The sequence below is a fragment of the Typopeltis vanoorti genome, chromosome 7 (assembly GCF_054136105.1).
Source record: "Typopeltis vanoorti isolate ZY-2024b chromosome 7, IOZ_Tvanoo_1.0, whole genome shotgun sequence".
NCBI lineage: Eukaryota > Metazoa > Arthropoda > Arachnida > Uropygi > Thelyphonidae > Typopeltis > Typopeltis vanoorti.
In genome coordinates this window covers 150,062,528-150,134,616 of record NC_143555.1, presented here as the reverse complement: position 1 = coordinate 150,134,616, position 72,089 = coordinate 150,062,528, and positions in this window count along the sequence as shown.

The following is a 72,089-nucleotide window of genomic DNA, read 5'->3' as shown; positions in this document are numbered from 1 at the left end:
GATGAAAGGAAACTATCCAAAACTATCGACCATGACCGGCAATGTATGAATTGAGGAAGCTGGCGATCCACTTACAAAGGGTAGGGAATGCCAAAAGTGGTAGCTTGGTGCCAGTTTCGATCGAATCCTTGGAAATATCAAGAGCAACCACTTGAGTTTTTCCACACTTCTCCATGACTTGTGTCCAAAAGTGGACAAATAAGTTAGGAGATCTGCTGTAGAGCGAGAATGGCGGAATTCATACTGGTGACCATTAAGTACTGTAATTGGTGGGTCTTCGGTTAGTACAGCAGTTGGCTGTTGATATGACATTTTCAATTATATTTGAGACCATTGAAATCACCGCAATAAGGAGATAGCAGTTTGATGGTTGGTTTATCTTCCGTTTTGTGAGCAGACCGGATAAAAGTTTGCTTCTAAGATGTTAGATAGATGAGAAATGAGTAAGGCAGTTTGCAGAGGCGATACAAGAAGGATGGTAGTTTTGGGGAAAAAATAGTTTAGTGGAACTCTAGGAACACCACCATGACCTGCAGACTTATTGGTATCAAAATTAATGAGTGGCGAAAAATCAGAAGAGACATACTGTGGAGGTTCGTTAAATAGTGGAAATAGATGTAACTTGGTCTTCTAAACAAGATTCCGGAGAAAACGACTGAAGCCAGACAGGTCTGCCTTTATCTTTACAAGATGTATCCGATAGCTGCATCACATTGTTGTATTTTTATTCATTGTTGCCATAATCTGGAAACCATGGTTTAGAGACCAAACATAGAATTTTTCAATCCACTTCAGACCTCCCATAAGGGGATCGGTGATTTCACAGCAGGTCATTAAATTCATCTCCCATCTAATCCACGTTTATTGCGGGATTCAGACCTACAGCTTATTGATTGGAGAACGGAAAAGCTAACCATTTAGCTCACGAGACTAGATATATTGAAACTATAAATATATTATTATAATGATGAATAAAAAGTATTATTATTATGAATAATCAAGAAGTAATGAAATATCAAATATATTTAGCCTACACATTTACTAAAATATGTGATCTCACATTCATATTAACTACATACATATATCTTCTTCTTCTTCTTTTCTTCTTCCGAACATGGATTTTAGGCCAGGTGGCCTGTTCCGGTCTCATGCCCTCTGTTTTTTGGCCTTCTGATTCTTCGTTTCCACTTATTTTTATTTGTATAATATTTTTGGTAATCTGCTGTTGTCCATTCGATTTAAATGTTTTTTGTTTTTTGTACTAGGAGATGGCTTAAATATATTACAAAAAAAAAAAAAAAACACACACTCGAATCAGACTATATAATGTCTTGTCAAAACCAACTCTACTGTTCTGAAGCGAAACATGGACTATAAAAAGGAAAGATGAAGTTTGTCGAAGTAAATATGACGTTTACTTCGACAAACTTTGATATTTTAGTGTTTATATCTTTTTCTTTTCGTATGATAGATCACATCCCAAGTATCTAAAAGTGTTTACTTGTTCTAGTATTTTATTATCTATTTTACTTCTTATTGGGTTTTCTCCTTTGAATGCCATTCTTTTTTCTTTTTCTTTAGATATTGTCATGTTATATTGTTTTGAGATATCATTTAATGATTTTAATGAGCTTTGTAAGTCATTTTCTAATGTAGCTAATACTATTTGATCATCTGCAAATAGTAGTGTATCTATCTTCATTTGCGGAGTCATTTGTATACCAAATGGGTTATGCTGTTTCCAGATTGTTAATATTTCATTTATATATATATATTGATAAGCAGAGGTGAGAGGGTACATCCTTGTCGTACTCCTCTTGATATATCTTTCCGTTCTGAGATGTGTTCTAATTTAACTGCTAATTTATTTCCTGTATATATTTCTTAAATGAATTGTAAAAGTTGGTTTGGTATATTTAAATCGGTTAACATTTTAAACAATTTTTGTCCACTAATTTTGTCAAAGGCTTTTTCATAATCAATAAAGACCAGGTGTGTTTCATTTTGAAATTCTCTTCTCTTTTCTATTAATAATTTTAAAGTAAAAATTGGATCCATGCAGGATCGGCCTTTTCAGAAACCGTTTTGTTCTTCTAGTAGTTTGTCCTCTACAATACCGTTTAGCTTCTCTTTTAATATACATGTACGAGTATCTTCGCCAAAAAAGAACAGGATCGACCACGAGAAGGTGATGTTGGCATTTGAGTAGGAGAGGTTATGTATTGCGCTTTACCACCCCTTCCACCCCTACATACACACATAAAATTATTGTTTTTACATACATACATAAAAACAATAATTTTAATATTTTAAAATATGTAAAATATTTTAAAATCGTTAACATTATCTACAAGATATTATAGAATATTATATTATCAATAAATACAAGAAACCACATTTCTGTGTGAGTCCTTACTGAGATACAATATATCTTGTTATTGATTTTTTTTTCCACAATATCTAACGAAGTAGCTAAACTCATTACAAAATAGCCTGAAGTCAACAACAACAACTCTCGAACTCCAGAAGTAGTGCTCTTGTTTACCAGCCATCAATATATTCGAACAGAATCTCAGTCATTGCACTATTAATAAGGCTAGTTAAAAAAAAACAAAATACCGAACGACAATATCTACCGCATACCAAATCAGAATTCAGCGTACAGCATACGTAATAAGTATTTATATTGATGAATACTTTAGTATTCATCAATATAAATTTATCAATATGATATAAATCAATATAAAGACAGGTCTGCCTTTATCTTTACAAGATAAAGGCAGACTTGGCTGGCGTCAGTCGTTTTCTTCCGAATCTTATTTAGAAGACCAAGACACATCTATTTCCATTATTTGACGAACCTCCACAGTACGTCTCTTCTGATTTTTTGCCACTCATTAACTTTGGTACTAAAAAGTATGCAGATCCTGTAGTGTTCCACTAAACTCTTTTTCTCCAAATTTATGTCTGGAGTCTAATTTCCATTAGACTTTCGTTCAAATAGTAATAATATATAATACTGTTCTTTAGAGATTTATGTACCATAATCATTATATCAATTTATGTGCCATAATCATTATATCAATATAAATATAAGAATTTATATTGATGAAGACAAAAAAATTGCGAGTGTGCCCAGCACACTCCCAAAGGGACGAAGCAAGAATGCTTTTCATCTTCCCCGTTATCTGTACCGCCCATCTCAGCGTTGGCTCCACTCAGTGATGGCCTTCCACCCACACACCATCACCGAGCAGAACCGCTCAAATTCCGAAGAAAAGCATTCACCGACAAAGCCCCTCAGCATGCCATGCCGGAGAACACTTTCCCTGGAGACTCAAATTTCTCCCTTAAGGCAAAAAACTTCATGGGCTACAGCATGAAGTTTTTTGCCTTATATATATATATATATATATATATATATATATATATATATATATATATATATATATATATATATATATATATATATATATATATATATATATATATATATATATATATATATATATATATATATATATATATATATATATATAGTTAAACTTCGTTGGTACAGCATTGCCATCCATTACTCTCCCTGAGTCTTATCCCGGCAACCACACGGGGAGTCAGTTCGCATATGGATAGGGATGTCACTATCTTTCCCTTTCAATTCATAGAAAATACCTTTAGGTGTTTGAGGAGTAAGAAGTGAAAGTTGTCATAAATTATCTCTGTGTTCAACAGTTCTTAAATATTTCTATAAAATAGGCGTTAAAGTTTGGTTTTAAAATAGAATTCTGAATTTCATCCCTTTCTAGTTCACAGAAAATTTTCAAATGCATTGGAACTGATGACTATCTATTTAAATGAATACCAGTGATTACCAAAAAACATAATAACACTTAGCTCTGCTTGATTATTATTGGGAGAAACACTATTTTGTTAAACTTCGCTACTTTAAGACTTTGAAATTAATTTGGTGTCTGTCCATAATATCAAATGATATACTTTACAAAATTGAGTTATTATATAAATATAAAATATATTTAGCGAAATGTGTCATAAAATTAAGAATTATTTGAATACACCATTTCATTAACTTGCTCAGCATTATACATAATACACTTGGATGAGGTGTTTCGTGTTCACATATGGATGCAATTGGAACCTTTACTACGAATTTATAATAGTAATGATACTTACAAATCTGATAAGGATGTAAAATCATATCTCACAAAAAGATACATGCAGATGAAAGTCAACGGAATTATTATATCATCCAGACGCAAAATTCTAGCTGGTGTTCAACAAGGCTCTTTGCTGCTCAACCCCTATTATATTATATTCTTAATCTATGTAGCAGCCATCCCACAAAACCCAAGGTCAACCAACCCTCACAGCTTTATATGCAGATGATACGGCAATACTGGCAAGATCTCTCCGTCCCCAACTGGCAATCCGACGACTACAGGATAATGTCTCTTCTCCGAAGAAGTGGTTCTCAGATTTGAAGATCAAATTCAAAAACTCAAAATCAAATATTCTGAAACTGCGACAATTTCAAAACAAGTGTGCTTGCGGATGATTCTGAACGCCTTGTGGTTTATTAGAAACACCCAAATTCAACGAGAGACCAAATTTCCATACATCTGCCCCTTTCTTCACGATCATCTAGCTGAAACGTTTTTCACCAAGGCAAGCACGCCCCCAAATCCACTAATCAAACAAACCTCTAATCACGATGAGACTGTCTACTGCAAGCACAAAAGACCCAAATCAATTCCACTCCCAGCTAACCCCACTACTCACAAAGGGCGAGCGTAAAAGCTCAAAACAATTCCTCACTCAGACAAAGGGGAATATGAAAAGCATGTTTGCTTCACCCATCAACGTTTTACTAGTTGTAGTGTTCCGTGTTTTATTTACTAATTGACTGTATTAATCTAAATTTAAATATTAATCTAATTAAATATTAATGCATGTTTTCACTACTCTTCAAATCCTACCCATTGTAGATAATTTCCATTACATTTCCACTACGAGCTGAAGCCATGCTTTCACCTCCTGCTATTTATTAATAGTAATCCTTGCTGCTGTGCTACACTATTCCATTTGTTCAGTTTCTTCTGTAGCTCTGAATGCGCCCAAATTACCACATCATAATCTGCAAACACGGCTGTTTCTCCTTTCTGGTCATTAACCATATTAAGACACTGTTCAACACCACAATGAACAGCAAATTGCTAAGATGTCGCCATCGCTCCACCACAGAGCATGAAGACTGAAGTTTGGTTATAACAGCAAAACATAAAGGACTAACTACGGCAAGTCAATTGGCAAGTCGGCTCCATTCAAGCACAGGTACGCGGATATCTTGACAAACTGTGTCAAGACGTCTGCAATAAGTAGGCCTATACTCCCGAAAGCTTGTAGTCTGTGTCCCATTACCCACAGCTCATCGTAGAGCACGTTTCCAGTTGTGTTATATCCATAAAAATTGGACAAGACACCAACGGCTAATGTACTCTTTACAGATGAGTGTAGTTTTATTCTTTTCTACTATTCTAAACGTCCCTTGATCTGGTGTAAAAGTGGTGCCATCGCGAGAATGTTCTTGAAATGGATAGTTACGGCGGTGCTGGGGTCATGGTTTGAGAAGGTATTAGGCTTTATGAACGCACCGAGCTATAAGTGCTGTAAAAATGGAATATGACTGCTAAACGATATTGGAATGTTCGTCAACGTCATGTCCGATTGTTTGCTAGTGCTGTAAGCGATTGCATTTTTATGGATAACAATGCCACACTATGTCGCACACGTGCATTAGAGTTACTTTTGGAGACCGAAGATATTAATTGAATCCAGTGACTAGCACGCTCACCAGATCTCAATCCCATAGACCACGTTTCGGACGCAATAGGGAGACACTTTGCTGCTCGAAATTCCCCTCCAGAAAATAAACAAAGCTATCTTGCTCTGAAGGAAGAGTGGACTAGTTGGTCTCTCAAGAACTCCTGAATCGCTTGGTGCTAAGCATGGTGTTTCTCCAGAGCAGTATAAAGATGTCGCTTAGCCATTTCAACTCTGAACTACCAGAAGCGATGATCAGTTCAACAGGAAAACCATCTTTCAGGGATTTTCATTTCTTCGTCTTCCTTGTTATCTCTCTAACCACCGCATTCTTTCCAATTCATTTCACTATGCCTTTCATCTTTATTTAACAGATCTCTAAAGTAGCGTTGTCATATTATCCTAATCTCTCTTCCGGTAGTTACAAAATTTCCATCTCCATTTACCTGGCGCCTTCTTTTATTCTTCACAAGTTATAACATTTTTTGATCCATTAACACCTTCTTCCAACTTCTGTGTAAATTCATCCCAGCTTTTTATCGTTTCCTCTTTAATGATATTTTTCATGCCTCTTTCTCAAATTACAAACAAATCTATCGTCATCTGATTTAGTCTTCATAAACCTCCGACAAGCGTTATGTTTTTATTTGCGTCTTTAACTCTCTCATTCCACCAGCGTGTTTCGTTTCCTTTTCTGCTTCCACCTGTTCTTCCATACACCTCTTCTGCTGTTCCTACCATTACATCTCGAAATTTCCCATTCTTCGTGTCTGTTATCTGTACTGAACTCGTGGGCCTTGGGCCTAATCCTTGACTCAAATTCTTGCTTTACTTCAGAATGTTTCAACATCCATAGTTTCAGCTTTCTCTCTCTGTTTTTATTGCCAAATTTATCATCCATATACACCTTAAAAGTGGCTATAAGAAGCCCATAGTCTCCATCTAAAGCAACTAATAGCAAAACTCGACCACCTTGCTCCATCCTTGATTTTTGCTCACCATCCCACATCCCAGCTATAATCTTGTAATCCTGTGACTTTTTCTTTATCAAAACCAGCCGTTTCCTATTTCACGATAGTTTCTGATGAGAAAAATGTAACAACCTTTCTCCTTCCTCATTTCGTTAACCAAAATCAAATGGAAGACATTTTTCTACTTTTGTTCTTTCTTCTCCGACCTGTGCATTCCTATCCTATCCTAATTTACGCTCACGCGTAGACCTACACATTTTCCTGTGTAGGTATTCGGAACCGAAATCAAACGGAATAGGTTGGTTACTCCTTATTCCTGGAGGTGTCCTATGTCTGGAGAAGCGTTTGCCTGCTCTGGTGGACGAAACACTCGAGTTTCCAGGTGAAACAAAACCCTTACCTCACGTCACTGACGGGAATCGAACCCAGGTCTTTCTGACCAAAGGGCTTCGTTTATACTGACTGACCTACGGAGGCTCTAACCTGTGCATTAACGTCACCTAAAATGATTATCCTCATATTCTGAATAACACCCTCCAAATATTCTTCAAATAATGTATTTTCGTCCATATTTAATCTCGTTGTGCTTCATATATTTGGATAAGTGAGAGTCGTTTTCCATTATATTCAAATAAAAGCCTCGTTATTCTATCACGAATTCATTTACTTCTTTACCGATAATAAAACCGACACCATTTTTGACTGGTCCTTTGCTCCTTTCCAAAGCAGCACAAAGTTTCCTCTTAAATTCTTCTTCTCTTTTTTTTTTCATTTTGTCTCATTCAAACATCTGATCTCTTCTTCATTCCTCTGTAAAATCCCTCATCCTAAAATTTCTCTTCATAATACCTTATGAAAAGAATTCTTAATGCAGTCGATTTCTTCCCGATAACCACATCGAAGTACTGAAACGTCTATTATAAACGGAAGCCACCTACCTATCGTACCTCTTCTTTGCTTTCCAAATTTTAAAACATGGCGTCTGGGCGGGCTGCTTTAATAAAAGATTGTGGCCAATCTTCAATAAACTTACTGGAGCAATCTGATTGTCTCAAGGTGCTCTACGACAATAGTAATAAAGGTGTTTATCTGTAATGATGGCACATCTTAATACTAAATTTAGAAATGCAATTCTATTTCTTTTTCTGTTTATCAGATAGGGAAAAAAGAATTATTTCTTTCATGACAATCTGTTTTTTTTCCTGATAAGTCATCTTACTTGTTTAGAAGTTACGGTTGAAAGAGCTGTCCGATTATCAGCACCTACTATATGACTGACAGATATTTGAAATGGAAGAGTTGCCAAGCAACATTGCACAGGCGCAGTAGAAGATCGGATAGATGTGAATTTGTTTTTACCGCCCACTTAAAGCTATGCTGTGTGTTTTGGGGGGTTAAACACAAAACTGTTTACAAATGTAAAAACATTTGAACTTCACAACATTATACTAGGCTTTTACCCCATAAAAATAAAATTGGAACTTGTAAAGGGGAATAAACTGTATCACGAGGAAAATATATAAAATGTAAATATTTGAATAATAATAATAAAAGAAATAAAAATGAAAAAGAATATCATTTTCCGTAACAAAATATTTACTGAACTTGAGCTGCAGGCGTTACGTAATAAACCAACAACTCCAGTAACAGAAAATCATCAGGAGGTAGTTACATCAAATTTTGGAATTCAACTCGAAGCATCAAGCTGACGACATACCTCGGAATGTTTTGACAGAGGTAGAGTGTAAAATGAAGTCAGGGATACTGGAACGTATGAACACCACAAATGACCATATAAGACTACCACCATTAAAAGCTTTACATAAATCTAAGCTAAACAACTTCTCTTAGACGCAAGTACTGTGATAAAAACTATCACTACCAACAGTATAAAGGAAACAAATCAGCTCCTATGAAGCACAGCCTATATCATTTCAGTGAAGCTTGGTTGCAAATCGCAAGAGCAAATGCCAAGGATGAAACAATCTGCACCATGGAAATCAGGTTGGAACGAAAAATCAACAAACTTCGAGCTGATCAAAGCAACTTAAAGAGTTTTAAAGAAAGATGGCTGAAAAATAATATCATCAAAAACAAACTGATTAACACATATAATTTGGCCAACAAAACAATTGATGAAGTTACGGAAGAACTAAAACAAACAATTATAGACTGCAGAGAAAATTAAAAGATATGAAGCAAGAATAAACCAATATTACAAAATATGCAATTTCGACAGAACCAACGTCAGATCTTTTAGTCTATCCAGAGAAATACAAATGCAAACCTTCATTGACCCGGAAAAGAAGAAACACTCAAATTTTGGAAGTCAATCTGGGATAATCCTATTAAACACAATAAAGATTCCTCATGGATTAAGGAGATAGAATCAGAAATGAAACAAAATAAATGCAGAATGTCATTATCACTAAAGTAATGGTCAGCGCACAAGCTAGAAAATTAAAAAACTGGAGTGCACCTGGCAAAGACGAACTACATGGATTTTGGTTAAAATATCTAACCGGTCTACATGATCAAATGGCAGAACAATTTAATCACTTGTGTTTGGTTGATAGCAGCTTTAGGAACGAGAGAACCTAGCTGCCGCGCACCCCACGCTGCAAACAAAACTTCATCAAATGGGGCTACCTCACGGGCCCAGGTGATTGTGAGTGTGGGACAACCCAGTCCATGGAACCTTCTTTCTTGTCCCTTTCTTCCGTCATCTTGCACAAAGAGGATCCTATATCCTTCACAGAAAGGGCAGTTGATTGTGCAAGATTCTGGAGGAATATCTGACCATATTTATTGTATATAACTGATGCATAGTCTAATTTTTTTCATATTTAATTATTATTCCCTGTATAATTCACCTACCAAATTTAAGCTGTTCTCATTTGTAATGTATCCTAATTTGTTGTAAATAATGTTGTACCACTTACTTATTGCTGTACCACTTGTGTTTGAATATGAAATTAGAGAAAAGTAACAATTTAAGTATTTTTTATAGTCGGGCTCAGTGGAAGACTAGGTGAAATCTGGGCGCACATTCATGAAAAATAAGGATAAGGGTACAGATCCAAGTAACTATCGTCCAATAACATGCCTATCGACTACACTTAAGCTGTTCACTGCAATCATAGCAGATTCCATATACCACTTCTTATCAGATAATCAGATTTATCCGATTGAGCAAAAAGGCAATTTTCAAAAATCTAGAGGAACAAAAGACCAGATCCTTAATAATAAAATGATTTTCAGAAATTCCAAAAAAAAACGAAAAACTAACTTAACCATGACATGGATAGACTATAAGAAAGCAATCGATTCCACCCACATTCCTGGATCCTAAAATCACTACAAATATTTAGAATTAGCAAAAACATATGTTCCTTTCTGGCTGTTGCGATGAAATCACGGAAAACAACTTTAAGTGAATAATGAACGATTCGGAGATATTAGCATTAAACGTGGAATTTTCCAAGGTGATTCCTTGGCACCATTGCTCTTCAACATTTCTTTGATACCTTTATCTATGATTCTGAACAAAACAAAACTTGGTTATGAAATTCCTAAATGTAATATTAAAATTTCCCATCTGTTGTATATGAATGATTTGAAGTTATACGGAAAATCGGTCCAGCAAATACTGTAGATTCTTGATTGAACACAGTTCGCATTTTCAGTCAAGACATCAAAATGGAATTTGGTTTAGATAAATGCGCAATTTTATCTATTAAACGAGGAAAAATGAATGAGACCAGCAATTTTAACTTTGATCAAGATAAATATATAAAAGCACTTTCAGCTGACGAACACTATAAATACCTAGGAATATTAGAAGCCAGTGATATTCTTCACTCGAAAGTTAAACAAGTGGCAGCAGCAGAATATACCAAAATAGTTACAAATATTCTGAACACAAAACTAAATGGATTAAACCCAATTAGAGCAATGGATTCTTGGGCTATACCAGTGATCCGATACACAGCTGTCATAATAGATTGGACAAAAGAAGACCTGGACATATTGGACCGCAAAACTAGAAAACTAATGACTATGCATCATGCATTGCATCCACGAAGTGATGTTGACCGGTTGTACTTACCGAGGAGAATAGGTGGACGGGGTTTGCTGTAAGTGAGACAGACTATGGAAGAAGAAGAAGAAATTAGATAATTTAAACTAAAATATATTGATTATTAATTTACTAGTGATTTATAAACATACAATGCCAACAAGTTTCGCCAACGGAGAAAGGTCTAGCCCATCATTTCGCGAATTACTAACCATACCATTGATTAGGATAGCAGCTCCATGCCTTATCTAGACGAAGACTTCCGTTGTAGAAACTTCAAGGAAGCCGTAGTAGTCCTCGGTTCTGGAGAAAACCTTAACAGAAACCAGGGAATGATAGTAGCTGACATATGGAAAACCTTAATAAGATCGCGGAGTTTGATAGAATTTCATTTCGCTCATAACTACAGAACATGCTTACACAACAGTGACTAATAGAACACGTTCCATGCGTGTAATGTTACGCGTCTGTTCCAATTTTTTTAAGTTATACGATAGCGTTACTCGTTTTCTCTGTACTAGCCACTTTGAGGTTGCTCTTACCGTTATAAGCTCTGAAGAAGCCAAACAGCTCCATTGGCGAAACTTGTTGGCATTTAGATGTTTATAAATCACTGGTCAATTAAAAATTAATATATTTCAGTTTAAATTATCTAATGGAGTGACCAAATATAGTTTACTGAAGAAGAAATTAGTTTAAAAAAGTTACAACGACAATAACTCTGAGCAAATGCTTCAAGCAATTACACAAGAGCTCCTTCTAAAAGCAACAGGAAGCGAATCCGATTACAAAAAGGAACAGCAAAAAACCAATATGTGCGCATGAAAAATAAGCCCTTGCATGGCCAATTTCTTAGCTATACTGAGGACCAAATTGACGTCAATAAGGCGTGGCAATGGCTACAATATGGATATATTAAAAAAGAAACAGAAGGATTTATTCTAGCAGCTCAAGAACAAGCATTACAAACTAATGCAATGAAAGCAAAAAATCTGAACATCAATAATAACAGCAAATGCAGATTATGCGATCAGAAAGACGAGACTGTGGAACATCTCATCAGTGGCTGCAGCAAAATAGCTCAAACTGATTATAAATTCCGCCATGATCAAGTGGTCAAAATAATTCATTGGTATGTATGCAAAAAATATGGCTTTCCTACTTCTGATAACTGATGGCAGCATAAAATAGAGACTGTATTGGAAAACGAAACAGCAAAAATTCTCTGGCACTTTCGAATACAAACTGATCGACATTTGGAACACAATAGACCTGACATCACAATTATCGAACATCGACAAGATGGAATTATTGATATCGCAGTACCCAGTGATAACAACATTAACAACAAAGAACTGGAAAAAATTACTAAATATCGAGATCTTGCAATCGAAGCTCGCCGACTGTGGCTTAAACACACCAAAGTCATCCCAATAATTATCGGTGCACAATTTCAAAGAAGCTATCCAACTATTTACAGCAATCAACGAAGTGACCCCATATGATCTATGAAAAACGGCATTACTTGGAACAGTCCATATTTTACGACGCTACCTGACGGACTATTCTTAGATTCTTGGGTAGAATCTGAATTGTACTGAATCACCAGTCAAATTTTTATTTATATGATATCTTTTTTTGACTGTGTATCAATTATGTGAATAAAATAATAATAATAATAATAATAATAATAATAATAATAATAATAATAATAATAATAATAATAATAATATCGAAAACCTAATTTAATGGAGGGGGGGGGGAATTAGACCATACACGGTACTATAGGTTTAAAACCTTTCGAGAATGGGTCAAATAAAAAAAAAATGGGTTACACAACAAATACTATTTTGGCTGGAGAAAAAAACACGTTTAAATATGAGCCCTAGAGGATATTTATTCAGTGAAATATGACTAACATAGATTTCTATATATAAATAGATAGCATCAAAATAATATTAATTATATCATTTAAAAATTGTTCCTTATCTTAAATTATAATTATTGTACTAAATAGTTTTAATGTTACCATTTTAATTTTAGAATAACTATTTTATATATATTTAAGGCCTAGACGCATTCAATAAATTAATAAATAAATTAATAAAGATATGTTTCACACTTCTTTCAGAGTGTACGTATATGTATTTTTTACTAAAAACTCTTTCTCAGGCCAAAAAATAATAATAAATGGTTGGAAGTAACAATTGAAGCATGTAGTTGTAATACATTTTACTCATATATTGCTAATTAATTAGAGTATCTACATAATTAAGATCACGTGTGTCCACCCGCAAACTATGTTCGCTTTAAATGATTGACCTGCACGAATTGGAGTGAAATTTCCCATTCGCTGCATCTCTGGCTGTTCATTCACCAAAGCAATAACGTTAATGATGCTAGAAATAACCGCGCCAAAATCTGTTTTCTTGTAAACAAACGCAGGGATGTTTTCCAGAGGGTAATGACGCTCGGTTGGGTGTCTTGTACTCAGCATCGACAGCCGCCAATTGATCGGGAAGTCTGGAGGATTAAAATACTTGTTTCCAGTTGTGGGATTAACAATGAAAAACTCGCGGAAAACGCCAGTAATGACGGTGCTTAGGGAGAAGTGACGCGGAGCGCTGGCTGAAGGAAAAGAGGATTTCAAATGTGCGCTTTGAGAAAATGCGAAGATAAAAAAAGACTTCAGGAAATGTGCGAAATATCTTCGCAGATTTCTTCCTACAAGTAGATCGACTCTGTGGTGCTGTACGAGGGCTGGCAGGGGGATTGTGTCGCTTTTCCTTCAATGTGACTACATTTTTCCTCCGACACTGACCAATCAGAAGCCGTCATTGAGAAATTAATAATAAACTATGATAATGAGCAACCAGAGGGAGACAAAGGATTACAGATGATAAAAAAAAATCATTGGCAATGAGTTTTGTGAGAAATATATAAAGCGTGTAGAGCTGTTTCACCTGCATTCTGCTATCAGCGGTGCTTTGTTCGGTGAAGGAGTATTGCCAAAGTATTATCTGTCAGCGCTGTGAGAACGAGAAATCAAAAGATGATCTCAAAATCTATTGTCGCTATTGCAGGTTAGTATTTTCTTTTTCAAATGTTGTAAGTGAATACGACAGTCGATTATTCGAATACTGGACCCTTTTTTAAGTGCGCAAGTGAGGTAGAAGGAAAAAAAATAATGACGAATTGATTTCTTTGATCAAAACATTTCGAGAAGACATTTCAAGATAGTAAATTTCAAATCTTCAGCTGGACTTTGTGTTTAGCATAAGGATTTTTTTTTTTTTTAATCTGATTCATAATGTAACAGATTCATCTTAGATTTAGACTGCAACTCAGTGTAGTATTTATAGTCGACATAAATACTATTCAAAAATATTTAAAATTTTCATTCATTATATTTTTATTATATAAAGCAAAGATTATACATATACATAAAAGTTACACAAAGATAGTCCTTATAAGGATAAGGACTGGCTTAAAGGGGCGAAGCAAGAATGCTTTTCATCTTCCCCGTTATCTGTAGAGGACAGTGTAGGGATAAGGTTTGATTGAGCTATTAAAGCTCTGATCATGGCAGGAGGGTAACAGCAATAGCCGAACCTCAGTTAGAACTTCATTGGCTACAGCACTGCCATTCATTACCCTCCACAGGTATTAATCACCGGATCTCACGGTCGATCCCTACAAAAAGATAAGTTCTTAAAGTTCTTAAAAGAACTGGGCGATGGACTGAGTCCTTGACTCTTTATCCCGTCATCTGAATGAAGAAACTCTGTGTGGATGGGGGTGTTATTCAGCTAAAAGTTCTAGTCATGGCTGGGTAACGGCAATAGCCGAGCTTCAGTTAAAACTTCATTGGCTACAGCATTGCCATTTGTTACCCTGGAAGTCCTAAGAAGGACTGTCTACACAAAGATAATAGTCCTTATAAGGACTGGCTTAAAGGGGCGAAGCAAGAATGCTTTTCATCTTCCCCGTTATCTGTAGAGAACAGTGTATGGATAAGGTGTTATTGAGCATTTAATATAAAGCTCTGATCATGGCAGGAGGGTAACAGCAATAGCCGAGCCTCAGTTAGAACTTCATTGGCTACAGCATTGCCATTCCATTACCCTCCAAGGGTATTGGATTGAATGTATCAATCCGGGTCCTTATAAGGACTGGCTTAAATGGGCGAAGCATCCGGGTCTAATTTTATAAAGTAAATTATAATTAAAAAGAAATGGTGCAGTATATTATTTTATGAATTTTTATTAAATTACTTTATTTCATTAATTTTTATTACTAACGTAAATTACTAAAATAAAATATTTTATTTTATTTTAGTTTTTATTAAATTAAATATTATTTGAGAGTAGATGCTAAAATCAAAACTGGAATCTTCCATTTTAACGAAGCAAAAATGCTTCGTTAAAATGGAAGTTTAACACTGTCTAATTCTGATTTATTTAAATTTAATAAATCAAAATCAGACAGAGATAAACGGAAGAGGGATAGGATTGTCTGCTACATACTTTCAGTGAACAGATGAAATGGCAGAATAAGTAGCACCCGTTTATCTACAATATCATCCTTCTATTATATGTGACTGGCTAACTTATTCAAGTGAAAATAAGTTATAAAATTCCTAGGATTACTACACGTAATTTGAACTCATGTTTTTCCAATTGATTCTTCGTCCTCTCGAGTATTATAAGAGAAGCAATAACAATACAGCTCACACGAGATTTTTCTTCGGCTTTGTGTTCTATGAGATCTCTGCTGCGTGTATTTATATGAGTATTATGTTACTCGTTACGATTTCTCACCAGATTGGAAACGACCAGTGTCATAAGGTGGTTTCAGGAGTTTTCCTTTTCAGAAACTAGGAGTTTTCTTCCTGTGAGAGAGACAAACCAGCCGGAGAACACACGCATTTAAACAGAGCACAAAATACTGGCCTTGTAGTAGTCTTAACTGCGAATACTCTGATATATTTCTACAGGTTATTTAGTATGAAATCTATTAATTGTTAATATAATACAAGCCATTAGGAAAAAGAAAACCAGAACGTCCTCCTAAAAGATTCAACGATGACTTCTAAGGCCGGGACAGGCCACGCTAGGCCTAAATCCCTAATATGCATAATGATGATGATGAATATTAGCAATTAATGAACGAAAATAATATTATCGATGCTTTTAATGATTGATATTTATCAGTGCTTTAACAATAGTAATTTAAGTTAATTATTATTAATTATTTAATAATAATTAAATTAATAATTATTATATTTATATAACGTATATAATATCTCATATGATGTCATCATTGGCCTAAAAATAATAAAATTAGTGCTGAGATTCAGCAAACAGAAACAGAAGAGAAAGAGAAACAGATAGAGCGAGATAGTAAAATAGGAGAAAAAGATACCTCCATTGACAAGTTTTAGCTGTTGACCCACCCGGTACTTCTAAAATGGTCGTTTGACTTTTGGCTCATTAAAGGAAAAGTCCTAAAATAATGCTAAAAAAAACAAAGCGTAAACAAATAAAATAAAAATAAAGGAGAAAAAAATACTATGAAACCTGTATAACGAAGAATAAACAACTTATAAAGCACAATAAACGAATAAAAACAACAAAACAGGGGAATAAATTGGGGGAGAACTGGCTAGCAAGATCTCACCTTATTAAAGCTCATCACTGCCTCGATGTTGGTCTTCGCAGCCTGAGTTTGTTCTTCAGGCCAAATCCCCCCTCCCCATTACATCGGAATAAAATAAAATTAGACTAAAATGACAATAATTATATTCATCTAAACTAAAAATGTGATGAAATCAATGATGTTACAGATATATGCCAAATTTAATTTCCCTGTGTTATTTGATAAATTGCTGGTAAGCCCACCCCATTTCCTTTGGAATAGTTCTTAACCTGAGCAGTATCTCCCTGTTCTAAGAATCGAAGCAAATAGGCGTAGAAACAATTCCTAATTCGATCATAAATTCTGTTTCCCTTAGTGGCGTTCATGTATATATATATAGCATATGTACATGTACATACAAATTTTGTTTTCCTCGGGGTTTTATGTGCAACAGATGCCCTTGCACACATGTAATGTAATACGCAATGTGACTCAGTAAGCATCTCATCCTGATACTCAGAACGACTCACATGAATAATAGTAACATTTCCTAAAAGTTACTTATTTCAATAAAATATATATATGTTAACAAAAGGTATTTGAATAACAAATTGCAAACTGGCTAAATAAAAAAAATTAAGACGATTTAGAAAATATATTTAAATAACATTAAATAAAAATAATTATTTTATACTTACAATTTTTAATATTCTTTTAGTTTTACTTCTATTGCATTTCAACTGCAACGAAGCTGTTTCAACCAAGAAAGCCGGAGACTCCAGTATTTCGGTACGTTTTTCTCTGAATTTACTTGCATTTGTTAAAATTAAATTGAAATTGAAATTAATATTATCAACATTTTCGGTACGTCTTTCTCTCAATCTACTTGCATTTATTAAAATTGATATATGAAATTTTATCGACATCGATTTGTTTACGCTAAATTTAAATTATTAACTTTTGCGTTAGCAAATTTTGTATGATTTTTATGAGAACTTTCTCAACTACTTTTTGTTTGTTAATTGCTTACTTTCAAGAATGGAAGAACAGAATTTAGTTGGTGTGGAATTCACTGATTATAAGACAATGAAATCTTCATGTTTTGTACGCATGCTTTTTAGCATGCATACAAAACAATTAACGTCGTATTCACTGCGTTTCGATAAAGAAATGTTAAAATCCAAGCATAGTGGTTTTGTTTTGTGAGCATTTAATGAAATTGTATGGCTGTAATCAGTGGGGCTCGGGCTTGAAATCGTGGGGGTGCTGCAACTTTCGAAATATACATACACACTGTAAGTACAGTGTATACGTGTTTGGATAATAAAATATCGAAATTATAGTAAAAATAAAAAAAATTAAACATGAAAAAATATTGCTTATTATCGATAAAATTATACCGTTTGGTATAATTCAAAATTACTCAAAATAAAATCCATTCCTTTAATTGTAATTAAAGGAATGGATTTACAATTTTTGGACATTACAATTAAATCCTTTAATTGTAATGTCCAAATATTTAAAGAGACGGAGTAAACACGATAAGCACTACGAACACACTACTACTGGTGCAAACTGAATATAAACAACAGTGGAACTGCGCGACGGACAGTGCCGCATTACGCTAATAGCTCGCATTTCACTATGACGTGCATATGTTTGTGCGCGTAGCAATATGACACTATCGTAAACACAGTGCTGCTAGCGTCCTTCGCCCTCCTAAGTGTTACAAGATGGATATTTATTTTTTTAAATAAAAAATAAGAGAACTTTATAGGATTGTTTGATGATCAAATTAAATATTACAAGCAAATATAAATAAATTAATAAATATATTTTTATGTCGAGAAAAATTTGAGGTGCTTCAGTTTCGCTGTGCCTATGCACGAGTCGCTCCTTGGCTGTAATAAAAAACAAAGAATAAATTTAAAAGCAGTAAAAAATTTATTTACTTTGATTAAAACTGGCTCTACATTCTTCGGATAAAGTAGTTGGCTTTTTGATTGACTTTTTCTGAGATCGTGTTTCCAGAGGACTTTCTTCTACTCAAAAAACTTAAAAAAGCCCTCTGAAATCCTAAAAATACAATACAATACTCAACGGAAAGACCTGAGATCCAGGTATTTCCGATGAGCATGAAAATATGATTATATGAAGTGGGGGGGTTGTGTCTCTGCATGCATGTATGAATTTAGTTATCTAAATATTGTCCTTTCTCCTTTTCAGGAAACAAAAACTGCTCAAAAAAAGGATTCCGTTTCCACTGTTTCTGATGAGTCCCAACAGTCCGAACAGCTGAAACAAGCTTCGTCAAAAAGGGTCAAGAGCACGAGCACAATGTATGATGATCTGAAATCGTCGTTTCTGTCTCCAGGTTCCACCAAAATTTCCAGCGAAAAAGAAGTTGACCGAAGACAGAGTGGATCCATTGGTCACCAGGTGTCGCTTCTGGACATCATCAACGTCCTGCAAGGCCTCAGGGAGATTTTGACCGAACCCGAAGAGCCTCCCCAAGAAAGAACAGGCGTGTTGACCATGAGTCGACCTTTTCGGAGATTGTACAGATTAGGAAGATACGGAAGATATGGACGACTTCTTCCTCTGATGATGATGCTGCCTCTTGGACCGTTGTTTGACATGAATGGAAGAGTATTTTTCGGATTTGAACTTAGTAAAGACGCAGCAATAATGAAAGGCAACGCTGTTGACGTGGTCGAACATGAGAAGTTATGAGAGAACGCGACAAACAGCTTCCCCATGCAAGGTTTGCCAAATGCACTAACATCACGTACCGAATCCTCAACAAGAGTCCAAAGAATTATTCTTGATGCATCTTGTGGTACGTGCACTGCCACTACTTGAGCGAGTTTACTAATGTCTGTTACAATCGGTGTAAACTGTAGGACTGGTGGTCCTCGGTGAAGCAAAATTAGCCATGAGTTTCATCGACACAATTCTTGCGGAATCTCTACAAATAAAGGTTAAAAATTTAAACAAAAATAGAATCCATCGTGCAGAGTGCAATATTATCCTTGAACGTCATTAGACATAATCTTTTTATTTATTTCTTATGGGTGCAATTTAAATTCAAACAATTTGGCAATATTTTTCTTCCCAATATTAGATCTTTGTTGTATTACATGAACACGCTTGTATATAGATTCATTGCAATGCAGAAGAACGGTTGTGAATATTGTTAAAAAGTAATAGAAATTTGAGGATTCAATAAAACAGAGTTCCTCATCAGCCAGTTATGCCTTTGTATAAAAATGTACATTAAAAATAAAAGAAATATTTGAGAGAGTTTCTGTGTTTATTGTCCAGAAGCATGTAATTTATTAACTACAACAACAATCATTAAGAAATAATTAAAAAACAATAACATAAGATATTACATGAAAAAATCTTCTTTCTTTATAGTGATGTCCTTCTCCTTGTAGTCTATAAAGTAAAAAAAATGTAAATTTACTAGTTTCAGAGAATCAATAATAATGAAGTTGATACATATTTCGATGCTCTTCCAGCAACATCCAAACTTATGTTGAATCGAATTGAAAATAAACTCTCTGTGAAGATAAAAGAAAACCAAATGAATAAGTCCGAAATAATAATTAACCATTATAATTAAGTACTAAGACATGGTTCCTCTTTGAAGCATAAAACCAAGCTGTATTGCAAAAGAACGGTTTGGTATGTGATATTTATTTTGAGGCAGATGATCGAAAAATACTTGGAATGCCAAAGGCCATTACATGTCGTTTTTTACAAATCTAAAGAAGGCATATGTCAGAACGATAAAAGACCGATAGGTGGAGTTTAAAAGAAACGCAATATTAGAAGAAAAGTATGATAGACTGATACAGGAAATCTACAAAAATGTGAAAGCAACAGTTGGGAGCTGTTTGGGAATAACAGACAGTTTTGAGGGAATAACAGTTGGCTTACATCAGGGATCAGCACTCAGTCCTTTTCCCTTTAATGTAGTAATAGATACTTTGACAGAGCAAATCAGAGATAAGATTCCTTTTTGACTTGACAAAGATGATATAATGGAAGAGAGTATTAGAAGAAAGAGGACTGACAGTTAATAGAAGAAAAACCGAATATCTGGTATGTGGTCAAAATGTTCACACTGAAGATGCTGAATGGAGAGGTTATTAAGAAAGTAGATGAATTCAAATATCTGGGTTCAGTGGTGGATAACAATGGTGAAGTGGAAAGGAAAGTCAATAAGAGAATTCTGGCAGGATGGAAGAATTGGAAAGAAATGTGAGGAATTTTGTGTGATAGAAAAATTCCAGTGAAATTGAAAGGAAAAATATAGAGAACGGTAGTGAGACCTACAATGTTATGTGGATTGGAGACGAGACATTGCCTGTGAAGAAGTCCAATGAAAGCAAGATGAGTGCTGCAGAAATGAGGATGCTTCGATGGCTGAGTGAAGTAACAAGGAAAGATCTAGTGAGGAATGAACACATCAGAGGTACTGTAAAGGTGCCTGCATTACAAACAAAATACAAGAAGCACGATTAAGATGTTAGGGTCATGTAATGGGGCAAAATAAAAAATATGATGGACAAAGTATCATGATGATGGAAATACAAGGAGGAAGAAGAAGAAGAAAAAGAGAAAGACCAAAGAAGAGGTGGAAATATAATGTAAAGGAAGATCCGATGGAGAAAAACCTGGACAAATATTCAGTCTACAAGAAAAACCAGTGTAAAATACTTATCCGAAACAGTGACCCGATATAGAAAATGGGAGTAGCTGACGAAGAAGAAGGTTGAGTACTAAGACTTAGAAGTATTTGATATTTACCATAGATCGTTATAAGGCATTGATAAATAATAATAACGGTGAATGATAAGTGGTCTTTCAACATAGTATTAAATGATTATTGATTCATCAGATGTCATTATGGAATTACATTCGTTCTTCGACTATAATATTTAATATTATATTATGTTATATTACTTCAGATATTTTTATTTGAGATATTATATATATATATTTATCAAGCACAAAGTCTGAACCTTTCACAGTCTCCGCTGTCCTCCGCTAAGGGTGTGTTCTCTCACCCCTCCTTTTCATAATATTTATGGACTGGATTGATAGGCACAGCCGAGGCAGTGAGTGTCAGAATTGGACATCTGCTTTTTGCAGATGACCTAGCTCTGCTTAACTCTTCCACAGATGACCTCCAGAGGACCCGGAATAGGTTTGTAGCTGTTTGTGCAGACGCCGGAATGAAGATCAGTGTGGCCAAACCTGAAACCTTTGTGGTCTCAAGAGAACCATCCCAGTGCACTCTACATGTACGTGGAGTCCCAATGAGGCAGGTGAAGAAATTTAAATACCTTGGGTCCATATTCACGAATGATGGAAAGTGGAACGTAGAGCTAGATACTCGAATTGGCTTAGCAAGCTCAATATTGCGGGAGTTTGGCCGTTCGGTAGTATTGAAGCGGGAGTTAAGCCAGAAGGCAAAGCTGGCTATCTTCGATACAGTCTATGTCCCCATCCTCACCTATGGTCATGAGAGTTGGGTAATGACCGAAAGAATGCGGACACGAATCCAAGCGGCTGAAATGAGGTTCCTTCGAGGGGTTGCGGAGCTGACAAGACTCGACAGAGTCAGAAGCTCTGCAATTCGGAAAACCCTCAATACTCAACCGCTGCTTCTCCGGGTTGAGAGATCACAGTTACGTTGGTACGGGCACCTGATCAGAATGCCACAAGAGAGGGTCTCTCAGCAGGCCCTCTTTGCCAAGCCAGAGGGTGGAAGGCCACGTGGAAGGCCAAGGACTAGCTGGATAGATTATATCCAAAACCTTGGGTGAATACGTTTGGGAATCCCACCAGAACACCTGAACTTGGTGGCAGAGGATCGTGACCATTGGAAGTTCCTCTTGCAGCTGTTGCCCCCACAACCCAATTAGGAAGAGTGGGCCTTGAAGATGTATGTATGTATGTATATATTTATTTCAGATATTATATACACAGGGTGTCCACAAATGTTTACCCTGATTATAATATATTATAGCTCTTCAGTGGATTCTTGAAACGAATGCATCTCCTGTAGCTGGGGAATGGCGTAATTATTATATATATATATATATATATCCAGATTCTCTTAATGATCTGTGTGAGAATGTGAAACTTTTATTTTCCCCACCAAATACGACATCACTGTTACAACCCATGGACATCATTGCAACTTTCAAAGCCTATTTTCTTAAAAAGACCTTCTCAAAGGTAGTAGAAACAACAACGGAAAAATGCGATTACGATCTAGAATTTTGAAACATATTTAACATTAAACACACAATTGAGAACAAGCTGTTTGGAAAAACATTTTGCAGAATGCGTTAATGACTTAGGTTGTTTTCAAAATCCTGTGAACAACGCGATCAAAGAAATCGTTGCAATTGGTGAAGACCTCTGTTTTGATGGTGTTGATGCAGAAAATGTTAAAGAATTATTGGATTCAAATTCAAAGGATTTCAGTGACAACGATCTCCTTGGAATTGAACAACGCACATATGAAGACAACGAACAAATGGAATGCGAAGATGAGGTTCCAGAGGAAATAACAGTCAAAGAACTGGATGGAATATTTCGCAGTTTAGAATCGCTTAAGCAGCAAGTAATGGATATGGATCCAGATGTTAATCGAAGAATGCTTGCTTGCGAGGTCTGGAGAGTCATTTTGCTTGTTATCGTAGAATTTATGCCGATAAGAAAAAACTAAAACTGTTCAAACGACTCTTTATAACTTCTTTTGATTTAAAAAAATTGCAGTAACTAATGTAGGTACAAGTATTTATTAAATATTTACTTTGCATTCATTTTTTTATCATTCCTAAAAGAGTACCATAGAAAACGAACTATTAGTACAATAATCGATAAGGGACGAATTGAACTTTTTACCACTGATTATTAGATTTGATCAACGCGGTGACATCGAGTGACTAATTAACTGCGTTAATCGAGGGATACCGTGTATATATATATATATATATATATATATATATATATATATATATATATATATATATATATATATATATATATATATATATATATATATATATATATATATTAAGGATACCAAGTAATTTTATAAACTTGTTTTTTAACTCCTTCTCTCTTTTAACTGCCAAACAGTTAAGTTTGCGCCTGAACGTAGTTCAAGTCTAAAGGTAGTGCAACACCAGGACAACTCGTTGTAAAGGTGGTTAAAGCTCTGATCACTATTCATAGTATTTCCCATAATGTAAAACACATCTCACTAAGAGATGTATAACAGTATACATCGTTACAGTATAAGTATACATCTAATCTAAGTAAATACATCTAAGTAAAAGTATACATGTAACAGTATACATCTTAGTGAGATGTGTTTATAACTGTTTATATTAAAGGCAAGGTGCCACTACCCAGACCGGTTTCGACCTTAAGGTCGAAATACATAGCATCATACATCTCCTCAAGGAAATGGGCTGTGCATTAAGAGTAAATATTAAGAATAGTGATCAGAGCTTATTCTACCTTTACCATAAGTTGCCTTGACTTGTATTACTTTGAGGGTCAGCTAGACTTGCAACACTGGGAGGCGCAAACTTGACTTGTTTGTCTGTTTGCTTACTTGGGAAATGGAGTTAAACCAAGTTTAAAATAGCTTGGCATCTTTAACATTTATTATACCCAAGGTAAAATACTTTCTACATATATTTGGGGAAAAAAAAAAAATATATATATATATACAGGTGTCTCAAAATTCACGCAAGATTTAAATTTAGCGCCATTTGAGCGGTAAAGTGTTGCCAACGAGAAAAAAAAAGACAGCGTGACAGCTGACAATTCAGGGTTATTAAAAATGGAGTGCTACACGAAAGAACAGTTCGTTGAATGGATTATGGAACAACAACAACAAGTGGGTGCTTATTTTTCGAACAAAATCATCTTCAGCGATGAGGCTCATTTTCATCTTGATAACATCGAAGCAGTTCGTGAAAGTGTTGCTCAGAGTCCAGGAACATCAATTCGGTACCATGGTCTTGAATTAGGCATTTTGAGAAGCTCTCTAGCGTATTCTCACGAAAGATTTGCATCTTTATGCTTATAAAGTTCAATTGACTCAAGAACTGAAGCCTACTGACCACACAGAGCGAAGAGAGTTCGTTGAATGGATTATAGAACAACAACAAGTGGATGCTTATTTTTCGAACAAAATCATCTTCAGCGATGAGGCTCATTTTCATCTTGATGGCTTCGTTAATCGACAAAATTGTCGCATTTGGGGTTCAGAAAATCCACGAGTGATTGTTGAGAAACAAATGCATCCACAACGTGTCACTGTTTGGTGCGGATTTTGGGCTGGAGGCATCATCGGTCCATTCTTCTTCGAAAATGAGGCTGGTAAGGCAATAACAGTTAATGGTGCTCGCTATCGCGACATGATAATCCAGTTTTTTGTGCTTACATTGCAAGATATGGATGTGGACGACATGTGGTTTCAACAAGACGGTGCCACATGCCATACAGCCCGAGAAACAATTCAATTACTGCATGAGTCATTTCCTGGCGGTTAATTTCCCGTTTTGGTGATCAGAATTGGCCGCCCAGATCATGTGACTTAACGCCGTTGGACTTTTTTCTTTGGGGTTTTTTGAAGTCTAAGGTTTATGTCAACAAACCCATGACCACCCACGTCATGAAGGAAGAAATTGAGCGCTGTATCAACGAAATTCAGCCACATTTATGCAAAACGGTCATGGAAAATTTCGACAAAAGAGTGCGTATGTGCCAGCAAAGCCGTGGAGGCCATTTACCCGATATGCTATTCCATGCATAACCCTATACTGTATACTTTATGAATCAATCATAAATTACAATTTTTAATTAAAATAAATTAAAATTAAAAAATAAATAAATAAATATATATATATATATATATATATAAGGAAATCTACATATATAAGGAAATATATCTATATCTATATCTATATATATATATATACTAAGGTTACCAAGTAATTTTATAAGCTTGGTTATTTAATTCCTAATCCCAGGTATGCAAACAATTAAGTTTGCGCCTGAAACATAGTTCAAGACTAAAGATGGTACAACACCAGGGCAACTCATTGTAAAGGTGTGTAAGGCTCTGATCACTATTCTTAGTATTTTCCCATAATGTAAAGCACACCTCACTAAAAGATGTATACTGCAATACATTATGGGTGGGGTAATGACTTTATACCGAGAATGACAAATTTATTGTTTAGATACGACTAGTTTCGTTGAAATACAACTTCTTCGGGTATCATTGGCAAAGAATAAAATAAAAAATAACAGACACATGAAAAAATATTTAACAGATCTAGTATAAAAGAAGTACATTTAAAAAGGAATGCGTGCTAGAGTTCCAACTGAAGTTGACTACGTGCGTGAGCTGGTATTAGTGCGCCAGTATTGGACAGTGGCAATGTGCGCATCAGAAATATTATAGCCAAGGCTGTTATTAATATGAGACGAATCAAGCGATATTTCTTTAGATTCAATTATTCTTCTTTCCAGTTCACCATAGCACACATGGATATTAGAGGTTTTTTGCCAGCCAGCGATATGTTGGCGGCTATCATCTGCGTTGACGGAGAAGAGAACGTGGAGCTCTCTCTCTAGCCACGTTCCACGAATATTCCACAGTCTACTCATGATCTAGTTCACTCGCCTCTGGATCATCTGCACCACCTTCCCATCCCCACAAACTCAAAAGACCACACCTTAGCATAATAATCCAGATGTTGACGTATCAAAGTCTTATAAAGAGGAATAACAACTTTCTTATCTCTACTTGGTAATGTGTTCAATAACGGGCTACCTTAGCAATATCTCCTCTAAACTTCCAACTCTCCATCTTCTACTACCCCCAAATCCCAGCTTCGTATATTTCCTGGAGTATAATTCCCTCAAATGTGATGCGATATCACAACTTGTAATCTTTGTATCCCCAAATGCATTACTTTACAATTTTCCACATTAAAATGACATCCATTATCCTTAAGGTTTCTACATCAGCTTGATTAATTATTAAGCTAACTCTTGCTAACTATTACACTTGCATCATCAGCAAACAACTGAATGATATTCAGTTACTATTCAGTTGATATTCAGATATTACCTTAAGTTATTTTCTATACCATTTATGTACAAATTGAACAGCAGTGGTCCAAACACATTCCCGTGTGGCACACCACTAGTCACCTGCCTTCTCCTGGATTCTCCTCCATATACTATTTTTTTGGTATCTGTCCATCAACTACCCTTTTGTCCACTTCACCAGTTTCATATCTATCCCCATTTGTTGCAGTTTGCGTAATACAGTTCTCTGTGGCATTCTGTCAAATGCCTCTACAAAAGCCATATTCTTATCCATTTCTGAATTCTCTTTTTGACCAACTTTCCCAATAATTTTTACCACCATTCCTGAGATACTGATTGGTCTATAATTTTCTACCACGAACTTAGATCGTCCTTTATGCAAAGAAATTATTTTGCCCTCTTTCCATCTCTCTTGGGACATTGACAGAGCTCAGAATTAAATTAAGTAACCTTGTGATATCTCATTTCTGAAAGTGCCTGATATGTGCCATGGATAATATCCATCTGCGGAAGCTTATCTAAAACGCAGAAAACACAAAATAAACTATTCAGGAAACAAAATTTCACCTTGAAAAAACAATTCATAAAAAAAACATAGGGAAAAAAACATCGAACAACAGCCAACCTAAAAAAAACGAATCCCAAATTTCCAGCTCATCCTCGTTCGTTCAGTATCTAGGTAGATACCAACTTACAATGGGGCACCAAGAGAAGGTGAGATTGGCCATAAGGTTAGAAGCCCTGGTCGTTGTCCGCATTCCTTAAAAGGATACGTGGAGGTCTCCTTCCAGTTATCCAGCTTTGAGATCTAATAATAAGGGATTCTTGACAGATAGCAAATCAAACAAATTCATTTGGAGAAAACTGTCTAGCGGAACTTAGCAATTACCGGTTACAAGTTAGTACTGTCATGGTATCTTGTACACCGAATGAAGATATGCATATTAGGAATTTGATGATGACCTTGGAACAATACTTTGCAAAAAAAAACCTGTTTTGATGAATTCCAAAAGCGTTTTTTTGAAAATTATTGGTTAAGTTTTTTGGATCATTGATTTACAATGAATTGTCGTTCTACCGATTTCTGTTCCATGGATTGTTTTCGATTAACTGTAATTTTCGACGAAATTCATTGCACACTCTCAAATACGGACCTGAGATTGTCCGACAAATGAAAAATAATACACATTCCACCCCCTCCAGTGTTGCATCGTGGGGATTCTCTTTCTTCAGGATGTCCTTTTCCTAAGATCCTGGGTAGGATGAATAATTGCCGAATCACAGACGCCAGCGTGTGGGGGGGGGGGGCATTTTCGGTGGATGTGTTGCTAGATTTTTTCAATATCAAGTTGATTTTACTATTCAATCTCTGAAGGTTTGAGTGTTGTTTAGTGATTTAGTTATTTAGTGATTAGCATCTCCATAGAAAGGATGAAACAATATGGTCATCGAAAACCCTCATCTCCACTGTAGTCATCACGTGAAGAGCATGGATCAGCACCTGCTGGTCCTGTATGGGGGATAAAGTTACAGAATTTTATGTATGTGAAGAGGGGGACGTCACGAAGTTTTCGAATAAAAATATTTGAAATAATGATTAGTATAATGATTACACCGCATCTTTCCATGTTTTTGGTTTTTAATTTCAGTTTTTAGTTTAAATTTTTAATTTTTAGTTTTAAAATAAGCAATTTCGGTGGGGGTGAATACATATAAAGAGCAGAGTTAATGGACCAGCTGTGTAAATAAGATTACTTTTTTTATGGGGGGGGGTTCGTGGGTTCCTTCAAAGAGAGAAAATAGTACATTTGATTCCAGGATTATATAGAGGACGCTGTGCTGCACTTTTTTACTAATAAAAGATGGACATACGAAATTCGCAGAGTTGCATTTCTTTTGTGGTATCATCGGGAAACAGTGGATTTTTTAAGATGGCGGGAAGCAGCAGTTCTCGGGGTCAGCCAAGTTCTCTTTTTCAAGAGGCAGTACAACTGGCCACCTCGTACAACAGTGGTGCCACCATGCGTTATTTCTGTTATCTCTGCGCTTTTACTGACCATAGCGGTTTGACAGTTAGAAGGCATCAGCGTTTCGTGCACTATCCTAATCAGGGCCCCAATCCAGCTGGGAAGATGTTCATGCTGGTCAAATTCACTCGCGAAGGTGTCCAACACGAATGTGCTGTGCTGATCACTTGCAAAGACGGGGTGGAGTTGGAGTACGCAGAAGTGTCCATGTGGGAATTTCACAACCACCTTGCAAAGTTGAAAAACTGAATGCAAAGATCTGAGTTTGATTTTCTCCTTAAAGGACGCGTTGGTATTTTATTATCTGCATTCAAACAACGTTCGCGAGCAACAAATTTCCGAGGAGATCCCAACATGCTGATTCCAACGATAGTACGGTGACTAGTCTATCGTACTTAGTATTTTATATTCATATGTTTTTAAACATTTCAGCATTTTTATGTAACTAGACGTTCTCTATTTTAAATAAATACTTTAATTTTATTTGAAGAGTTGTGAAATTTTTGTCCTTAATTCACAGAGGTGTATACTTCCCGTACATTTCGGAAATGCATTCTTTTCGTACTCTGGTGCCGAAATAGATTCCTCCTTTATTTTGATAAGAAGAGATCCGTTTCGTAATGCTGACATAAGTCGATTTGTTGTAGTGAGAGTAATGTAATTAATTTAATATATATAAAAAAAAAAAACAAGTCCGTTAGTTGGACATTAACCATTATGTAGATATGTAACTTTGCATCGCCCACTAATCTGATTGGTTGGACATGCACAGATAACTCTAATACCCGATTCCCGTAATAAACATCCGGAGAGAATAACATTAAGTACTTCTCGTTTTCTACTTTAATATCTTCTCATTTTAGAAAAAAAACAAATTACTAATTTTCTTTGGAACACCTAAGTATAATCATTTGAGTTCAGAGAGGAGAATTTATTGTACCTTTTGAAAGCAATCGTGAAAATAAAATTGTTTCTTTTTCTATACACAACTAGTTGACTTCCGTACAGTCCATCTATTTACAGGCTGGTTAATAATTCGGATAATTCGAATTATAAATAAATTATTTCATCCGTGGTCGTAAGTCAACTTAGTACACCAAAATCTTCAGGTAAATGTACCCCTGAAAAATTTCGACATTGTCTCTATCTATATATTTATTCAACAGATTCTAGTAATGCGCTTCGTTTTACTTTTCCGTTTGATTAATGCCACGATGTGTGTGCCGGGGGAGGGAAGATTGCTTTATTTTCCTCTCGCGTTAAAAACTTGTGCATCTTCCCACATCCGTATAAGACTAGATAGGGAACATGAAGCCATTTATTTTACATGGCGTTCTACAGTAAAATATTTTATTAAATAACAAATGACTGGTTTCAGAATAACTTTAATTTTTAACTTGATTATACTTATTACAGCGAGACGCTATCTGCTTCTATTACATCATTCATTAGAGCAGGAATTCGACTTCTTGTAATTGTGGTGCGTAGTCGAACATTGGTGACCCCCCTTATTTGACAGCTGTATTTAACAGGTCATTCTACAAGTGATCCATTTCCAGCATGCTCTTACGTCGACAACTCTTCTCAGAGTTTCATCCTGAAGCTACTGTAGCAGGTAACGTTCAACTTATGTTGACACTTAGGTTTAAAATTTAAAAAAGCGGAAACTGGCTACAATCTAACAGCGGCTATTTGTCTAATAATGTTTTAATTGTCCACGATGTAAATTCCTTTGCAACTGTTTCATAACAATAGCAAGCATGCCATTAACTGTAACACCAAGTGACCTCTGTAATAAATACTTCAGTTTTACTTTCTTCTTGATTCGGAAGTCGTGAGAAGTTCTTTCCTGAATTGTTTTCTCATTTAGAATTCGGCAATGAATTACAAGGAAGGACTACGTATTCTCATTACATCTTCTGGGGCTTGGGTACTCCCCAACCCTCATGTCATTCTGCAGCCAAGGTGACCGAGTTTCCTATGTGAATGCATTTCAATCACTACTTGCATACACTTTTTCGATCAAGAAAGTGTATTACGTGCTTGCAGAGCATCGGTGTCAAATCAGATTCTTTGTGGTATATAATTAAGGCTTTAATTGTATGACTTCATTTCTTTTGGGGAGCATTTTGAGTATCTATGCAACTGGAATAAATTTCTTATTTCTGTTCTCGTTAACTGAAAATGTAGGATTTTGGGGGGGGGGAGACAAATTTTGTTTCGAACTTTGTGTGATCATAAATGGACTACAAAAATCGCCTTCATGTTCGTAGTGATCTGCTTCGTTTCGGTAATAAAGAATATCTTGTATTCCTCATTCAGAGATGTTTTAGCGATATTATGGACATCGCTACAGCGTAATAGTACTGCTCAACTATTTCTGTATAGTTTAGTAAATGTTTAATTTTTTTTATTAGTCTCTTTGCTTCCTCTGAAGAGAAGTGTGCAATTTTGAATCTGAATGTCGCTGTACACTGACGGGGGTCAGTAGCAGCATCGAAAGGGGGAGGACAAACTTCGTCTAACATGAAGTAATCACTGCTTCTTATTCTTGCTATTCGCAGAATTCCGAATACATTTAACTGTTCACGGAATCGTACACAGCATCGAGCAAGTACCTGCTATTTTTAACTCGATTTTATTACGTTAATTCTTTTATTCCGTTTATTTATCGTGCCATTACCGGGTGATATTTTAACTACATTCAAAACCTTCACTTAATCCTGAGATTCTTAAATTTCTTTCTCAGGATTTTTTCCTCGAAGAAACTATCTCTTCAAGTCGAGCTTGACGGCATTATTCAAATGATTTTTTTGTTTTGAATAATTACAATATCGCGAGCACCCGTCCGTAATAAAATTAGTGGACGGGAAGTTACGACGGTCATTGTGCGCTATTCAACTGATTGTTTGTCGTGAATGATGAATTCTGCACATTTTAGTAATCTTCTACTACTTAGACTAATCGCGTTCATCAGGAAATAATGTGCGATGAAAACTTGGAATAAACGATGAGTATAGAATGGCAGGCACAATGTCTTGTATATACAAAAAAAAAAAAAAAAAAAAAAAAAAAAATTGACATAACAGCAATAAACATAACAAAATAGAGTTGGAGGGTTAAGTTCTTTTTCGGTGAAGAAAACAAGATTGCGTAGACGTGAATTCCTAATCATATTGAACTCTTGTCTTCAGTCCAACGTTAGAGTAATATGCATATAACTGTGGCTAATTTTGATCTTTCTAAAATGAAAGCTTAGTCTTTAAAAGGACTGGCTTGAAGCGGCGAAGCAAGACTGCTTTTCATATTCCCCGTTATCTGTAGAGGACAGTGTAAGGATAGGGTGTTATTGAGCTATATAAAGCTCTGATGGTGGCAGGAGGGTAACAGCAATAGCCGAGTCTCAGAACTTCAGTGGCTATGGCGCTGCCATCCATTACCCTCCCTGGATACCCATTTTAATCACCTCGTATGACGTACATGAACTACACTGGGGCGATTCTTAAGTAAAGCTTGTATAAAAGATTAGAACGATCCCTAGACCACTCAATAGTGTCCCAAACCGCTCCTATTCCAGGGAAAAGCATCCACCGACGAGGCTGCTCACGGGCCATGCCGCAGAATCCTCCCTAGAGACTCGATGCTTTCTCAGGGTAAACATCCCGAAATCTACCCCCCCCCCCTCACCGGGAGCAAAATTTCGGAAGAAACCTGAAAGAGCGAAACTCTGCGCTCAATTTAGTCGCCTCTTACGACATGCATGGATTTACGTTAGGACTATTCTTATCCCGGCCACCACACGGGAATTGATTTTCCGCCCAATGAAAGCTGTAGGAAGATAAGATTTTTTATGGTATTACATAGAAGAAATTTAATGGTGTAAATAAAAGAGAACTCAAGTTTTCAACTGTCAATCTATAAAACATTTGTATTAAATTGCTATTAATGGTCAAATGCCTTCACTTCTTGGCTTTATTTATATATCATCGTTTCATAAATATCACGCAGTCAAATTTTTCATACCAGAAAACTTATTGCAATTCTTGCTGATGTTGGACAAGCATCTGTAAGAATTCTTCGTATAAGCCTATAAGAGTTTGGTTTATGTAATTTAATGCATTTTTTTTTGTTTAAAACTAATCTTTTTGTGCAAACTATAGAATGACAGGCACATTGTCTTTTATACAAGAAAAATATTTGAGAGCTAACAATTGTTATGCAACTTTCTCTGTATGATGGAATTTTATTTTATTTGCGAATTTATTACGTAATTATATTATAATATGTATATTATATGAATGTACTCATGTATATATAATGAAAATGCATTACAAAATTTTTTTGTAACTTTATGCATATTGTAACCAGGATGAGCTGTTGCTCTTAGGTTACACATAGGATTATTCAACATATTGTACTATTATAGGAAGCTTACAAATAAACATGATTTTTTGATTTGGAAAAAAAAAATCAATAACAAACCAGTATTAGTAATCTATTTTAATATGTAATACCCCATAATAGAAGGAAAATGTAAATATTTTGCGTCTTGCAGAGATTTAGTTTCGCTACAAAGAGCAAATAGCGATTCTCTAGTTTTACTAGCCAATTTATTGCTGCCTTAATCATAATTTATAGTTTCGAGTTCCGCCATGCTTTGTATTTAGACTTAACAATTTTGTTCGGATGAATCACTTGCAATTCGACGGGAAAACATTGGAAAAGACTTAATATAACCACTTTCCTCTAATCAAATCAGTCGTCCCAACTGCAGAAGTTAATATTTTGAAGAGATGAAAGTCGTTATTTAAGGAAAGGATTAAAACCAAGTATATAAAGTTTCTTGGTATCTTTAACGCATATATATTATATCCAAGGTAAAAAACTTCCTACATCTTTCTCTCATCCAGAGATTATTATTAAGAAGGTCAATCAACTTTTGTCTATTTGTATATGAGATATATATGGTTTATGCATTATTTCAATGCGGTGGCCGTGCTAAGAATAGCTTAACTGCAACCCATGCATGTCGTAAGAGGTGACTAAAATGGGACGAGTTTCGCTCTTTCAGGTTTCTTCCGGAAATTTGCTTCAGGTGAGGGGGTGATTTCTGGGGGGGGGGGTTCCAGGGTAGAAAAATTTGAGTCTCTGGGGAGGGCGTGTCCCGTGAGGGGCCCTGCGGTAGATGCGTTTCCCTGGAATATGAGCGGTTCTGCTCAGTGGTGGGGGACCCCGTCACTGAGTGGAACCAATGCTGAGATGGACGGTCTTTCGGTTACTCGTAGGGAATGGTCCGGGGATCGTCTTAATTTTTAGAGAGGGCTTTACTTATTAATCCTACTGCACCCATGCATGTAAGAGGCGACAAAAATGGGAAGCTGAGTTTCGCTCTCTTAGGTTTCTTCCGGAATTTTGCTCACGGTGAGGGGGTTTTGGTATCCCTCCCGGGTCTGGTTCCCACATAAAAGACCTCCATAAAGGACGAAATCGGTCTGGGTAGTGGCCCTTTCCATTATGCATTGCATTATATACACGCCTGAAAAGGGGGGGGGGGTGCTTTGCATTATGCGATACATACTAAGGCAAGTGATATGAAGTCATCATCCTCTGTATACAAGTAGGTCAGACGTGAAATAATAATAATAATAATATATAAGTTTTTCGCAATGCTTTTATTGTAAATAGGAATTTACGTTCGCTCAACTACAAAACGTTTTCTATATTTTTAAATCTAATAATAATAATTATATATATAATATGAGAGAGACAAAGCGGTGAATATTACTTCAAAATTTAGATTAAAAGGGCTCAAACTCATAAAAAACCTTCGATGATAAATGGGCTGAATTTCACTACGTCAACCACAGGAGGAGATTAAATCTGCTCAGATAATGTAAATATTAATTTGGAAATCCTAACTCAAATTCATCGGTTAAAATCGCGGGATGAACATTTACATGAATTCTTGCCATGAAAGAAGGAACCAGAGCTAATGATGATAATATTAACGCTAACGATGAAAGAATTCCCTAATCAATCTGCGTGATGAATAGTTGTGGCAACAACATCTATCATGAAATAACAAAAATTAACTTTTGTTATCCAACCAACTACAGTTGCAGATTGTCGTAATCTGACCAAGCTTCTTGACAACTTAAAACTTTGCATTCAGTAGCGAGAAGTTTTATTTTAAGAAATATTACAGAGACAGAAGAGGTACCTGCAGACTTCACTAAACACGGGCTCAACCCTATCAAAATAAGCAGGATATATAGATCAGTCAAATGTCCCATACCACTCTTTTTAGCTGAGATTACCAAAAACCAAACAAATATGACATATTTATGTCATATTTGTTTGTTTGGATTTTGGCTACGTATTAACCTAGCCTTATAAATCTCTGCGGAAGAGGGTGTTGTGAAACGAAGAGTGCCACAGGTGCCAGAAACCTGGTCGTGCCCAAATTTATGCAAACTCACTATAGATGAGTCAGTGAAAACCACCAGTAAAACACACTAATACCTGTCAAAAAAAAACCCTGAAACCATACCTGCCATTGCGCAAACTACGCTAGGTCATCTAAAGATCTTCAACCAAACTACACGGAAACAAGTACAAACTCCCTCTCATCCCACCCCAACTTCTGGTAAACATGTTTATCATCCACCTAGTCAACCAAAATGAAAAATCTCCAGTCAAACAAAACATACACTGATATAACACGATCAAAGAAATCGACATACCTTCTTACAACACCAACTACAACCTAGTCGCAGTCATAATTTCCTCTCTAACAAACTTGTGAGATGACTTCAGCAAATCCAATTTGATCCTGGATTACGCAAAAAGGTTTCTCAGAGACCCACTCCATTCTGACGTCAGTCAGCAAACTATATATATATATATTATTTCATCTTCCTTTCCCTCTTTTACCTTGCGGTGTCGAGGGTTCTATATATATATATATATGTGTGTGTTAAAGATACCAAGCAATTTTATAAGCTAGGTTTTATCCTTTTTTTCCCAAGTAAACAAACAGACAAGTAAATCAAGTTTGCGCCTGAACGTAGTTCAAGTCTGAGGCAACTCGCAGTAAAGGTGGAGTAAGATCCGATCACTTTCCTTAGTATTTCCCCCAATGCAAAGCACATCCCCTTATGGAGATGTATGATGTTGTGCATTAAAGGCAAGGGCAACTACCCCGATAGGTTTCGACCTTTATTGAGGTCTCGTCAGTGGGGTCAGACCCCTAAATGCCAAGGGTGAAGTAATGCAGAGCTTATAAATTTTACTTAAACAAGTTGCCACAAGGTGCTTTGACGTTATCTCCGGATGAGAGTAAGATGTAGAAAGTTTTTTGAATTGGGTATACTATGTTAAAGATACCAAGCAAAAAGATTAAAACCTAGCTTATAAAATTGCTTGGTATCTTTAACATAGTATACCCAAGTTAAAAAACTTTCTACACATATATATATAATAATTATACCAACTATTAGTCACACCGCACTCGCTTCCGATTTTCCTCTTGAAATGCTAACGACTTCACAAACAACATTCTTAAACTACAAGATTTCGACATCCGCCACACCCAGAAATAATCCCAATTAATGAAATACACCTCCGACTAGCCAATAAACCGAAACTAAAAGTTTCTATTGAAGAAATGATGTAATCTATCTCTACAGGAGGTAATCAGTATGACAAAGGAGAATTGGTTGCACACATCTCAGTCGTTATATCTTGTTATTCCCGTAGCCCTTTCACATGGAGTAATAGAGGAGTGGGTGCAGAATTGAGTGATTAACTGGCCTTTCTTGATGCAATTGTGGTACAAGTCAAGTGTCAGATGAATAGAGGAATGAACCCAAGAAGTGGAAATAAAAACTCTTCTTGACGGGAAGTCAAAATATTATCAGAAATGCAGGAGAGTGAAGTGGGACTTTTTTTTCCTGACAGAATGGTGGTTTAGTAGCATTCACATTCATTAGATGACAATGTTGAGGAGATTTGTGTTGAAGACATTGGTTATGGAAGATCTTGAAATTGAAATTTGAATCATTTTAGTATTACAAGGTTCCTCGAATAAAATTCGTCAGCAAAACTATGAACGAGATTTGAAGTTAGAGAAAGAGATGGTCATTAATATTTGGGAAGGAAGAGTGGGCGAGAGCACAGAACGCAGGGATACCTCAACGTTGGTTAAACAAAAAACTAATGAAAGAGAGCCATCAATTTCCAAGACATTTCGGTTTTTTTTTTTTTTGATGAGTTGGAAATTTTTATACCGATACCATAGACAAAAAGTAGAATAATCTAGAGCATACTGGTACCGTCTGTGGGCTGCAGATAAAGAGTAGAAAAGAAAATTGTTTCTCGAAGAGTTGGAGGTTGTAGATATTTGGAAACACCTCATGAAGAAGAAGACTATTCCGGAAGACAAACGGAGATGTAATGAAGGAGCAAAAGGAGAAGCAGGTTTCGTACGTTTATTTTGGAACTCAAAATATCAAACGCAGCCACATGGATCTCTCCAAACCATCCTGTGAACTTCCAAAGGTAGTGTTAGATCCTGAATGGAGAGCTTTACAAGTAAATTCTTTATTCAGGATTTAACATAATAAACTACTACTAATTAAGGAGATATCTGCACATCAGCTAATAATTATGAAGTATTGTTTTATGTTTTGTAATAATGTGTAGTCAATGTGTGCCATATAGTGAGAATTATTGTTAGGTTATTTGTAATTCCCACATAAACTGTCTAGTACTTTGCGATATTCTGAGAAAGTTATAAAAGTAGTAATCCGGAATAATCGCGTATAATTTGTACGAGTCGAGCGTAGCGATGGAGGCTATACCTACGTGGAAAAATGACGTCAGAGCGGCTACCTAGAATAATGTTACTTGGCAGGTTAGGGGGTGTAGGATCACCCAAGGGGCATGAACGATGGAGTTCGTGGGTGAAAACCACATCGAATAGAGGGCGCCCAAACAGGGCGATTAAAAGACGAAGCACGCCGTTTTAAGAGGCTTGTTGACCTTTTGCTCTTCGGTTGCTGGATTCGAGTTTTAGGGGGAGTTGGTCGGAGGATTCGTGAGAGAGCGGTGGGTCGACTACGGTAATGACGGACGGCAGGTTCTTTTCTTGAGAATGCTTGAAGATTTTCAAGCAGAGCTTAATGTTTTTCCAATAAACATGTTTTGTACCTTATACCTGAGTTTATGCCTGATTACGAATTCAAACCACCACTTATGAAACTGAACCTTTTTGGCGGGAAGGAATTTAGATGTAATTGCTTAAGCGAGATTCGGTCTACGACTGCTAATTGAATCTGCACAGCGCTAGCGTGAGATAAAATAACTGTGTGTATCCCTTTAGAATTTAGAAATATTTCCCTGAACAAGAGTCTCTTCTGTTATAGGATATTGGCTGGCGCAGCAAAATATAAATTTTGCCAATATCCGAAGAGGAAATAAATCTGAATTAATATTTTAGGGACACGACAGTAGATTAGAAGGAGAGTTATTATAGAGGTAGAACAAGAAATAATATAGAGAAAGCAGCGACATAACAATAGAGTAGCCGGTAGGATTTTGATTGTATAATGTTTTAAGTAAGCAAAAGGCTGAAGAAACAGTAACTTAATGTATAATAAGACAAAACTGAAGATTTAATAATAGACATTACTATTTAACAGTAGGTAAGATCAGCGAGGGAGGATTGCTGTAGAACTAGAGCAGCAGAATCCATATTGGTGATCACTAATTAATTGATGGGTCTCCAGGTAGACCCACCTTCTCCAACATTTTGAAGAATAATGAGATGAAGGCGACAAAACGATAGTTTGATTATTAGAAAGAGAATGAAGCTAATAGGGAAAATCAGTTTGTATTTAAACCAAAAAGACACACTCCGCGTGTTATTATTGCATTACTTATGCTAAGTAGTACAGAGAACTTAATGACTGCATTTAAATCTTATAGATCTAATAAAGGAGTCTAATAGAATGCCGTGGCAACTGATGTGGCTGCACCCAAGAAAGAAAGGTATCCGGAAGTGACTTATTAAAATTATATGAGGTTTTGAAGAAATGAGAAGTTATGTAAAAACTGCATCTGGAAGAGTAAAAGCCTTTCAGGTGAATGTAGGGTTGCATTGCCCCAATGATTAGGGTTTACTAGGAGCTCCTATTATGTCACATTTGACATCTAAGAATCTGCTATGAATATAGAAGTTTACTCCTAAAATTGTTCTTCTCTAAATTAAATGTGGTAGGCGGTGGATTCTTTTTTTTTAAATGAGAACTGGTCGAATGCAGATTGTTCGGCGATGGAGGGACCTTCAGGGAGGCATAACTTTCGATATTTGGAGAAAGTCTAGAAGTTTGGAGAATTTCAGATAAAAGAAAAAAAATGCTTTTCTCGATCTCCTTCTGTTGTAAAACAATCGTCTTTTTTTTTTTAATTTTGTGCCGCCAGTTTCAAATTTTTGTAACGCCTTCCTCTTCCTTTGGTTTCAACGTAGCCAAAGAGTCAGAGTGCATGTATGGTATTATATAGCTTTTATTTCAAAATAATTGTTATATATATAGTTTTTATTTTTGAGTTTTATTATGAGTGGTCTGCTGAATCTCTACCTTCATATATATATACAGTCGGGTCTCTTTTTATGCGGTAGATACATTCCACAGAAAACCGCATATAAAAAATCGCACAAAAAAGACCTAACTTGCATTGAAAGATTAGGGATACGTTCCATGATTTTCTAAAACCGCATAAAACTGAAGCAATGAATTAAAATAAACCTAAAATTGCATAAAAAAGGTTTATAAAAATTCAGGAAAATAAGGATGCCTAAGTTTGTTTTAAAGCTTTATTCATTTAATTTTATTGAAAAGTAACAATTTTTTTACATTTTGTCATCAGAATTATCATCGCTATTAGACGATATTCGGCAACGTTCGCGAACTGGTGCGAAATCACTTTCATCACCAGAAGAGATAGTCAGCGCATCAGATCTGCATGGTAAAGGCAATGGTTCTTCACAAGCAGAATTAGCTTCATCCTCGTTCTGTGCTGATTTTTTTCTTCTGACAATGTAATCAGTGATTAAACTTTACGATGATGATTTCACTAATTTTTTTATACAGTTCGCGATATCCAGACATGCACTTCTTCAGCTCACGTTGGAATCTAAAGAATTTGTTCAGAATTTGTGTCATTAACAAGAAAATTATGTTTCAATTTATTGCACAGTTCAAGACCTTCTCGAATTATATTTGTAGTGAGGGGTGAGGTTTTTCTTCCGCTTCACTATCGTTTTCTGGATCTTCGACGATATCTAAAGTTAATCGATATCCAATATCACTTAAGACATTATCCACAAGCAATTCGTCTACAGGTTCTGGATATTTATATCAAAACCTTCCCCACCAATTTCATATGCTAAAGTAATGATTTCAGCTGATAATGCAGATGTTTGCATGGTTGCAACACATCCAGGCAAAAGTGCTTTCCAACAGGCATTTAAAGTTTGTGTCAATGTTTGTATCCCAACATTTGTGTCAATGTTGCGATAGCAGATGCAACATGATTTAAGCAGTCCAAAATAGAAATTTTTTCCAAACGTCAGTTACTGTTAATGATTCATTTTCTAGTTTATCCAATATAAATTGAAAAGTGTGCTTAACGTAATCTTTTTTAAAAGTGACAATTATGCCTTGATCTAATGGCTGAATAATGCTTGTTGTATTGGGTAGAAAAAACGCTACCTGCACATTCAGATGTTCTAAATGCGGATGACTTGGTGCATTGTCAACAATGAATAAAACTTTAAAATCGAGAGCTTTTTGCTTTATATATGTTTCCACTTCTGCTATAAAGCAATTAGTGAACCATTCAGTAAATACAGCAGTTGTTACCCAGGCAGAGCCGTAGCTAGGGGGGGGGTGAGGAGGGGAGATCCGCCCCGGGCGGCACTTTCAACCTTTTCGAACTTTTGCAGTTAATTCAAAAATGCAGTCTCGAGAACTCAGTTCCAAATATTGTAATACTACTGCGAATTTTCCTCACAATTGCTGTAAGTGTTGCTAGTTGTGAGAGGAATTTTTCTAAATAAAACTGATTAAGAATTAGCTACATTACTATGAAATAGACTTCGCCAATGTCATCAACGATGTTGCTAACAGAAAATAAGAAAAATAACATTTTAGAATGTTGAAATTAAAGTTTTACTTCAAAAATAAACATAGTGTTTTAATTTATTTCACTATACGTCGTTTTGACTTCTTGTAGTATTTTTGGTTAGCCTAGTGGCTTTGCGCTTCGCAACCATATGCCTGGGGAAAGAGTGTCCTAGGTTCGATTCCCGTCAACGACGTGAGGAGCTCAAGGATCTTCCTCAGCCATAGCCAAGTTAGCCGGACGTGGACAGCGGGGTTTTTTCCGCCGGTTTATCTGGTATTTTTCATCCTGCAAACAGGCAAACCGGTCCGAGGACACATGGATTACAGTCAGGAATACTGACCCAGCCATAAGGCTAATTTGTCAGCCTATACCGGTTTAGGAGCCCGGATAAAATTTGGGAGGACTAGATGGTACCGTGAACTCCCGTATAAAGGGAGAACGCTGTATCATCACACTGAATTTATTTTATTTTAACCCACTTGCTTTTTTCTCAGACTTTGCGATGTAAGTTCAACTAAGCATTTTCTTCTAAAACAATCCTGTTTCGTCAGCGTTAAACACTTGATTGGGACAATATCCACCTTCTTCAATCATTTTGGCTAACTTCTCTTGAAACTTTTTGGCTGCTTCTTCATCTGCTGCTGCAATCTCGCCTGTACTCTTCACGTTATGAAGTGCATTCCTTTTTAAAAACCCGGTTTACCATCCTTTGCTAGCCGAAAATTCTTTATCAGTCTTGGAAGCGGAAGTTGACGGCTTCGATTGCTTCATCTGTTCATAAAACCGAAGAATATTTTGTTAAAATAACTACTTATAGGAATTCTTCTTTGAGTTAATTCAAATTATGAAATCCAAATTATGAACGCTCGTTCCGTTTTTTCTACTAAAGCATCTCTTGAGTAAGATGATAATTCGGCACTTAGTTTTGTGCCAGAAATGACAGATTTTCTTATTGCGACTTCATTCTTTTTAATTGTCTTATAGTAGATTCGCCTAAATTAAAATGTTTACCAATCGCCATAGATCCCTCTCCTTTTGCTAAGCGATCTAAAATTACAATTTTCATTTCCAAAGAAATTGCTTTTCTTTGGTGCTTTGTTTTCTCCATTGGACCAAATTAAACACAAACACTTACTCACATGCAAAATGAAACTTCACGGACACTCACTGCTTACACGTTATTCACGTTACGCCAGAATGTGCTGCAACACTGGTAATTATGTACAACGGTACATAAGTTTTGAAGTTATGCACCGCATAACTTGAAATCCGCATAAAAAAGATACGCATAAAAAGAGACCCGAGTGTGTGTGTGTGTGTGTGTGTGTGTGTGTGTGTATTTATTTATTTAATTTTATTTTTATTTATTTATTGATTGATTTTTTAAAACAAATTACATTCTTTATTTTTATCTTTGAATACCTTCATATATATATTATTATTATTTTTTTTTTGAAAACAAATGACATTCTTTATTTTTATGTTTAAACCTCTCTTTACGCTAAAATATGCAAGTGACAATTGACATTTATGTCTTTAGGGGTGAAGCAAGATGCTTTTCATATTCCCCGCTATCTGTTGTGGTTACAGTGAGGGTAAAATTAATGAGCAGTTTGCTCGCCCTGAATGGGCATGGAGATTATGCATCGCAATGGGATGCTAATATAGCTTTGGTCTTCTATATTTGAATATGTCCGTTGGATCGTATGCTGCAGCTTGCTGAACCAAATCGTTGGGATGTGTGGACGTCTTTAGGAAAAACTTGGATGCTAAGGACTGTCTGTAGAAAAGCTTATAGCATTTTAAAATTTCTTGCTGAACAAAAATATAAAGGTGTGCCTTGCGATTATGCTAACTGTTGGCTCTCAATTGTGATAAGAAATATACAAAAATGTATAATTTTAAATAATAAATCGTCCTTTTTTAATTCAAAGAATTAACTTATTTATTTACTAAAATAAAGAGCCAAAAGGCTTCAGTTCGCCGATGAAAATTATATAACTAAAGTGGATATTGGATCCAGTATTATTTCAAAACCGAATGTGGAAACTATGAAAATTTCGTAAAGTTGACCAGAGAGCTTAGGGTAATACATTCCCCGTCATTCACGATTTTCCTTTAGCGCGGACTGCTTAGAAGACATAGGTACAAAACACGGAAATTTCCGTCAGTTATCGATGAACTTTCACTTTTTTTTATTACCTGAATTCGCTTTATAATGAAACATACATAAGATTTTATACAGAAAATAATATTATTATTTTTATCTATAGACGGCCTTTTTATTCTTTATAATCCCCAAGCGTTTATATATTCGCCTTTTATTAGTCCATTTTGATAAAGTTTCACTGGCCTGACATCTGTTTGGAACTAGTTGGTTTTCGTCAGAGACCAGGTAGAAACCTTAAGAGAGGCAAAAAGTCGTTCAGTACTAAGGAACTTGAAATGTCAAATTTATTTTTTGTTAGCAAACTCTCGGTCCATGCGTAAAAGTATTTACTAACATAAAGAGCTAAAAGGCTTCAGTTAAATTATACAAATGAATCGTTATAGCATCTTAAAATTTGTTACTGAAAAAAAATATTTACTTTACGAAATATTCATTGTTTCTGCATTCAGCTCTGAAATAATGTTGAATCTAATATTCACTTTAGTTTTATAATTTTATATTGCCGAACTAAAGATTTTGGCTCTTTATTTTAGTAAATATTATTACGCACCGAGCAAGAATTCGCTTACGAAAAATACAACTTTCTGGCATTTCTAGTTCATTACTTTGTTTCTGCATTCGTTTCTGCATTTACGTCATAGTTTTATATGGTGTGGTATGGTATATAAACTGACTTATAAACTGGAATTATTGTACAAAAATAATTATTTTAAGTTTTTAATTAACGTAAAATCGCTTCTCGGCCTTTTGGCTTAGATCAAGTGTATGTATAGTGTATAGGTGATTAGCAAATTGTTTAACTAAGAGCAAATTGTATTATTATCTGTTAGCTCAGTTATTATCGACAAAGCGTCTCGTAGAGGCACTTGATAATCTCATAGAGGCACTTGATAATAAACTACAGCAGCAGATACAGAATAAACCCCGGACTGGGGTAAGAATAAAACACTCGGTGGTGGGAATAGTATAGCCCTCCCCCTCCCCCTCGATCATGTCATCTGCTTTGCCACGTACCCGGACTCTGGGTATAGTAGTGGAGACCAGCATCCCAAAAAGGACGTTAGCAAAAGCTCTGATGGATGCTGTTGGAGCTGAGAAGATTTTCGGTTTTACCCCTTATGGAGAAGGTCGATACCAAGTGGTAGTGAAAGATGCCGCCACAAGGGAGAAACTACTGCAAGGGTTAGGTTGCCAAGGAAAGAGAGTGTTTCCATTTAGAGTAGGGAGTATTCAGAAAACCTTAAAAATGAATAGATTCCCCCTAGAATACCTAGAGGAAGGGACCGACATAATTAAGACAACATTCTCGAAATGGGGAGTAGTAAAAGATGTCAAAGTGGAAAATAATCCAGATTTCCCAAACTGGAAATCTGGTGAAGTCACGGCAGTAATCGAAATGAAGGCAGAAGTGCCAAATTTTGTTGTCATAGGATCGGCCAGGGTAATGGTAAATTACCCTGGTGTGAAGAAGCAATGCTTCCGATGTGGATCCTTCGACCATCTTGGGGCAAACTGCCCAAAACGTAGATGCAAAAACTGCCTCACAACAAGTCATACATTGGATAAATGTCAAATGGCTTGCCTAAAATGCGGATCCAAGGACCACAAAGTTAACACCTGCCCGTCGAGAACCAATGCAGAAAAGATGGGAGGTACTATCACGCCAGCCACGCAATCATCATCAGAAAACGAAAAAAATAAAAACCAGGAAGATTTTCCGACCCTGAAGGAAAATGCCAATACTGAAACCATAATGGTAACTCCAGCAGAAGAAAGCGAAGCTACCAATACTAACCCAGATATAGCCAATCCAGAGAACGTAGAAGAAAATGAAGTAGACGAGATGGACGCAAACTCCAACACTTCTAAACGGCCATTAAGCCCACAGGAAGAGGAGTTGACTAAAACTAAAGCAGCTAAAGCTTCGGGGCCCACCCACCAAGAATTCCCCCAAGCAAAAGCAGGGCAAACTCTAACGTTCCTAATAAAAAACATCCCTGAGATCCCAGCCAAATTTAAACAAGCAATGGAGAGAATGGGGGAACCAGTACTCCTCCTCACAAGTAAACAAGGTCCCAAGGTCGTTAGCGCCAAATGGGGCGACCTCTTCATAGAGGATATAAGAGAAATCAATCCGGAGGAGATACGGGGAACTCTGGATATAGAAGAAGAGGTGGAAATGGCCTTCATCACAGCTCTCCGTATGCTAGACCTGAACCGGGGAAGCAAGGTGGCCGATCAGATCTTAATAGCCCACAACAAACGGAAGTAAGGAGAATCTACTCTTGCTTTTCCTTTCAGTTCACAGAGAAGGGGGTGGAGCTAAGAACCCGAGCGGCGAAGGCTTACAGCGAGGCGGTGCAGTTCCTTGTGAGCTACATCACTCGGGCCAGATCCTTCACCCATCTCTCCATTTCTTTGCTTTCTCTGTACTTCATGTTAGTGTTTTTATTACATGTTTCCTTTTTAGGATTTTTCCTTTTCTTCTAAAGTGAAAAATCAAAGACCGTTTTAGAATCGCCCCTGCGGGACAAACAGCTAAAACAGGTCAACTGAGGCCTCTTTTACCTACTCTACCACTATGCACTCTATCTTTATTTCCTCTCCTACTATCTGCTGACTCTCAGCCTATCTTACTCTACAGGCCAATGATGAAATTTTTTGAACTCATATAATATATATCTGCATAAAGTTCCTACAAAACAAATGATAGTCTACTTCGACATAGACACAAAACCAATCAAAAACCGACTACTTCTATACACAATCAAAGAACTCCGTTTCCATATTTGGAAAGTTCGAAACGCCACAGCGTATTCAATACACAACTTAGGATTATTGGACATATTAGCTATAGCCAGATGTTCAATAAGAAATTATATGCACACTAACCTCACGCTAATGGGAGAGTACAATTTCACCAAAATATGGTGCACACCTCCCATTTTAGCGAACACACGATGGAAAACTTAGATGTCATTTTTAATACACAAAAACAGAAAATACACTACACAGTACACATTGGAACCAATGGAACTTGACAAGCTTTTCTTGCAGGGACTTTAGAGTATGGAAGATTTTAGGACCCTACATCGCAGCAGGAACGACCAACTCCGGGTAGCCGCTGGGATAGAACTACAAAACCGCCAAGTGCTCTAAAGGTACGAACTTTATGGTTCTAACACCTTTCTAACCCCACTAAACGTTTTAAAAAAAAAAAATTGCTTGTAACCTACTAACCTTACCCAGAAGTAACTGAGGAACAGGATATCTACTAATGATTAATCCATAACTAATAAAATAACTTTGTTTTATTAGTTATGGATTAACTAATAAAACCCTACTAAACTTACCCAGAAGTAACTGAGGAACAGGAATAGGATTAGATTAATAGACAACTAACATTAATTTTTTGGACATCCATTTTAAAGACTAAATAATCTCAGTAAGTGAAAACTAACAAGTAACTACTAACCAACTAATCCCCTGTCTACCTTTGCCGTCTCAAAGCTAAACCTAACATTGACTTTGAGGATGCATAGAGGACAGAATCTAGTAAGGGGTCTGGCACCTTTCGCTAGAAAGTACCTCCACCTCTATAATAATATATTTTAATATAGGAACCCACCCCACCCACCCACTTCAAGTCCAATTTTCTTCTACTATCCTATCATTCTTCTCACTTCCAGACAATAGTTTCAATAGTGCTCCCAGGTCTGCAAAGTCTACAAACCCCTCTGCTTAAGTGTAGCCAGAGCGGGCTAGGACGGCACACACCAGTAGGAGAATCAAGGAAACAAAATGGTAAGCAACAAAAGATATAAAGTGTAATTAAAGAAGTGGAAGCGTTGCCTGAAACTTCAATAATTGCATTTTATTAATGAGTATGTCTTCCATGACTCTGGCAAAGTTTCGCCCTGGTTATGAAGGATGTTTAACAATAGTTAGAACAAACCAAAAGGGTACTCAAACAAAATCTGCATAAAGTTTGCAGAAACTAGACTAGATAAGGGACTGGCACCTTTGCTAGTTAGATCCCCGACCGAACTGTCTTAATTGAAACCTACCTCTCCCACCCTCTTCAAGACCAGTTTTTCATAGCTTTCCTATCTGCCTTCTACCTTCAAGACCATACGTTTCACCAGGATTCCCAGGTCTGCAAAATCTGAAAACCCCTCTGACTCAAACAGTGGGCAAGGACGAAAACAGACCAATGGGAATTTCATAGATTCAAAGCGGTAAGTTACAAAAGGTATAAAGTATAGTTTGAGAAGTGGAGGCGGGGGCTGAAAACTTCGATAACTGTACTTTATCAGCGAGTATGTCCTCCAACGGCATTGGCGAAGTCATACCCTGGTCACGGAGGACGTCTAACGAAAGTTAGGTTTTGAAAGATCAAGGTACTCAAACAAAATCTGCATAAAGTTACGTTGCATGTTCGAGTCGGAATCTGCATATATATATATATATATATATATATATAGATAGATAGATATACAGGGTGTTCGGGATAAATTTGACAGTTTCGTAAGGAAAAAGAAAATCTTCTTTGTATCTATTAAATTTAATGAATTGACAAAAAAACATTACAGGCAGAGTTAATTACAATACTATCAACAAGATTTACTCAAAATAACCACCATTAGCATCGATCACAGCTTCAGTTCTGCTTCGGAACCTCGAACAAGCTGATGCTACAGTCTCCCTGGGAAGGGCCGCAAAAACTGTTTTAATTTTATCCATTAACTGGGCTTTTGTATTACTGGAAGTGCGATTGGTGTCTTTTTCAACTGCGCCCCATACAAAATAATCCATGGGGTTAAGGTCTGGGGAGTTTGGAGGCCAAACATTTGGACTGGTGAAGTCGTAGAAATTTTCAGACAACCATTTTTGACTTTTCCCAGAGGTGTGGCAAGGGGCCGAATCCTGCTGCCATACATACGGCCTACCATTGGCTACCCTTTTTATCCAGGGCTTGACTACAGTTAGCAACTCCACGAACAAAGCCCGAATTCCAATGCCAGGGTTCTTCAACACCTGTTCCTGCAGATTTGCGAGGAATTCTGCTGTACGAACGCAATCAGATCGTCTGCTAGGGATCTTTCTTCTTGCTACATCCTCGTAGTCACCATTGCAAGTCTCTAGTTCATGCCTGATTGTTTTTACTGTATTCAGGGAGCATTGGGCAGCAGTCGTAATATCCTTATTTTGATGGCGGGCACGAATCATCATGATACAAGTTATTCTCTTCCATGATTCAGGTGGGTTCCAGCTATCCATCCTTTCTGACATCTTGTATATGAATGAAGAAGGGTCCAAACTTTTAAATGAAGAGAAGTGTGTGTTAATACATGTAACTTACGGAAAAATATAATTAATTATAAATATGTCAAATTTATCCCGAACACCCTGTATATATATATATATATATATGCAGATTCTGACTCGAACATTCTGACTGAACATTCGCAGATTCTGACTCGCAAATATATATATTTGCGTTTTTTCTCTCTTTTTTATTTTTATAGTCCATGAATTTCGGACTTTGTATTATATTCTCTTTCTGTAACACTTAGTTAGTGTTGCAACTTTATTTTAGGAATTGCTTTGCACTTTGGTTATATTTAATAAATAAGAATTATGGCTTCTTTTCTGCCAAGAGTTAAGACACTCGGCATTGAGATTAACGCTAAGATAGAAAAGCGAACGGTAGTTAAAGCGCTAATAGATAGCGCAGGTTCACAGAGCATTTACGGTTTTACTCTTTATGGGAGTGGAAGGTATCAGGTCGTCGTTAAAGATATGGAGACGAGGTTGAAACTCCTTCAAGGCTTCGACTGTGCAGGGGAAAAAGTTTATCTCTCCATGGTAGGGAGTGTTCTTAAAACTTTGAAAATAGATAAATTTCCACTTGAATACCTTGAAAAAGGGTTCGAAGTGATTCGAAAGTTGTTTTCAATATGTGGAGACGTCCGTGAAATAAAACGAACAAACGACATTGACATGCCAGACTGGAAATCCGGGAGGTTATAATCACTATGAAAACAGCCATCGCCAACTTCGTTTTCATAGGTTCCACCAGGGTAATGGTTAATTATCTTGGCGTAAGAAGACGGTGCTTCAGATGTAGTTTGTACGATCACCTCAGGGCAGATTGCCCCAAAATAAAGTGTAAAAACTGTTTGACAGTAGGACACGCATTGGAGCAGTGCCAAACACCCTGCCTAAAGGGTCGGAATACAGATTACAAGGTGGACACCTGTCCGCATAGATCTCATGCGGAACTTTTAGGAGAGACTATTACACCTATTCCAACAGTGAGTTCTGAACCGACAGTGAATGCCGATTTTCCAGCTCTCCCAGAGCCGGCTAGCAAGACAACGACGGAAGGAAAACAAGCTGATTTCCACCAGACTATTCTAGGGAAAACAAAACAGAAAAAAGAGGACTCCACATGTCGCAGTCCCTACAGGTGAGAATGTAGTAGTGGAATGTGCGCCAGCAAAAGAATCATCCCCGTACTGAACGTCACACCGGACAGGACAAAGTTAGATAATCCGACCGCCAACACAGAATCTACAACAGAGAAAAAAGAGGCCACTAACGTAGACTCAGTTGAGGAAGAGATGGAGGCAACCACCAGCACATCAAAATGATCAATACGTCCAGAGAAAGCGGAGACAAAAAAGCCAAAATCAGCTACCATCACACCAGAGGAATCGGAGATTGCTTTCGAAGAAAGCAGGTAAGACTTTAAGGCATCTCTTAAAATACACCCCCGTGGTACAGCAGAAATTCAAACGAGCCATAAAAAAAGTAGGGGACCATCTACTCCTCGTCACGGAAAAAAAGGTCCTAAGGTAATTAGTGCGAAATGGGATGACCTTTTCATAGACGACATAAGTGAAATCACTCCCGAGCAGGTACGGGGGAGTTCTTGACATAGAAGATGAGGTGGCATGGCGTTTTTCGAAACTCTTTACATGTTAGATATGACCAGGGGTAGTAAGTTGGCTGAAGAGGTGTTTATAGCCCATCACAAACGGAAGTAGGGAGACTTCAACCTTGTCCTACTTATTGAAAGGCACACTAACACCTCTTTGATTTTTTTGGGGGGGAAAAAAATTAGTTTCTCTGTAACTTTTGTCTTAATAGGTTCATGGCATTCCTTATAGGAGTGCATTGACCTGAGAACCTGTGCTGCGAAGGCTTACGTCGAGGCGGTGCAGTCCCTTGTGGGCTGCATCACTCGGACCAGGTTCTTCCCCCATTCTTCTAGTCCCAATTTTGCAGTCTACTTGTTTCTTTCTTCCAAAAATTTCTACCAGTTCTCTTTCTGATTTTTGTCAGAATTTATTTGTCTTTTTTTGTTGTTTGGTTTTTTTTTTTTTTTTTTTTTTGCTCGTTCGTTTGTCAAACATCTTAAAGGATGTTTGGCGTACGAAAGCTGTGAGAATGGATGAGTGGAGATGATGCCCGCGGACCTCTTTAGCCTCAACCTTCGGGTTATATAGTTAATCGGGTCGACTGAGGCCTCTGTTACCTACTACTACCTTGCTCTACCTTTATTTCATTCCTTTTGCTATCTGCTGACCCACAGCACTCTTTTTACTCCATAGGCCGATGATGAAAGATATGAACTCCCATAATATCTGTTCTTATCCGAAAGACAGAGAAAAGATACAAAACAGACAAAAACAGGCTAACATAGACCTGTCAGAGGAAACCGAAACCTCCTCTGCTGAACCCGCGCTAAGGTAGGTCAGGTATTGAGACACCTCTTAAAGATTATTTCCCCCGAATTAGAGGGGAAGTTCCAAACAGCATTAGACAAAACAGGGGAACCCCTGCTCCTTTTTATGGGGAAAATAGGTCCGAGGGTCGTGAGTTTTAAATGGGGTGACCTATTGATAGATGACATAAGCGCGTTCGCCGATGAGCAGCTGAAGGGAATACTGGACATTGAAGAAGAGATGGTGAGAGCAGCGATTAAAATGCTCCGCACGATAAATGCGTCCCGTGGAGAAAACTTAGCAGTGATGTCTTAGGAGTCCAAAAAAATAAAAAAGGGTTATAAAAATTCTTTTTTTCCCAGCATGCTTATGACTAATTCACACAGGAGGGGATAGACCTGAGAACCCGAGCGGCGAAGGCTTACATCGAGGCGGTGCAGCTCCTCGTAGGCTGCATTACTCGGGCCAGGTTCTTACCCCACTCTTTAAAAAAAAAAAATCAGCTAACGCCTTTTTATTCCCGTATATACGGGAGTAGGCGAGGCCATTTAGCCCTATCTAACTTTTGGAGACAGAGTGGGCAGTTCAATCTCCACTGGTACCCAACCAGAGACAGATGGCCCAAGGCAAACACTAATTAAGCGGTACGCAGTGAAGAGAGACGGCTCAAATGTGCCGCCATCTCGTGGTTCCTAACCCTAACACAATATATTTAATGTCTGAAATAATCTGGGTTCTACGGTCGATTTTCTTGAGTTTACAGGACGAAAAACCCGAGTTTCCGAGAGGAAAAACCTGCTTGCCTGTGCCAGAGATCGACTAACTCGGGAACCGGTCGAAAAAAGGCTTAGAAAAATTTCCTCTAGTCGCCGACTAGACTCGAAACCAAGTCTTCCTTCGTGCGGCCAAGCGCCGTGGTTGGCAAACGCCACATCCACTGAGCTACACAGGCTCCTTACCCCACTCTTTCAGTTCCAAATTTATAATTCACTTGTCCTTTCCTTTATAAAAACTATTTCAGTCTTTCCCTCAGATCTACTCCAGAATTGATTTCTTGTCCTTTTTTTTTGCCTTCTGTTTCATTTGTTTTTGCCTTTTTCGTTTGTCAGACATCTGAAGAGATGGCTGACGGCCGAAAGCTGTAAGAATGGATATAGGGAGATGATGTCGGCAGACCTATTTGGCTACAAACATCTTAGGAGGTTATAAAGTCAAACAGGTCGACTGAGGCGTCTTTTATTACTTACTACTATCCTACTCTACCTTTTTCTCTTCTCCTCTCACTACTTGCTGACCCTCAGCACATCTTTATATTCCACAGGCCAGTGACGAAAGATATGAACTCCCATTCTATCTGTTCTTATCAGCTAAGAGCAAAACGTAGTATCTGTTCTTTAGGTAGTTATCGAATAAGGGTCTCGTCGAGGCTCTGGATCAGGGATTGGCGGGCTGCATCCGGCCCAAACGTGCATTTTTGGCGGCCCATAAAAGATGATCATACTTCCATGGCATGTGGCCCGTAAAATTTTGTCATCAAGAAAAGACGTTATGGACATTCAAGAGGACGTTATCTACTACTTAACTGTTTGATGGTTAAGTATAGATGATGTGCTAAAACGATTTTTTAATTTACGTGAAGAAATAGATGTTTTCATGACGGAACACGAAAATACTGTCTCCCAACTATCGGATAAAAAATGGATTATGTATCTTGCATTTATGGTAAACATTACAACTACCGTCATAAACTTAATTTGACCCTGCAGGGCCAAGGTAAATTACTAGCAGAACTGTTTTCTCGCATAAAACCTTTTGAAGGCAAATTATGTCTGTTAAAGAAATATATGACGGAAGAAAATCTACATCATTACATACGTTGCAAATCTGCATCTACAGTTGGATGGGAATCACAAAAGGAAACTTTTGTTGGTATTATTGAAGATTTACAAACGGAATTTTTAATACGATTTGTGGATTTTCATAAAAATAGCATGGAAGTGCGATTATTTTTGCACCCTTTTAATGTCGACATTGATGACGTACCAAACCGACTATAGACGAAATTTTTGGAATTACAACGCAATGAAACATTAAAGAACGCATTTTAAATATCGAAATATTTTATCGATTCTTACAAAAAATTTGAAGGATTAATCATTTTCGCAAAGAAGATGATAGTCGCATTTGGAAGCACATACATATGCGAACAAGCATTTTCTGCCACGAGTTTTAGAAAAAAAAGAAATTTTCTTCTCGACCGACTGACGAACATTTGCATGCTTCGATTCCAATTTTTACCTAAGGTTATCAAATGGATCTAGATAATTTGGCTAAGGGAAAACAATCACAAAAGTCACATTAAGCAGAGAGACATACATATTGTGATGCATAAACTATCTTACTTTGTTTTTACGTGATAATAATTTTTCATTGAGTTTCATTTTCATTGTTTCATATCTCGTACTTTAAATATTTCTGTGTTTTAAGATTGATATAATAAAAATTGATAACTTGAGTATTTTTTTTCACTCACTATTTTCTATTAATTAAACGCTTGCGGCCCGATTATTAAAAATAAAAGTTGAATGTGGCCTGCGCGTCTCAAAAGGTTGCCGACCTCTGATCTACATAATTAACTACGTAGCGGCAGATATAGCATAAACCCCGGACTGGGGCAAGAATAAACACTCGGTGGTGGAGGGAATCGAGTAGCAGACCCCCCCCCGTCGATCATGTCCTCTGTTTTACCATGCACCAGGACTCTCGGTATGGTAGCAGACGCTAGTATCCCGAAAAGGACGTTTGTGAAAGCTTTGATTGATGCTGTAAGAGCAGACAAGATATTTGGCTTTACCCCTTATGGGGCAGGAATCTTGGGACAAGCTCTCCAGAATTCTCCCTGACCACGTTGGCCCAGTCCCTGCTATTCACACTAAAGAGAAGATAGACTTTGCTGTAAACAACCTTACCAGTCAAATCAAAAAAGCACTAAAGTCAGTTACCCAAACTACATTCTTTCATCCTAGTGGTCGGATCCCTGAGGAAATCATGGATTTAATCAGACTAAAAAACAAAACCAGAAAGAGGTACCATAACACAAGAGCCCCGCAAGATAAACCAAACCTGAATAAATTAAACAGACAAGTCCGTGAAGCTCTACAATAACATCGAAACCAAGACCGTGAATCCAACGAAACTAAACCCAGAGGACAACTCCATTTGGAAGTTCCTGAGAACCTTCCGCACTAAAAGGCAACTTTTACCCCAAATTCAGACCAAGAAAGGAATAACCCATACCGACAAGGAAAAGGCAGAGGCCCTGGTAGACAGCTTGGAAACTCGGTGCAACTCCTCTTATGAAAATGAGAACATCAATCTTATCTACAAGATTCGCCGCCGAGTCAGGCAAACCATAACACAACAAAATGATGACCTAGAACCTATCACACCCGCTTCTCCAACAGTAGTTATAAATATCATAACCCACCTGAACAACAATAAGGCTCCAGGTTCAGATGGAATCACAAACAAAATAAACTACTCCCCAGAAAAGCCATTGTACATCTAGTCAACATAATAAATGCCATCCTCAGACCCGAGTACTTTCCCTTAACATGGAAGATAGCGGATATCACGCCAATTAAAAAGATTGGGAAAAAACTCCCAGCTCCCTGAAAGCTACAGACCTATCAGTCTTCTGTCCAGCCTTGGGAAGATCGCAGAAAAAGTAATCCTTACCAGGCTTCAATCAGAAACGGATAAACTAGGTATAATTCCTAATGAGCAGTTTGGATTTAGAAAAAACCACACCACAGTTCAACAGATCCACAGGCTGATCGAATTCATCTCCGCAGGCTTCAACCGGAACTTCCACCAGCTGCGGTCTTTATAGATGCTGCGAAGGCTTTTGATAAGGTGTGGAATCAGGATCATCTCTACAAGCTCATCACATTAAATATGCCTACAAATCTAGTTAAAATAATTCACAGATTCATGCAAGTCAAAATAAATTAAATTATGTCAACCAGATGCGATGTCCTGGCAGGTGTACCGCAGGGCTCACTCCTGGTATAATGCATTATTATACCAGGGCTCACCCCTGGTATAATAATGCAGTATCATCTTCGTACAATGCAGTGATTGTTGTTGAGCTTGGGTTTTGAGGGATATCATCTATATAGCTGATATCTCTCAAACCCCAAGCTCAACAATCACTGAATTATACGCAGATGATACTGAATTATTAGCTAGATCTCTCAGCCCCAAACTAGCCATCAAAAGACTCCAAAACAGTATTCACACACTAGAGAAATGGTTGATGGACTGGAGGATCCAAGCAAATCCACAGAAGAGTTCAGCCATACTGTTCACTAGAAAGAAGCCTCAGATAAAGGAAGATATACATTTACTGGGAGTTAAGATCCCATGGCAGAATATAGCCAAATATGTAGGCGTAATGATCGACAAAAAAATTACAATTCACCAGTCATATAAAACACATAAGCTCAAAGACATCTAAAGTAATTGCGCAGCTCTACCCCATGATCAACAGAAAAAGTAAATTGGACACTCAGAACAAACTACTCATATATAGGATGGTAATACGCCCAGTCATCACTTACGCATCTCCTGCATGGAGTCATACTTCGAATTCAAATATTCAAAGCTGCAGAGAATACAGAATAAATGTCCGAGAATGAGTTTGGGTGCCCCATTGTTTATCAGAAACTCTCAGATTCACAGAGAAGTCAACATTCCCTACATCACATCCCTCCTCCAATGACCTAGCAGTAAAGTTTTTCATCAAAACAATTTATCATCCGAACCCACTGATCAAGCAAGCTTCAGACTATAATGAAGCAGATTTCTGCAAATACAAGAGACCCAAATCAATTCTATGCTCAGCTGAACACAGCTAATCTCACTGCCCTTTCAGGGCGAGCTTAAAGCTCAATAATTCTCCACTCAAAGAACTTTCCTTCTCAGACAAAGGGGAATATGAAAAGCATTTATGCTTCACCCATCAAGTCAGTATCGTCCTGCGTTCTGCGGGGGCAGGAAGGTACCAAGTGGTAGTAAAAGACGCCGCCACAAGAGAGACATTGCTGCTAGGGGTGGAATGTCAAGGAAAGACAGTTTTTCCATTTGTAGTGGGAAGTATTGTAAAGACCTTAAAAATAGATAGGTTCCCTCTAGAGGAAGGAAACGACATCATTAACCCTTTCTGACCTGAATTTTTTTTTCAAGTGAAAAAGGTTTTCTTTCTATTTATTTTGTCTTTAGGTCTAAAAAAGCAAGAGTATCAGGTATTTTGATGAAAAATTCTAGTAGCAAATATATTCAACTTCTGAGCTTATATTCTATAATCCAATATATTCTACTAAGTCATAAAAACCGATATTGGTAACATTTATACGTATAATACATATCTGTTATTATATTAAAGAAATGGAACTACTACGTACGATACCAATTGGAATCATTCGCCACGTAATATGGGCTATGAAAGCCAAGACAGTTAGTGATTCCAATTGGAATCACTAAGGCTTCTTCTTCTCTCTTCCATCATATATGTGGATGATGATGAGGCCGAATTAACTCTTTCCACTTCTGTCTGTTCCGGGAGAGTCCGAACAATTTTGTCCAGTTTGGTGTTGCTTGTTGTGATCTGGTTTTCAGGTCACTCTTTTAATTTGTCTATCCTTCTAATTCTGAGCCGTCCTTTGGATCTTTTACCTTCCATCATTGTATTCAGGACTTTAGATCTTTAGTCTTTCTGTTCTCATTCTGGTCACATGGCCAAACCATCGCAGTCTTCTTTCTTGAATTTTGTCTATTATTGTTATTTCTTGTTTTAGTCGTTTCCTTATGTCTTTGTTTCTTAGTCGATCCAGCAGAGATACTCCAAGTAATCTTTTTAGCCAACCCATTTCAGTAACTAATAATTTTTTCTCTTCAGCCTTTTTGAGATTCCAGCATTCACTTCCATAGAGGAGTATTGGGAGGACCATTGATTCATAGATTCTTACTTTTGTTACTTGTTTGATGTCTCTTGACTTCCATATTTTATTAAGTCGTCCAAATGTTTGGGATGCTTGACTGATTTGTCTGTTTATATCTTTTGTAATTTCACCATTGTACTCAATAACTCCTCCAAGGTAGGTGAGGTTTTCTACCTGCTCTTGATTCTTACTATCAATTTCAATTTTCAGATTGGTGCTTCTTTTTCCTGTTTGCATAATTTTTGTTTTGTCTATATTTATATTTAATCCAGATTTTATACACTCCTCCTTTATTTTATCAGAAATTCTCCGTAGATTTTCTTCTTTGCCTGCAAGTAATGCAATGTCGTCTGCAAATTTTAAATTTATCACATTTTTCCGATATATTTTGATTCCGGAGTCTTCTTTGTTTAAGGCCTTACTGGTTGCTACTTCCAGTGTAAGATTGAACAGGTCTGGTGATAGATTGCATCCCTGTCTTACTCCGCTCTCTGTGTGGAACCAGTTGGTTAAGGTGTCCTCCATTCGTACTGCACTTTCAGATTTCTCATACAGATTCTTTATTATTCTTATGGTTTTGTTGGGAATTCCAAATTCTTCCATAGTTTTCCATAGTTCTCTTCTACGGATTGAATCAAATGCCTGATGAAAGTCTGAAATTTATGTTGCAACTTTGGTTGTACTCTAGTGTCTTTTCTATTAGCACAATTGATCGATTGTGCTTCGCCCTGGTTTGAAAGCGGCTTGTTCTTCTCCTAGTGCCAGTTCTCTATATGGCTTAATTTGTTTTTGGAGTACTTTCGTAAAAACCTTACTTGTAATACTGAGGAGGCTAATGCCTCTGTAATTATTGAATTCTGCTTTATCTCCTTTTTTGTATAGAGGAGTTATGACTGATTTGGTCCAATCAGTTGGCACTGCTTCGTTTTTGTAGATCCTTTCGAATAATGTTTTTATTGGTTTTAAAGGTTGTTCCTTTCCTGCTTTTAAGAATTCTGCATGTATTTCATCATGCCAGGTGCTTTCCTAGTTTTCAGTGTTTCTATGTTGTGTGCTATTATTTCTTTGGTAAAGATATTTGTTTCTTCTTCCATTTCAGTGTCTGGAATCTTAATGTCCTGGGAGCTGTTTATATTATATAAATCTTCGAAGTATTCTTCCCATCTGGCCATTCTTTTTGTTTTACTTTCAATTATTTGTCCCTCTTTGTTTTTGATCATTATGTCTCTTTTAACTCGTTTTCTAATTTCTCTGGTTAATCTATTATATTCACTTCTGTTACAGTTCTGTTTTAGTTTCATGCTTTTCCTTCGATCGCTTAATCTTTTTACTTCATTCGAGATCCAATCCTTTTTACTTTCTCTTTCTGTGTAACCTATTGTTTTTTCTGCTGAATTTAATATTATTTCCTTTAATTTGCACCAATGTTCTTCGATGTTTATATTCTGTTTTGGTAGTCCCTTCAGGTTTTTATCTAGTTCTAGTTGATATTTTCTTAGAATATTGTTGTCTTCTGTTTTTTTTTTACATTCCGTCTCCTTTTGACTCTAAAAGTGTTTCCAGATTTTAACTTTCTTCTTAGGTTTGCTAATACTAGCTTATGGTCTGATCCACAATCTGCAGAGAAGGATCTGCAGTTTAGGATACTTGATTTCCATCTTTCGTTTACAATAATATAGTCGATCATATTCTTGGTTTGTCTGTCTGGTGATATCCATGTCCAATTTCTTTGGGGTTTTGGATGTTTACAGAGAGTGTTGGTTATTATTAGTCTATTATTTGAGCAGACGTTTAACAGTCTTTCACCACGTTCATTGCTTTCTCGATACCCGAACTTTCCGATTACTCTTGGCCAGGTATCCCAGTCTTTGCCTACTTTTGGGTTTAAGTCCCCCATTACAATTAGGAGATCTTGACTTGATGTCTGCTGTACTGCTTTTTGCAAATCTATATAGAACTCCTCAAAGACTTCTTCTGATGATGTCGAAGTTGGTGAGTATACATGAATAATAGTTAGTGATCCGATCGATGTTTTAAATCTTGCTTTAATTATCCTAGGTGAGATAGGATTGTAGGACAATAGAGAGTTTTGAGCCTTTGGTTTTAATATAAATGCTACTCCTTGGTGGGTGTTTGTTGTCTTCCCCGCCTGAAGTTAATATTTTGTACTGTCCATGGTGGAATTCTCCTTTTCCAGTCCATCTAGTTTCGCAGAGTCCAATCACTTCCCATAGGTAGTTGTCTAATTCATGCAGTAGTATTTCTAATGCTCCTTCCCGGTGAAGAGTTGCTACATTCCATGTTCCTATGCTTGTTATGTTTTTCCTGTCTACTAGGTGATGTTTTGTTCCAATAGCATATTTTTCGTCTTCACTATCTTGGTTCCCTAATAGTGGGCGTGACCCTTGTTTGACCGGGCGACGGTCGAGCCGACATGTATCTTTAGGTTGGTTAGAGTTCTTCGGTTTCAATAATTAAGTTTTCGTCAAGAGTCAACCACCACTCCTTGACCTGAATTCAGCCGTTTTTTTAGATAGTGGAAACTACAATTTGAGAAGAGAGTCACCCCTCGCCTTCGAGTTGTTATAGGTAGAAGAGTAGAAGACCAGTCTCCAGATATGATATACCAAGTGTATATTGTATGAAGTAGATCAGGTCTAGCTTGGGTATCTCGGGTTTGCCATGCCCGTACTCACCAATGTGAGCCCCTGAGACATCACTAGGGCAAAAAGGGTTAAGGCAATATTCTCCAAATGGGGAGTAGTCAAAGTGACCACCGATTGAGATTGGAAGTCTGGTGAAGTCGCGGTAATGATAGAAATGAAAACAGAAGTGCCAAACTTTGTTGTCATAGGATCGGCCAGAGTAATGGTAAATTACCCAGGGGTAAAGAGGCAATGCTTCAGATGCAGCTGCTGTGATCACCTAGGGCAGACTGCCCGAACATTAAATGCAAACACTGCCTTACAACAGGCCATGCACTTGAAAATTGTCAAAGAGCTTGCTTTAAATGTGGGGAACCTCTGTTCATGCTCACAGGCCCTGAGGATGTGGGGTTCGAATGGGGAGACCCCTTCATAAAGGACATCACAAGATTCACTAAAGTAAACATGAACGCAATTCAGGATATAAATGAAAAGTTAAGAAGGTGTACGACACCCTTAAAGCGCTAGCATTCTGTACGGTACAATACCTAATTAACGAGATAACGCGGGTTAATAGCAAACAGTAGTAAGGGCAAACCAAACCCTGTCCTCCCTTCAAAGGACAAAAGCACAATGTGTCAGTTTCTATTCCACAAATTAACAGACCTCTAGTCCACCAAGGAGGGAGGTAGACCTGAGAACCCGGCCTGCGAAGGCTTACATCGAGGCGGTGCAGCCTCTTGTGGGCTGAATCACTCGGGCCAGGCTCTCCCAACTTTGCAGTCCACTTGTTTCTTATTTTCCCGAAACGTTAAACCAGTGCTCCTTCTGATTTAGTCTAGAATTTACTTGTCTTACCTTTGTTTGTTTCTGTAAGGTTTGTCTTTTGTTTTTTCATCTGTTGGGCATATTGAAAGATGTTTGGCAGATGAGGGCTGTAAGAACAGACGTAAGGAGATGATGTCGGCAGACCTGTTTGGCCACAAACCTCTTAATGGTTATATAGTTAAGCAGGTCGACTGAGGCCTTTTATTACCTACTACTATCTTACTCTATGGAGTATAAAGATGTGCTTACTCAGCACATCTTTATACCACATAGGCCGGTGATGAAAGATATGGACTCCCATTATATCATTATTTCTTCCATCTCCCGCTTGGGTGATGAATGGCAATGCCATAGCTCTTGAAGTTTTAACTGAGGTTTGGCTGTTGCTGTCACCCAGGACCTGAGTGGTGGGGTAATGAATGGCAATGCTGTAGCCTGTGAAGTCAACTGAGGCATGGATGTTGCTGTTACCCCTTAGATGAACAAATGAGCGGCTCTGCTCGGTGGTGGGGAAGCCTGCCACGGTGTAGAGCCAACCGGTTCTCTGAATGTCTGAATTTTGGTCCTACGGATCGCTCACCCGTGGGATCTCACCCCGCACTTAAGCATATACCGTTGAGGGGGGATTAAGATTATGGAGTTGTTGAGTAGAGAGTTTTCTTTGGGGGAGCAACTTGAATAACCGGATTTTGATGTTTCCGTAATGGCTTCTGTCGGGGCTTGTCGGTGAATGCTTTCCACTGGAATATGAGCGGTTCTGCTCAGTGGTAGGCGAGTCTGTCACTGAGTGGAACCGCTGCTGAGTTGGGCGATCCTTGTCACTCGTAGGAAGTGGTCTGGAAGATCGCCTAATTTTTAGAGAGGCCTTTACTTATACAGTGCCTGTCTCTGAGGAGAACCAACTTTCTAAACAGCTATCAGGCCAGTGAACCACATCAAAATGGACTGACTAATAAAAGGCCAACACATAGACGCTTTGGCGCCACCTATGTCTTCTAAGTAAGGCAACTCATGAATGCCCGGAAATGTATTCCCGTAAGTTCTTTGGTCAACTCACTTTACGAAAACTTCTTAGTTTCTACGTTCGCTCGGCTTTGAAATAATGCTGGATCTAATATCCACTTGTTTTTTATAGCTTATTTATATTTAGGGGATGAGCTGAGCATGGTGTAATCTTCCGTAAGATGGAATAACGAATATTTCTGCTTAAATTTAAAATGTTTAAATTAGTATTCGCGAATTTAACTAAATTAGTTTTTTGTTAAATGCCATTAATTAAAACCATTTTATTTTTATGTTGTAATAAAATTTAATAAACGTGTAATGGTTATAAGCAGCAATTATGTTTATATTTTGGGGGTCTTATTAAAAGAGTGCGTACCTCAGTCGGTATGATGACTGCACTTCCGTTTGAAAGACCTGGGATCGAATCCCATTTGGGAAAAGATAAAGCTTTACTTTTTTTTTTCTTAAGGTGAATTGGCAGGCCACATACGGTGGAGAAAGGTTTTCCTCCAGAAAATTTCATCCCGCAGAACAGAAGATGCTCTTCTCCAGTAATTTCAAACAACCACAGTCGTCTTGTATTAGAATCTATCTTCAACGTTTGTGGATCTAAGAGAAAAATCCACCATTGCATGTTAAGCTGCTAAATGAAATCCAACACAACAAATATTGCTGAAGTTAGTACAGTGGATAGTTTTATTTATTTTAGTTAAATTATAACGAACCCTTTTGAGACGGAAGAGAAGTATAATATCTAAAATCGGTATTTTATTTAATTTAGGCTACTAAAATCAGAATATCTAAGAAGGATAATTATAGTTTTATTTATAATAATTATTTAGTGTTACATAAACAAATATACTTTCATTTGGCTCTGTGCCAGTGGGTCATGATTAACAATCACAGATTTACCAATCTTCATGATGGATATATATATAATAATCTATGCAAAATACTTGGTCACGTGCGTCACCACGTGTTGTAGGCAAGTATTTAAGAATGGTGCTGGTGGTAATCGTCAATAGCGTTGATCCCAGTGGGAAAAACAAAGGATCTTTCGGACTTCGATAAAGGGCTTATTGTGGATGTCCGTCCTGCTGGAGCCACGATTTTGAAAACAGCAGAGCTGACTAGTTTATCAAAAGGTGTTTAATCAGTGGGAAAATAACCTACATTGCTTGTCTAAAAGATGTAACTCTGGCCTTAAGACCACAGTTACGCCTCTGAGAAGGCTTGTAAGGACAAACAGAGCTTCCTGCATGCAGCAATTGACCATAGCATTTAATGAAGGCTCTTCCCTGCTCATATCTCTTCGAGTATGCGCAGGGAATTGAAGATCGGTATTGCCACTCTCGTGCCTATACGTAAAATAAAAGTTTCTAATTCAGTGGCCGGTATGTGTAGTATACTTCTCTAGGGGAAAAAAGGACCAAAAATATATATAACCAAGTGAAAATCTTTCAACAACTACCTATCTCTAATGCAAAGTATGTTAATAAGTTGTGACACCTATTGACAACTCATACAGGAAAATATGACTTCTGCATTATTTCAACCTTGGTGTCTCACCTCCGGGTATGGCTCTCACTGATGAGAGCTCAATAAAGGTCGAAACAGGTCTTGGTAGTGACCCTTCCCATAATCCATATCATTATACATGTCTGCAAGGAGATGTGCTTTGCATTATGTGACACTAATGTGAAGTCATACCACCTTTGCCACGAGTTGCCCCAGTCCTAAAAGATATTGCAGGTGTAAACTCTGTTTGCTTACACTTGGTTAATGGATTAAACCAAGTATATAATTTCTTGGTATCTTTAATTTTATCTTTAATTTAAAAAAAGAAAAAGTACGTTTGCTTCGCTTGTCTCGTTTTTAATGATTTTAACAGCAACTCTCAGAAAATCTCCAAAACTTATTCAATACAAATATTCCATGTACTAATCTTACCAATAACAGATCACTAGGCAGCCCATTCATTAAAAAAACTTTGGAATGTTTTGCTAATTTCTTGAGGACTTTTCTTACTATTTACAACATAATTTTACCCTACTTTTTTTCATCTCAGATTATTTGTGCATGATTAATTAATTTCCTTTTGATTAAATCAAAAGGAAACCAAGGATTGGGTAAAGGGCAAAATTCGATTGTGAAATCAAATTATCTGTGAAATTGGTAAACCGAAGTTCCATTTTTAATTCTAAGTGATATAAAAAACAGTTATTTGAATTTAAATAAAGTTTGTACGTTAAATATCAATTCATAAAAATACAAGGTGATCAAAATTAAAGTATCCCTATTTAAAGCCACGTGGAGCGCCACCCAGTGATCTTGGCAAGAATACATTGAGCGTTGTGAGAAAGCGATAATGATGGTGGGGGAGTTGCAAAATTCACCACCAGGGGCAAATGAAGATGTAATTTTACTGTGTGTTTGTAAGAAGAAGAAAAGTGACACAAGCATAAACAACACTTTATTACAGAGAGTTCCCCATTCACAGTTGTCATCCATAATATTTATGGGGAAAAACGCATATCTTTAGATACCAAAGAGATATCAGCACTGCTTTTCTAGACAAAGTTAGAAAGTGAAATTTCTTGGATCAAACTGAGTTTTTGTTTCTCCAAACACTTCACTACTGTTATAGTGTCTAATGCAACATATGCACCTCATTACACATTCACGGGCTGAACTACTCAATGTGCTACCCTTCCCGGTATGCCACAAACTGCATCCTTTGCACAGTGTGTTCAACGGCACAACGCAGTTGGTCGGAACTGATGTTGTGTTATGATGTCTTTCAACTCTGGCAGCTTATGAGGATAATCCCGATAAATCCTATGTTAAGAAATCCCAGGAGCCAGAGGTTACAGAGGGGCAGATCAGGTGAACGAGGCAGTCATGCATTTTGAAAAAGAAGGGCTGCCACAATGATAAACGAAGCTGTAAACCGCACCAGACAGTAACTTGGGTGAATGCAAAGGAATTTGTTGGATTGAATGCGGGTTTTTTTGTTCATGCGACGAAATTCAAGGAGTGAGCTAAAGCATTGTAAATGCTTGGGTAGTACAGCTTCACGAGCAAAGCACGTTGGGGAAAGCTTAGGGCCATCACTGTGGACGGTTTAACAACCAGAATGAAGGTAAAAATCCCGTGTCCATTTTTTAAACCCTCCTGGCAGCTGCCAATCTGCGTGATATATGCAAATTCTATACATTTACTCTTTACAACTCCCCTAGTGGTGAATTGAGGAAGTATTTTTTTCTCTCAGATATCGTTTCCCATGACGCCCAATGTATTCCTGCAAGGTTTGGCAGTATTTGGATCACTAGGTGGCGCTCCACATGGCCTTAATCAGGGATACTTTAATTTTGATCGCCCTGTGTTTAAGTTCTTTGATTTTGATAAGTAAAACAAATCATTATTTCAAAGTTCCTCATAACCCAGAAGAGTCTTTTTATAAAAATATACACTAAAAATTAAATTTTCGAGAGACTTCAGATGTTCATTGGTCATGTTATAGTCCAGTATCATATAACCTATTATCAATAATAGAACTTTTTGAAAAATTAAAAATTAAAAAAAAATAAGATATTATAAAATGGAAGGAAATCCACACCAGAGAAAACAAAGATCGAGTCAAGACACGAAGGAAATAACATAAACTGACCAGTGACTTGTAACGTGACTACAAGTCATTGAAAACATGAACCCAAAAGCAATTTGACTTGATACTTGAGTAAATACAAGGAGACTTCGTACTTATAAATACTTTTTGAACTCTATTTTCCAAATCTGCGCGTTATTCAGCTCTTTTTAAAGAGCTGAATTATATCCGGATTATAGGATTTAGATTATGTGGATTGTAGACTCTGGTTAACAGGAGAAAGAGGGTTGATACGATAGAGGTCGATAAACTTTTGAATGGGTGTTATAGCATTTCAACTGATGAAATTTTTCGTTATATGGAAGGCGGGGGGAGAACACGGCGGCATCTACGGAAGTTAAATTTATTCGCAGTCAAGAAAAGGGTAAGAGCTAGGTTTTTCTTACAGAGAGCAGTGAGTGAGTGGAATAGTTTGCCTTTAGGGGTAGTGAGTGCATCTAATGTGAATGCCTTTACCGGAAAGTATGACATCTGGTTTGGTGATTTATAGTCTCTTTCGCTGAGTCCTTGACTCCCTGGAGGTCTCCGATAATTTCGGCATGAAATTTATTTTTTATTAATTCTTTGTATTATTTCAATTTGTTTATTATATATAAATACTATTTTTATTTTTTGAATTTAATATATATATATATATACACACCTAAGAGTTAAGTTCATTAACTTACTTATATACTTAATATTAATTTTTTACCATTAGGAAAAAGGAAGCCAGGACGTCCTCTTAATGACTAAGGCGAGAACAGGCCATTCTAAGCTTAAATCCTTGAATAGCATGATGCTAATTTTTCATGTTTCTGCAATACAGTACGTGCAAAACGCGTTTTACAAAAAGTGGCCTTATGCTGTTTAATAGGTTCATGCAAATATATATTAATGAATTTAAATATTTTAGATAATATTGCATGTACACTATTTTCATAAAATCATTTGTACGCAATACAAATTTCGGATTCTACCACATGCAAATATATTCAGGGAGCGTCTGTGTAAGTCTGGTAATAAAAAAGGTTTTCCTAGCAGGAGAAAACCGTGGGGAGGGGGGGGCCACTGACACTCATTGAGCTCCGTCTCGGAACGTTCGAAATACCTCCGGTAGGACTGCACATTACAACTGCTGAGTTTGAGAGAGACTCGCTAATGATATTGAGGGGGTTCAGTTGATGAGGGATGGTCCATTAGTGCAGAAATCGGAATAAATGTCAACTGTCTCACAGATTCTTATCTCTTATATACATTAGAAAAGCAGAAACCATCTGCTTTTCTATCGGAAAGGGCCGAGTCTGCATCCCGCACATGGCAAGAAAGAGTTAAATTACTGACTGGATGTGATTGAGGCAATGCACGAAGCTTGCTAACTGAACTTGTTCCCCCCCAAAGGACTTCACTATCCAACTATAATGTAATTAGCAATGTTATCTGAATTCTTCGCGTTTAGAAATATTACAATGCTCATCATAAATCCCTTTGATATATACAGGGTGGTTTAAAATTCCACGTACAAACTTTTAGGGGAGGTAGAGAACATCAAAATCAACCATATTCAAATAGGGAAGCATGACCGGAAACGCCACCCGACAGTGATAGGTGGCGCTGTTCGCCAGCGCTCCAGGTAAGCAATTGAGGCTTCCTCATTCAAGCTTTCAACGTGGTACGAAGAACATGCGTCATTTTATTCATGTTCTTCGTTTCACACGCCTGATGTGAAACCATATTATGTATCCAACTACCATTGAACTGTTTAGTTACGCCTAAGTTTTTTTTTTTTTTTTTTTTTTTTTTTTTTTACACTACTTACTGCCTTGTATTATTTCTGTATCTTTGTGTCCCTGTTAGTACCTTCCGGTCTTGATTTCTTATGTGAATATTGTTGTTTTTGATGATGTTCTCTACCTCCCCTCAAAGTTTGTACGCAGAATTTTGAACCACCCTGTATATAAATATAAAGAAAACATTCGAGTCCAAACACGGACTAAATCCAGGCCTCTGTCACATGCTATTCTTCCGACTAACCTACGGTACCCATACACTTTTCTGGTTTGAAATATTCGAAAACATAACAGCTGTTTTGACCTGTCCATGTTTTATTCTTTACGCTACCAATCCCTGAGCAATGCTGTGGTTGAACATCCAACATTCTGGGCTGTAAACGGGCATATCTATATATCAGTAAAGGTCGATACCGCACACCATTTTCGGATTGTGCATTATTCCTGCAAGTTATTGGACAGACTTTGAACTCTGTTAAATAAGTGCATCATGCAGAAATTAAAAATATGAACGAAGGCGATTAGCTTTCGTTCATATTTTTATAGATGCTAACTAAAGATGTGCGGAATTAGCCACCCTCGGCGAAAGCCAAACAGTTGAATTTAGCTAACAGTTCAACTATCCTTCCATTTAGCCTGGAGGTTTTTACTGCACTTGAAATATCATGATAAATAGCCTGGTTTAAAAACCAAAGTATCTTTTATTAACATCCAATTAAAAATATGGCTTTATATATTGTATTGTACACCGCCTCAAGCATTACTTATGCTTGAGAGGCGGTGTACATTCGCAATTCCAATCTTTATAATTAAAGATTGGAATGAATGTGACGTTTTGAAAATCTGAAGTTATTCAAATAGGTTAGAATTAAACTTTCACTAATGTAATGTCTATCAATATACATGAACGGAAGAATATAAGATTAGATTTATTGCAGAAATGAAGCAAATCTACGAACACATGTGGAAGTTATTCAAAATGATCACGTATAAAGTTCGAAGCAAATCTACCTCCGACCACGAAGAGGTAATTTGAGTTAACGTTGAATAATAAAAAGAGCCTAACAAACTTCCATTTAAAACAAGAGCCAAAAAAGGTTTTAACTCAAATATTTTTAAGTTTATATAATACCAAAAGAAAATAAATGCTGGATTTAATATCCACTTCACTTATACAAGTTCTGGTTTAATTAAATCTTTGCACGTAACCCAGTACTTTCCTGCCTGAAGATGTATCGAACTGAATATTCTTTGAAATGGGTACGGCATTTATGTAAGAAATAATGGGGGGGAAACCAAGTTATTACGAGATATCAGGAAATTTAAAACATCGAGCCGAGTACAGTGGTGACACTCTTGGTACTGCTGAACTGTTTGAATTTGAAAGGAATTCAAATCGTAGACAAAATATTAGATAAGTATCTATTAGATAAGTATCCGCTGAAAAACTTTAGCAAGTTTCCCAGCTTCTTCTGTAAACGCCTTAAAGATTTTAAACAAATTACAACATTCTTTACTGTGTAATGCAAAGTTAATCAACATTCCGTAAGCAATCGGGTTTGCAGTGCAAGATGAAGCTTTGATGAATAAAATGGATCGAAAAACGTTAGTTCGGTATGAATCGGTAGTGCTGCCAGTCGTAAAATCAAGAGGAATTCCCTTCTTCCTGTCTGTGATGAGAAGAATCTTGAGTGATTAAGTGTAAGCCGGTTAACCAGTCTCGTATGGAGGAGCGACGCTTCCACTTAAGCTCATTTTAAATCCGTAATGCAAGCAACCGGGCCAGTAAAGCAAATAACACATACGAGAGTCCCAACGCTTTAGTGGTAGTAATCAGAAACAACCCAAATCTTCCCCTCCCCCAGATCATGGTTTCCCCTTCAAGTTCCTCGAACTAAATAGACTTGTTAACAACTGATAACCGAAAGCTTAAAGTTTTAGTTCGTTAAAATCGACGTGGATGAGATAAGGAGGCATTTGGAACTCAAATGAATTTGCATGTGGCTACTGAAAGGCTAATCAGCATTCGACTAGGAAGAAAAACGGATTTAAAAGGGGGAAAGAAAAAAAAATTTACTTGCGGTTTCTGCATCTGCTATAAAACAGCGACTACACCTTTTGCTTTCGTGGTACAACACTAGCATTTCAATTTCTTAATTCATAGAAAATCTTTAGAAGAAACTTCTATCAAAATTTTTTTTCCCCTTTAAGATTGAGTGAAAATTATTGAAAAGTTTGACATAAAAAAAAAAAAAAAACTTTATTAGTAGTAATGAATTTTCTATACTAAATTCAAATTTCTGTTAAAAGAAGTTAGATGTAAAAATTACGTTAGTGACAGTTCTTTGCAGGTTGCTTGGTTAGACACGTAGAGGTATGCATCTTCATGATGGTTAACGAACTATTGAATTTAGTTTTTTTTTTTTTTTTTAAACAAAGCTATAAATTGCAAACCAACGATTTATCTTATTAGAATTAAGAGACCAGTCTCTTTATGTGATAAACAAGGAGCAAACTATTTCTACACAAGGGTAGGAAAGAAATACATTGTGAATTTAAGACAAATTTTCACCAAACTCTCCAATTAAAATCAAAAAGTATTTATTTAATATAGAAAAAGTCTGATTACATAAAAGCCACTAAAATCTATTAAACACAAGCATAAAATACTAAGAACGGTAAGCTAGTCACCATTTTGCTGTCGCAATCAGCAACTTGACCTCTCATTCCAAACGAACGTTGTCTGAAGAACACAAAGTACCAACGAATTTTAAGAAACATCAAAGTCAGAGCTCTAGAACGAGCCCAAAATTCCGCATAGAAAAACACTGCGGCACTTCAGTTTGGTAGCGAGTCGAGATGCAGCTGAAACTGCTCCATGGTTACTTCAGTGAAATACACCCGCCCACCTCTCCACGCTACCAACACAACACACTCGTACGAGATGCCTTCGTGAGTGAATCTCACCAGCATGAACATCCTTCCTGCTGGATTTCGACCCTGATTAGGATAGTGCACATTTCGCTGATGTCTTTTAACTCTCAAACCGTTAACGTGATTATACAAGCAGAGATAACAGTAATAATGTTTGATGGTATCAGCGTCATCTCCTGTAGCTCTTCGCATTGCTTCCTGAAAAAGAGGGCTTTCTTGTCTTCTCCTCCTCCTACGTCGTCTGGGATAATTACCGCCTTCTGCCATTTTAAAATCACAATGGACGCTACCGAAGAAATGCGATTACGCCTTCCGATTTCCAGTTTTTTATTAGCAGAAAAAGAGTAGTACAGCGCTCCCTACATAATACGTACAGTCTAATCTACATTTTCATTCCCTTCGTACGGACAAAAAAAAAAATAAATAAATAAATAAATAAATCTGCGATAAGCTTATAATACAAATCTATTTAGCATCGCATGTAAATATGATTGACCCAGCCGTTGTATCAACGCTGTTCTTTATAAGTTTTTTTTGTCAGAACTGTTTTATTTAGTATGTTATTATTATTATTATTTGGAAACATGACGGCCTCCCTCTCTTCATATACTGTACTCTGTCCTCTCCGCAAACCCTATCTTCGCATGGTAAATGCATTTTTGCTATCTACTGTTGCGTATATTCTCAGACTTTCGTCTGAGTCCATTGTAGCAGGAAAATTCTGTAACCCTACCCCAATAGAAAATCGTCTGAAGACAATCAGTATATGATGATCAATGCTCTTCACGTTAAGACGACATTGGAACCGAGGTGTTCCCCCCCCCCCTCCGATCAATACATGCACATGTGTGTTGCGTCCTCCTTTCTATGGACATGCTAATCAAGAAATAAGTAAAATTATTCAAAATTAAGTGGCCACTTAATTTTGAATAATTTTACTTCGCCGAAGTGAAGCCTGTTGGCTCTTATTTCAGTAAAAGAAATTTCTTGTTAATAATAAACAAGAAAATGTATGTGTGCTGAGAGGCTAAAACCTTTAGCCTTTCAGCACATACATACACAGGCGTGTATGATTCAATTCTTTATTCTGCAAGAGCTCAGGCGTAGCCGGAAGAAAGAGGTACCCTGACGTCCCTGAAGTTCCAAAAAGTTCACCAAAAGAGGTATTTTTCGCAAAATATTATTTTTAGGTCTTCAGCATCATCAAATTTCTGATATGTATATTATTATCATGGGGTGCATGGGATATTACGATAGCTAACACGTAAAGAATACGTCATTACTGACTTCCTATGGACAAGACTCGAATATTATCAAATTTCAGAGGACGCTTAAGAATCCAATCTGAATAACTGAAAGATCTCCAACTAATCCTTTGAGGAATGCGAAGAAAAGAACCAACCAGGTCAAGTTGGTTCTAAATTGGAAATAAAGACCAGGGTTTCTGACCTTTATTTCCAAATTCAGCGTCTCGTGGTGCACCGTGTAAGTCGATATTTACCTGGATACTGACCAAACGAAGATGGGCTGCCAATTTGGGATTTAGCGGACCAAGTTGTGTTCTTATTGGCTTAAACCAAAATAACATGATGGTATAGTATGACTGTTTTAATGTATACATTACTTCAAAGATCAGACATAATAAGTAAGTGGTCATCGCAATTTTTTGTTGTGTTTTAAAGCATTATTTGGCAATGTTTGCGTGCTTCCTAGTTTTTCATGATTGGTGATTCATCCTCTGAAATGTCAATTGCTTTTGGTTTGTGCATGTATTTTTTAATCTATAAAACAAATTATGTATATTTTTTTATTTAAAAATAGATTTTGCATATCATTTTCCAAAAATATGGTCTGACTGAACTCAAATTGACAAAGTTTAGTAAACATCGTAACTGCCAAATTTCACTAAGTTCCATCCAACCAGAGAAGAAATATTAATATCGCTTCGACGTAGTTATTTATGTTTTTGAGAATTTTCCAATAAGACAACGGTTGCACAGAACGATGAATTATTTCATGTACAAGGAAGGAAGGACAAAACTTGGAGCATGAGATAGTATCAAGTCATAGGGCACATTACAGGGTGGTTCAAACTTCCACGTACAAATTTTGAGGAGAGGTAGAGAACATCAAAATCAACCATATTCACATAAGAAAGTATGACCGGAAACACCATCGGAAAGTGATACGCGTCGTCATTAGTCGACAAGCAAAGCCTATCACCAATACGCAATAGCCGCTGCTAAGATTCACCCACTTCTAACTTATCACAGCCTTTGGCACGTTAGTTGCTAATCAGCAGTCGAAGTGTTCGTTTTTCTCTCGTTGCAATTTTTGTATCGCGTCGTAACCCTACCATGTCCAGTAAGAGAAGTAAAACTACTGATGAAAATTCCAACATAAAAAAGAAGGTGAGCAATTGGGACTTCCTCATT